General features: G+C 41.8%; 1 protein-coding gene across 1 annotated transcript; it reads left to right on the top strand.

The window, feature by feature from the left end:
- Positions 1-20,528: 20,528 nt before the first annotated feature.
- Positions 20,529-35,405, top strand: LOC138875703 (uncharacterized). Its single transcript, XM_070154566.1, has 7 exons — positions 20,529-20,890; positions 21,252-21,618; positions 21,955-22,234; positions 22,868-23,148; positions 23,256-23,545; positions 34,353-34,407; positions 34,980-35,405. The coding sequence occupies exons 1-7, from the start codon at positions 20,529-20,531 to the stop codon at positions 35,403-35,405; spliced, it is 2,061 nt and encodes a 686-aa protein (XP_070010667.1).
- The last annotated feature ends 36,684 nt before the right edge of the window (positions 35,406-72,089 follow it).

The raw sequence follows: 72,089 nt of genomic DNA, 5'->3' as shown, positions 1-72,089 counted from the left end.
CCCGACCGTTGCTATAAAATCATAGGCCTTAAATTACTCCGAATATACTTCGGAAAGAGATGGTTAAATAGGAAACCTTCGACGTAGGCAAAAAAGCTTCGACCATGTCAGCTCCTAAACACTAGCTTCGAGATACTCAACCTCCAAGCCAAACCTCCCAAGGTGCCTGATGATCGCGATATAATGACTCACAATCGAGGTTTTTTATTAAGCCGTCGAAGAGTCAGGCAAACACTATTTCAAAAAGTCCTTAACGAGGGAAAAATAAAGCCTATATTAGAGATCACATCGACCCAACGTATAAGAGCCTCTGTCGCCAGCTCATACAAAAGGTTGCATCGACCCAACACGTAAGAGCCTCTGTCGCCAGCCCATACAAAAGGTCGCATCGACCCAACGCATAAGATCCTAAGGAGTAACTAGCAATTCAAAAACTGGAGGGTCGAATGAGCTTAAGTCAAAACCCGATTCAGAGACTGAACCTAAAACAGTTAACTGAATATGCCTAAAACCTAATGCGTAAGAGCCATTGTCGCCAGCACATACAAAAGGTTGTATCGACCAAACGCGTAAGAGCCTAAGAGCTAGCTCTAAATGCAAAACCTTGAGTGTCGAACGAGCTCGATTCAAAACCTGATTTGGAGACTGAACCCAAAATAGTTAATTAAACATGCCTAAGGGCGAAAATGTAAGAGCCTCTGTCGCAAGCTCATACAAAAAGGTCGCATCGACCTAATGCGCAAGAGCCTACAGGCCAACTTAACAAGCCTATGGGCCACACCACGAATCTAAGGATTCCTACTCAACTCAAAGACCATCCCATCTGGCTAAATTCAAGACAGAAAGAGATACAAGAGAAATAAAATCACAAGGTTTTCTTTTACTCACATATACAAAAAAATACAAGCTCTATTTACAAACGAGATACTAAAAGGCTTTATATAGAATGAGAAAGCAAAATCTACACCCCCCGAGGCTCATCCACTCCCGACCTCAGTCTTCTTCATCATCAACAATGAACGACGTGGTTGACCGGCATCGTAAGGTTAGCAGACCATGATGGTGAAAGGGCCGGTATAGCCTGATCAGATAACTAAGTGTAAATTCAAGCCCTTCCTTCTTTGCAAAGAACCACATCATCAGGACTATCTGCTAAAATGACGGATGAATCTGTGCCAAGGTAACAGATACTTTTGACAGAAGTCAAGCAAAACCCTATCAAAAGGGCCCAGCGTGAAAGGATACAAGAACATATTAAAAAAACCCTCGGCACGGTCCGTAATACTCTCATCCAGGGAAGGCACCTGCAGTACAAACTTTTCCCCCCATCCGCAGTCTTTCCTCACCGACTCAAGGTGTCGCTCTACTATCAAAGAAGTAAACTTCAAGGTATGCTCCCGTTAGTCCCTATCATCGGGGCACTTTTCTGACGAAAAATCCCCTTTCGAAGCAAAATGCCCCAAATTTGGCCCGCCTGGCATCAGTGGCGCCCCGCTGATGAGGCGAGAATCGGAGGCGGAACCCCCTCCTCTTTGCTGAACAGATCTTGATGTAGCAGTCAAGACTGTAGCAAAACTAGAAAACTGGAGCAAAAATTTGGGCAAGAGCGTGAACACCAAAGTAGTGAATGGTCTAACTCAGGAAAAAAAGGGTAGCTACTCAAAATGGTGGAAGCTCCAAAGGGGCGGAAACAACCCTATATATGGAAAGAGTAGCAACGACCCGCGAATATGACATTTCGGGGACATCCATAAAAAAGAATTCAGGCTCCAGGAAGCCTTTGGAATCCGTCGAGTCCCGAGATAGTACTCGATCTCGAGGACCTCCATCAAAAAGAAGTTAGGCTCCAGGAAGCCTTTGGCATCAATCAAGTCCCGAGATGGTACCCTATCTCGAGGACCTCCATCAAAAAGAAGTTAGGCTCCTAGAAGTCTTTGGCATCAATCAAGTGCTGAGATGGTACCCGATCTCGAGGACCTCCATTAAAAAGAAATTAGGCTCCAGAAAGCCATTGGCATCATCAACAGTCCCGAGATGGTACCCGCTCTTGAGGATCTATAAAATGGGCCATCGATGTCATTGCAAGACTCGATATGGTACCCGATTTTGAAGGTTCCTCTCGAGGAGAAAATAGACACTTAAAACTTCACTTATACGGGCTTGTCCTCAGGTACCGTCTAAACCCAGGTGGTCCCTCATTTGAGATCTATCTACAATGCCTTAAGGCTATCTACACTAAGTTCAAGACAAGTTTCCAGACAGCCCAAGTTTGAGCAAATCCCCACTCGGGGACTGTTCCCGAAAGACTAAAGGCAGTCTCTTTTCTCGAGCTTCAGAGCGAATCCCCCCTCAAAGATTGTCATAGGGTCCAAAGGCTAAGTCCCAATTTGGGGGTTCAAAGCCCTACTCATATTCAGTTCGAAGAATGGGGTTACGACGACCCAAGCTTACCAGTCCAACCCACGCTCAATCCAAGGAATGGCAAAGGGTTCCAAGGGGAACCATGGTAATCGATCAAAGGTCAGAAAAAATACTTGCACCTAGGCTTGATATTTGTACAAACCAATGGAGTCATGCACTCAGATTCTACACAAGCACATGTAAAGGGGAAAATAGTATACATAAGAGGCAAACTAAAGAAACATTTTTTATTCATTCATAAACATTTGATTACAAATGCCCACAAGGGGTCCTTCCATATGTTTACAAAAGCCCACGAGGGGTCCTTAAACAGAAACAAAGAAGCAAAAGGGTACATATGCAAGAATAGCCTAGAATCTAATGTATCCTCGACGGCTCATCCTCGGCGACAGTATCTTCAAGCACCATCCCCTCATGTATGCATCCATGGTGGGAAAATCTTCGAACGCCATCTCCTCGGGGGTCTCATCTCGGCCCTCCAAAATAGTATCTCCAAGGGAGAAGATGAAGAAGAGGAAAGTGGGAAGATGAATAAGAGGAAAGTGAAGAGGCAAAGAGGGGTGAAAAAATTCCATAGCCTGCCAAAGAGCAAAGGCTTTCACCAGGCCAGGAAAATCACGGCCTGGTAGAAGACTTGTCAGGCGGCTGCCTCACTTGCAAGACTACTTTGAGTCCACTTCTTGGGATATTGCAATGTGTAAGCTACCGGCCAGAGGTACCACTTCACCTCACGGAAAGCAAAAGGGGTGAAGTGCCACACTAGGCCGGGGTAGGAAGGTGAGCGACGGTGTATAGTTCGAACACCCTCGTGAGAAGCAGTGTATAGTCCAAGTACCATCCCAAGATGGATGAGATCAGCCTCCCTATCTCCTCGTCTCAAGCCAACAGCGACAACAGTAATCACCATAACAACAACAACAACAACAAGAAGAAGAAGTTGGTGTAATCTTGCTTGATAAGGAGGGGCCCCGGAAAAGGGACCATGGTATAACTGATGAGAACGTCACCAGGAAACTTTGAGGATGCGAGCCTCAGGCATGGGAAATGATGGTGGGTGTGGATGGATAGATGAAATGGGAGGAAGGATGATTGAAGAACACTTGAATAAAGAATTGGTTCCAGAAAGCCCTTATTTATAGAGAAAGGGCAGATTGACCGGTGGGCACAATCAATGTTCTTTTGAAAATCGCAACAGGTGGCACCATCAATGTCCTTGAAAGACATATCGACAGATGCAATTAATGCATTTTTGGGAACTGAATCGGCATCGATATTATTGCTTAGAAGGACAAGGATTGACTGTGCAAGACGCTAAAAAGACAAGTCAGCAGGATGCCTCAGTTTCCACAAAAGCCTATGTCATGAGTGTGACATTATCAGTGTAACATTATCGCGGAAACTTGGAAAGATTGTTATCAAGGTCGTTTCTTGTTGTTACACTATAAGAAATGCGGGGACTATCTGTACGGTAAAATCGGAGGGTCCAATCTTCCCTCGTTATAACGCCTCGAAGGCTCGAAATCACGATCGAGTGTCATTCTTTGAGGGCCATCGACGCTCGACTTCGAGACAGTGTGAGACCGGCGATTATGAGAAGAAAATGGAGAGTTCCCAAGGAGTGAAGCCAGAGCCGATAAAATTTGTCAGGGTAGTCTGAGGTCGTATAGTTGGCATTAACTCGTTGTCCAATCTCCATAGCTTTGTAATAAATGCACTTGTAGTATGTTGGGATTTCCCCCCCCCCCCCTTATATAAAGGGGATCCTTGTCATTTTGTAAATATCTGTTGCTCCATACAAAATACACAAGAACATTCTCTCTGCTCTCTAACACATTCTCTCTACTTTATTACTTCATTTATTGCTCGTATTTATGGTGTTCTATTAAAAGTTCATAATTTATTGCTCATTATTTCCCATAAAGAGCCATCATTGATTTTATCATAACTGTTATTCCCCCTCGACTACCCTCGATAGCTCCCAGCTGAGCATCAGAATCGAACTCGAGTCCCCAAAATCGACAAGCTTGAGGCCCCGATTGCTAACCTTTCGGTTTGGTTAACACCTAATTTTTAAGTTCTTACATTGTTTCTAAGTATTCCATATAGCAACATCTACTTAATAACTAGCATAAAAATAGATCGTGTATTTTTAGAACCACTAAATTAAATTTAATTGCCATTACCATTTTCACGGTAAACGGTTTAGCGCCCACCGTGGGGCTAAAAATAATAGTGATTATTTTCTTGCTGGTTTTACTACATAACACAAGTTATTCTTCACGCTTTTTCATGTCCAAGATCTTCGATTTCAGGTCGAATGTCTAACTCAGTGAATTGAGGTGAAAACAACAATTTTGAGGACCACAGAGAAAACAGTGTGGGTGTTCCAGGTATTGGTGTGCCACCACGAAACCCTGGGAATGCACCAGAACCAGTCCTCATGGACCTCGGAGAGATACCTTTTGTGGACAGAGTTGGAATCGATCCAGGGTCTTTTTCGTAGTGCTTAGTAGGATGTTGTTGTACTTTCTACGGCCAAGGCTGAGGGCAAAGAAAATGAATTTTCATACATGAAAGATGTTATTACTGCGAATGAACGAGCTAGAGAGATATCAGAGAGGGCCGAGCTGAAGCTAACTCGAGCCATCGCTTACGCTCTTGCAAAGGCAAGGAGAAAAGTACTCGAGGAAGCAAGCGCTAAAGACTACAATATCTCAGCTGAGATTGAGGCTGCTCGAGACTTGGAGGAAGAATCGGCATTCTCGGCCACTTCGGATGAGGGTTCTAGAGATGATCCGAAGAGTTTTGAGACAAAGAATAGACCTACGTCGTCTTCCTTTATTTTTGTGTATGAATTTTCCGGTGGAAAAGGTATTGTAAAGACACCCCTTGTAAATATATTTTTGGCAATTCAAGAAAATTTTTCTACATCAAGTGTTCAAATTTATTTTCAAAGCTTTTGTAATGTTAGTCGTTAAATTTTGATGTTGGCTCTTCGGAGCCCATACTTGGAGTAGTCAAGACCCTCGATATCGAGTACCTTCTCGAGATTAGGTCGTTAGTTTTTTAGAATTGATGCTTGTAATAACAGAAATTCTCGGGGTCTCAATGGCTCCCGAGCGCTGTGTGGCAGTATCATTTATGTGCCATCGTTGTGAACTGACCGGGGTGGTCCCACTGGTACACTTCCCTAAAAATAGCACTTACATGGTAAGAATTAATTGGCCTTCAGGATAGGTGAACAGTCACTGCTTTCTCTATATGTGCATTCACTTATTTCTTATTTGAGGCCTCCACTACTTTGAGCAACTATCCCTTGTAGAGAGCTCTTTTTTGTGCTAGTTTTCTTACCATCTCAAGAGCTTTCGCCCAAGCACTTACCTTCCTTTTTCTTATTTTATCATAACCATGGGTACTACGTCCAAACCCGTTAACCAACGAGAGGAGAGTTTCGCCTCTGCTTCGCGCTCAGTCGGTGGTACACCGTCGGTATTTGGTGAGCTAACCTCGAGGTGCTTTGTTACTAGCAGGGAATTTGCGTTAGAGAGACCTCCCAATGTTCAGGGTCATCAAGACCATGCATCGAGGTTTAATTTCTTAATAGGGGAGGAGCACCTCTAGGTAGTTAGAAAAGACTGCGGACGGTGAGAAAAAGTGGTACTATAGGTACCTTCCCCGAAAGAGAGCATCATGGCTCATGTTGAGGGGTTTTTTCAAATATATGCGTACCCTTTTACATTGGGCCTCCTCGATAGTGTTGTGCTCTAATTTTGTAGGAGATGTCGGGTTACCCTGACACAGGTTTACCCATCGATTTGGAGGATAATGCTGATGATAAGGTATTTTGCAAATAAGGTCGGGCTCGAGTTCACCCTCAGTCATCTTCTTAGATTGTACCGGCCCTTGCATCATCGAGTCCTGATTAATACATGATGTTGATCCACTCGGCCTTTTGTTGCTAGCAATGAAGAAGATGGGGACAGAGGGTGGATGAGTCTGTATATGGTAAAATCGGATGGTCCAATTTTCCCTCGTTATGACGCCTCGAAGGCTCAAAATCACGATCAAGTTTCATCCCTTGAGGGCTATCAACGCTTGACCTCGGGATAGTGTGAGATCGGCGGTTACGAGAAGATAATGGGGAGTTCCCAAGGAGTGAAGCCAGAGCCGACAAAATCTGTCAGGGTAGTCTGAGCCCGTATCGTAGGCATTAACTAGCTGTCTCATCTCCATATCTTTGTAATAAATAGACTTGTACTATGTTGGGACCCACCCTTTTATATAAAGGGGATCCTTGTCATTTTGTAAATATTCGTTGCTACATACTTAATACACAAGAACATTCTCTTTGCTCTCTAACACATTCTCTCGAATTTATTACTTCATTTGTTGCTCGTATTTATTGTGTTATATTAAATGTTCATCATTTATTGCTCATTATTGGCCATAAAGATCCATCATTGATTTTGTCATAACTTTTATTCCCTCTCGACTACCCTCGATAGCTCCCAGCCGAGCATCGGAATCGACCTCGAGGCCCCAGAATCGACAAGCTCGAGGCCCTGATTGCTAACTTTTAGGTTTGGTTAACACCTCATTTTTATGTTCTTATAGTGTTTCTAAGTCTTCCACATAGCAGCAATTGCTTAACAATTAGCATAAAAATGGATCACATATTCTTAGAACCATTAAATTAAATTTAATTGTCATTACCATTTTCACGGTAAACAAAGTCATTTCATCCGAGTGTGGACTGTCGATATTATCCCCGTAGAGTCGCTTCCATTTCCTGAGAAATGGAATTTCACAAGTATGTGTTACACTTGTGTTCTATATTGGTCTTTTCCATGGTGAAGGTGGACTCTATAAAGATTCTTTCCTTTTCTTTTCTTTTTTTGCAGCAATCCTGTGGATGCCACACGAGGTTCCCGACCTGGCTGATTGGTCTCAGAAACTGTCACCTTGATCGACTTACAATGAGCGTAAGTGGCGAGATCTGGCCAATGGTAGATGGGAGGCAAAACATCACGGTACGTGGTGTGTGGCTTGCTTTCTTTGAAATGCACTTTCTTTTATATGTACTAACTCCGTCACTGCAGGCACTGGAGATTTTTCTTAGATGAGGTCGTGCCCCTCATAGAGGAGGAAGAATCATCGACTTTGGAGTCGAGGAGTGATAACAAACGGATCCTCAAAGGACGAGGGTGCTCATAGCTAGGCAAGCGCTGCTCAAAGTCTCAAAGAAGATGTATCTGTTGATCCTGCGGCATCTGAGGCTTCTAATCTTGGAAAAAAGTGGTTCCTCTCTTGACGCTGTCTTCATTTCCCGCCGAAGGTACTTCAAGGGATACATGTGGTCAGTCGCCGTCCTCACCCCTTGTCGGAGGTACATTAAGGGACGTTCGAAACTAGGGGCCGCCTAAATCAAGTGGGGTCTCAAGTGACCATGTCTCCACGGAGATCGGTTCAACTGGGGCCGGTGAGACTAGGCCAGTAGGTGCATGCTCAACCTTTAAGGAGGCTTAGCAGATTTGTTCTATGGTGACCTTTGGTCAACTTCGTTGATTTTTTGATTTTATATTTTGGTTTTCTCATTGACTTTCTTTTTCATAGGCCTTTAACAAGCTCAAGTCCAAGTTGCTCCACTATGAAGCCCGGTTAAGGAAATCCTTGGATAGGGAGAAATCCCTCAGGCTTCTTTGTGATGAAAGGGAAAAGAACTGAGTCATCTTCGGTACGAGGCAAATCGAAGCTTGAACTATGAAGGCCACCTTGAGAAACAGGTAACTTTTCCTCCGAAGGAATGCATGCTCCTTCTTCTATCCTTAGAGATTAATATTTTGATACCTCAGTTGCATAGCAATATAGAGGATTTGGAATGCCTTAGGGGCGTGGTTGGCCAAGCCAAGCATGAGTGTAATGAGCTTAGGGCTCAGATAGATGCCCATGTTGTAGCCAAAAAGAACGCTCTGTCCAAGGATTCTGCCATCAAAGTGCAGCTCCGGAATGCCAGTGAGATCAGCTACGTTCAGACGAGTAGGATTGCAAGGCTCGAGTCTGACCTTTTGGAGATGAAGGCCAAGGTCGTGGATGCTCGGGCTGAGGCTGAAGAGATTCGGGCTAAGGCCGACAATAAAATGGCTATTTATTTAAAAGAGGCTATTGATGTTCGAGCAAACTTGAGAGGTGTTTTCGATCGAGAAAGAAGATGTAATGAATATGACTGGTGCAAATCTTGGAGGGGAAACCCTCAAAAAGATTCATGTTAGGGGCTTCAATCTTTCGAAAGAGATAGCGCAGGCCAAGGCGGATGAATATCATGCCAGGCTCCTCTTGTCTGATGCCTAAGATAATGAGGAAGAGGCCGATGGGGCCGCAGTCCCAAAGGGGAAAATAGACTAGGCCTTTTTCTTTTTATTCTTTGTACAGTGTTCTTAGAGAACTTTGCAAATGGGGCTTTCTGCATTTTTTCGCGTATGCGCATAAAAGAAAACCTTTCGGTTTCATCATTCACACATTTCTATTTGCTTGTGTATGTCTTTATTTGTCTTGAGTTTTGACATTTTGTCAATTATTAGCTAGATGAATTGGCCTTTGAGTAAAAACCGTTAGGTTTATAATTCGGCCATGGGGCTTGTTAGGCTGGCTCGTAGGCTCTTACGCATTTGCCCGTAGGCATTTTTAGTTAACTATTTTGGGCTCAATATCCGAGTCGGATTTCGACTCGAGCTCATTCACCCTTAAGTTTTATAGTTTTAAGTTGGCTCTTAGGCTCTTACGCATAGGGTCTGTACGACCTCTTAATATAGGCCGGCGATAGTGGCTTGTGTGCATTGGGTTCGTACGATCTCTTATATAGGCTGGCGACAGTGTCTCTTATGCATTGGGTCGGTACGACCTCTAATATAAGCTTTATTTTTCCCTCGCTAAAGACTTTTTGAAGTTTTTGTGTTCGCCAGACTCTTCGACGGATTGATAACAGCCTCGATTGTGAGTCATTATGTAGCGATAAATGAGCACCTTGGGAGGTTTTGCTCGGTGGCTGAATTGTTTCGAAGTCTATTATTTGGAACTGATATGATCGAAGCTCTTTTGCTTATGCCAAGGGTAGCCTAACAATCTGTTCTTTGGAAAGTTTTTTTGAAGTAATTGAAGGCCTGTGATTTTATAGCAACGGTCGGGCTTCCCTGAGTCACGTGAGTTTGGCTGGTACAACCTTGTAATCATAGTCATTATAATTGGCCGTAGCCTTTTAGTCCCCCGAGTGAACTAGTTTCGGCAACTATATCGAGGGTATGCCTTTTTAGTGGTCTTATAAGTTCAGATATATAGACTTAACTTTAAGATCGAAATTATGCCTTTTGTAAGGTCTTACAAATATTAACATGCCTTACTTGAGGTCTTACAGATAAGTTACTTGGTACATGTATGTTTCATGCCTTGCTTGAGGTCTTACATATAAGTTATTTGGTACAAGTATGGTTCATTCATTGCTTGAGATCTTACAGATAAGTTACTTGGTACAAATATGGTTCATGCCTTTCTTGAGGTCTTACAGATAAGTTACTTGGTACAAGTATGGTTCATTCCTTGCTTGAGGTCTTACAGATAAATTACTTGGTACAAGTATGGTTCATGCCTTGCTTGAGGTCTTATTGTTTTGGTGTTTCCTTATAGACGGCTTTTGGACTCGCGGTTTCCCGCTTGGGGTCTTACGACCTTGAGTTTCTGATAGCTCGATGGGATGATAGTCGACGACAGTCCCCGAGACGTTGAATGATTTTTGGCTCTAGAGCTATTCTTTCTAAACATTCTAGTACCTATTTGAGGGATTACGAGTTTGAAGTTTCCGACCCGGAGGTCATATGGCTTTGAGTTTTTAATGACAGTCCCCGAGTGTTCGGGAAATTTTTGGCTATGGAGCCATTTCTTGTGAAAGTGTTAGACTTCTTTGAAGCTCAAAGCATTTTGATGGAGGAGAAAATATTCTTTGATTATATGGCACAAGTATACGTGTTTTTGCCGTCAAGGGCTCAATTATTCTATGCGGACACGGTTCATTCAACCGTTTGACCCGATATGTCATTTTCTTATTAAGACCCTTTTTTGCTCATCTTGACTTCTTCGAGAAGGTGATCTTCTGGGGGAATGCCCCTGTGTTCGAGGTTGATTGAAGAGAAGGCTTGAACACTTGTGAAATTCTCCTTAGGTAGCATATAGATGTTGCCTCGTTAAAAACATTGTTGGTAAAACCCTTCTTGGGATAAAACCTGATCGAAGGAAGAAAGTGCAATGTATGCTTTGAAACCTTAAGGTCTTCGAGTTGGACTGTCGTTCAACCGTCTCGATTATGCTTTGGGCCTTGATATGCTTCATATTTTTTGTCCGAGGATGCGACACGGTCCTTTGGTTGTTTTATTCGGGTGTAGCCGAAAATGTGTCTCATGATTGCTACTTCACTATTTGTTTATCCTTCGTCTCCTTTGATGTTGAAGGCATAAATGTCGGTTCCCCATACATGGTTTTTAATCCTTCCTTCATCGTAAACTTCATTATTTGATGATGCGTTTATGGTACTAATCTCATGCAGTGTATCCATGGCTGCCCGAGTAAGGCGTTGTACCTCATGTCTCCTTTGATGACATGGAATTTGACATTTTGGGTTGTGTCGGCCACGTACCGGGAGGGTGATTTCTCCTTTCTTTGTTTCACTTTCCATGTTGAATCTGTTGATGACTCAAGAGGCGGGCACGATCCGGTCGAGCAGTCCAAGTTGCTACACCACCCTTGACCTGATAATGTTGGCCGAGCTACCAGGATCCACAAACACACGTTTAATTTGAAATGTATTTACAATAAAAGAAATTACTAAAGGCATCGTTGTGAGGTTGAGATAGGGCCTCAATGTCCTCGTCGCTGAATGTGAGAGCATATTCGGGTATATAACACCGAGTTTGCTTCTCCGCGGGGATGGATATTTTTTTTCTTCTGACAACGGGTTCTTGCAGGATGTCGATTCCTCCAACAATCATATGGATGACATATTGCGGCTCATCTATTTCATTTTTCCTGTTCGCCTCTCTTTCTCGGAACTGATTTTTGGCTTGGCCACTACAGAAGTCTCGGAGGTGCCCTTTACTGAGTATCCAGGCTACTTCTTCTCAGATATGCTTGTAGTATTCGGTTCTATGACCGTGTGTGTCGTGAAACTCGCACACTAATTTGGGGTTCCTCTGTGATAGATCTAATAGAACAGGTCTTGGCCACCTGGTGTCTATGATTTTACCGATGGCAGATACGGTGTCTGAAACGTCAATGTTGAAGTTGCATTTCAACAAGTGGGGTGCCTCCATTAGTCTTGTGTGTCTATCGTATCCGGCTCTACTCATGGGTCTCCAAGTATTTTGACCTCAATCTATCCTTCTGTCATTTCGAGGTATGTTATGCCTTGGGGCATTTCTCCTCTTCGTTGTATGGTTGGTACCTTTCCTTGTTTGGATTTGGCTCCTTTGCCAAGAGTCTACTTGGATATACAGAGCCCGAGGGAGCTCCCAGTTGGTCGTCCTCGACCCTAAACTTCTACTCATATTGGTTGTGGACATTCTACCAAGTCACGGCGGGATATTCAACCAAATTCTGCTTCAGCTGCTTCGAAGCCATCGAGCTTTGCTCGTTCAAACCTTGGGTGAAGGCTTGCACCGCCCAGTCATCGGAGACTGGTGGTAATTCCATTCGCTCCATTTAAAAGCAAGATACGAACTTCCACAGCATCTCGTTTTCTCTTTGGTTGAATTTAAAGATGTCGGATTTACTTGTAGCCACATTGATGGCACTGGCATGTTCCTTTATGAAAGAATCTGCCAGCATGTCAAATGAGTCTATCGAAATCGGATCTAGGTTGTGATACCACATCATGGCCCCTTTCGGAAGTGTTTCTCCAAACCTTTTTAGCAGGACGAACTCGATCTCATCGTCCCTCAGGTCATTGCCCTTCACCGCACAAGTGTAAGCAGTGATGTGCTCGTTGGGGTCCGAGGTTTCGTTGTACTTCGGAAGATCGGGCATTCTGAATTTCTTTGGGATGGGATTTGGAGCGGCATTTTGTGGGAATGGATTTTGCACGAACTTTTTTTAATCTACACCCTTCAGGATCGGGGGTGCACCCGGAATTTGATCGACCATTCAGTTGTAGGTCTCTACCTTTTTGTCGTCGGCTTCTATCATCTTTTCGCCCGACTCAATTCTCTTTGTGAGGTCCTCGAGCATCTTCATACAGCAGGGTCAGCTGCTGACCCGTTGTTGCTCGACCTTTTAGGTACATGTTCGGTCCGAGGGGCCCTTTTTGGGGCCGTTGTACTTGGGGTTTTTTGGTGGCTTTGCAGTTGAGCGATTGCCAGTTGTTGTGCCTATAACATCTCAAAAATAACGTAAAGGGTAACCTCTTGTTCCTCCCGAGCTGGGGTTTTCTGAGCTTCTTATTGGTCTCCTTGGCGTACACTCCTGTTAGTATGGGACCTTATATCGATGTGTCGGGCATCGCGTGAGACCACATCCCCGGGGATTTGCTCTAGTGCGTCCTTAGGGTTTCGTGGTGGTATACCAATACCTGGAACAACTACACCATTCTCTTCATGGTCCTCAAGACCGTTGTTTTCATATGCATTCATTTAGTTAGACATTTTGACCTGAAATCAAAGATTCTTGGACAAGAAAAAGTGTGAAAGATAACTTGCATTATGTAGTAAACTAGCAAGAAAACAATTACTCTTATTTTAGCCCCACGGTGGATGCCAAACTGTTTACCTCAAAAATGGTAATAACAATTAGATTTGATTTCTGGTTGTACAAATACGTGATTTATTTTTATGCTAGTTGTTAGGCAGTAGATTCTAAGTGTGAGACCAAAAAATAAGATAAGAATTTGAAGGCAGTGCGTTTAAGAAAATCAAGCCACTGGGAATTGGGGGCTCGAGCCTGGTTATACAGGGCCTCGAGGTCGAACTGGGTATAAAGTTGCGGACAATCGACGAAGGACTAACAGTTTTGAGAGCTTTGATGAGAGCTCATTATTGTCAATAATGATCAATAAATAAAGAACAATAAATGAAACACAATAAATGCAAGCAATAAAAGTAATGGAATCAAGAGAGAATATGTTTAAGTTAGAGAGCAGAGAATGTTCTTGTATTGAATGTTGTGTGTCCCTTACAAAATGACAAGGGTCTCATTTATATACCATGGGGAATCCCAACATAGTACAAATGCATGTATTACAAAGATATATGGCTGGTACAGCTATATAATGCCACGGTACGGGCTTGAACTAGCCTAATAGACATGGTTAGCTTTAGTCATGTGCCTTGGGAATCTCCCACTCGTTCATCATAGCCGCCGATTTACTCTACCCCTAGGTCGAGCATATAGAAACTTCAGGGTCGGGACTCGAACTATGCTACGAGCCTCCCAAAAATGGACTGTGGGATATCATAATGATCATACAATCGGGCTCTCCAATTTTAGCCATATACAGGTGTATCTACCATTTGGTCAAAGTCAAGGACACCGACGTTGAGGCACATACACTTAAGTCTGTGCCAATTGTGAATGAATTCTCAAATGTCTTTTCTGATGACCTTCCTTGGATCCCACCAGACATGGAGATTGATTTTAGGATCGATGTAATGTCAGGCACGCAGCCTATATCTACTCTACCTTACAGAATGGCACTAGCAGAATTGAAGGAGCTAAAGGAATAATTTAAGGATTTGTTAGAGAAGGGCTTCATCGGACCGAGTGTGTCGCCTTGGGGTGCACCAGTTCTTTTTGTAAGAAAGAAAGAGGGGTTATTAAGGATGTGTATTACCTATCGACAGCTTAAAAAAATCATAAAAAAAAATATGTACCCACTACCAAGGATAGATGATTTGTTTTATCAATTGAAGGGTGCTAGGTACTTCCCCAAAATTGATTTACGGTCCGGGTATCACCAATTGAAGATAAGGGAGCAGGATATTACAAAAATAACTTTCAGGATGTTGTATGGGCACTTTGAATTTCTGGCAATGTCTTTTTCTCTAACAAAAGCCCCGACAACTTTAATGGAACTTATGAATCGAGTCTTCAATCCTTTTATTGAATCCTTTGTAATAGTGTTCATTGACAATATTCTTGTATATTCACGAAGTCGAGAGGACCATGCCGATCATCTCAAGGCAGTTCTACAGACTCTTCATCAGCACCAATTATATGCGATGTTTTCAAAATCTGAATTTTTTATTAAATCTGTTACATTCTTGGGTCATGTCGTCACCAAAGAAGGAATTAGGGTTGATCTACAAAATATTGCAGCAGTGAAGAATTTGCCTAGACCTACAACTCCAACAGAAATTAGTAGTTTCTTGGGCTTAGAAGGGTATTACAAAAATGTATCATGATATCAAGGATGTCTATTGGTGGAATTACATGAAGAGGAATGTGGCGAACACTGTGGCAAGATGTCCCAATTGGCAGAAAGTAAAGGACAAATACCAACAACCCGGTGGGTTAGCACAGAACATAAAAATTCCAATGTGGAAGTAGGAAATGATTAATATGGTGTGGTAGGACTACCTCGCACTCCTCGCAAATTTGATTCGATTTGGGTGATTTTGGACCAACATACGAAATCAGAACACTTCTTTCCAACTAAATCTACTTACACAGTGGAATAATATGCTCAGTTGTATATCAATGAAATAGCCAGGTTCACTCTAGTTTCTATCATTTCTGATCGAGGGGCACAGCTCACAGTTACTTTTTGGAAGAAATTTAAGCAAAGTTTGGGTATCGGGTGAGTCTTAGTACAAACTTTCATCCACATACCGACAGGAAGGCATAGCGGACTATTCAGACAATTGAGGATATGATGCGTACTTATGTTCTTGATTTCAAAGGTAGTTGGGATGACTATTTGCCACTCATACACTATGCTTACAAAAATAGTTGTCATGCTAGTATTCAGATGGCACCACTTGAGGATTTATACGGTAGGATATGTAGATTTCCCATTTGGTTGTTCGAGATTGGGGAAGCTGAATTTATAGGACAAGACATTGTAATTAGGCTATGGAGAAGGACAAAATTATTAAGGAACGGTTGAAAACTACTCATAGTCCTCAAAAGTCCTTTTTTGGATGTTCGTCGTAGGGTATTGGAGTTCAAAGAAGATGATTGAGTATTCTTGAACGTTTCCCCCATGAAGGTGTAATGTGGTTTCGTAAAAAGGGGAAATTGAGCTCGAGGTATGTTAGACAGAACAGAAGCATTCAAAGGATTGGCCAGGTGGTGTACAAGCTGGATCTACCACCTGAGATGTCATTAGTGCACCTGGTATTTCATGTGTCTATGTTGAAGAAGGTAATCGGAGATCCATCGCTTATTTGCCAATTGAGACTATTGAGGTTAATGAAGAACTGACCTATGAAGAAATTCCAGTTGCCATTATTTATAGGCAAGTCCAAAAACTATGAAACAAAGAAAATGATCCGTAAAATTGTTCTAGCGAAATCAACAGGTTGAAGAAGCTACTTTGGAGGCTGAGGAAGAGATGAAAAAGAAGTATCCTTATTTGTTTGAATAGCTATGTAATTTGTTACACCCCATGTTTTTGTACATGAATGTGTCCCACAAATAAATTAATGGATGCTCGAAAATGAGATGTTACATCTCGCATCTTCGTACAAAAAACTTTTGTCGTAAGTTAATCGACGTAAGCTCAAGGATGAGATCATCTTGAGGTTAACGTATTTATGATATTTATAACAAGCTATAAGTAAGTGTCATTGTAAGTCCCCGTGAAATTTTTTACTCAAAACCCGAAAGCTCGTAGTACCAAGTTAGGTATATGTGTTAGAGATTAATAAGTTGATCTGTTGATCGGTTCAGAACCTTTGTATTGATCTGTACATTAATAAGTTAAGGAACAATGTTTTCCAGAAAATTGCGTTTATGCGGTCCATTATGCGATCGCAGAATAGCTATAGGGACCGCATAGTCACCGCAGAGTCAAATAGTTTGATGGTTAATTTGAGGTCAACTATGCGGCCAATTTTGTGATCAAAAAATCAGTATGTGGGCTGCATAGTCATCGCATAATCCCCTTGGAATTTTTGTGAGGAGCAGTTCTGCGGTGCATTATGAGACCACAAAACAGGTGTGCCGACAACATTTCTGTAACATACCCGGGTAGTTTGTTCAGGTTTTTTAGGCCTTTTTTTTAGTCCATTATGCGGGCCGCATGTCCATTATTCAATCGCAAATCGTGTCAGGGATCCTATTTTCCAACTTTGAAAACCCGTCCCCATCCCATTAAAAACACCCGATTAGACCTTTTTAAGATATTCTTCTACAAGAAGAGTGAGAGGAGAAGTTCTAGAGAGAGGGGGTGATCTTCATCAAATCTCCACTGAATTCTTGCCTAAACACTTGAAGATTATCAAATAAAATCTTCTAGGCCTTCACCCCAAGAGGTAAGAACTTGAGCCCTAATCTCTAGTTTCGAAATTCACACTAGAATGAGTAATTAGCTTGTGGGTTCAATGGTATAAGAATGGATTTTCTTGCATGCATAAAAGATAATAGGGTATGGGGAGGATCTTCTTAAATGAGCTAGAATCTTATTCACGTCTCTACTTCTTGGTTCAAATTGTAATTTTCATAAAATAGATAGAAGTTGCTAGGAAATTTTTGAATTTATTATAAGGATTTAAGGAAAGCGCTATTGAGGTATGTATGGCTAAAACCCCCTCCTCTTAGAAATTGAGCCTCCATGGTGACTGTGCAAATGTTGCAAGTCCGAAATTTAATTGATGTAGTACTGGTTATGTCAAATGAATTGATGTTGTGTAAATATATATGGAAGGTGCTTCTCCATGTGTTTAATGTGTTATTCTTTGTAAGTTGAGAATGTGCGGAGAACATGATCTATGTGCTAAATACCTAAATGTCAAGTCAAGGTTACATTGTGATTAATATGCTGAACTAGATGAATTCCTCTCTATGTTTATAACTTAAATTGTTTTTGTATGTGCCTATGATCTTAAATGGAAAGGTTAATGTTGAAAATGGGAATAATGTGAAATGTGAGTTATGGAATGTGGTAATTGTGGCCCCCAGTGCAGATGAACTAATACATGTGAAACAAAAGAGTGAATTGAGATGATTAACGGAAAAAGAGTAACGTCTTGGTGAGACGGCTTAGCCGATCGGGCCGTGATCGGACGCCATGTTATACACACATGGTGGTAATGTATTGATAATTTAACATTGAAAGTGAGAATGAAATAATGGTAACATCTTGGTAAGATTGCTTAGTCAATCAGGCCTTCATTGGACTCCGCTCAAGGAAGCGGTATGATACAACAATATGGAATGCCCTAACCTAAAATTTCAGAAACTTTGTGAACATGTTATATTGCTGACGTGGTGTTTGTTTAAAGCTTTGTAGTCCTTATGATTTCTTTTTACTCTTGTATGGTTGTTCTTTCTAACAGGATGATGTTTAGTTATACATATTAGTACTATTCCATGGTACTAACGTCCCTTTTGCTGGGGCACTACATTTTTGAATGAATGTAGGTGGCTCCATAGCAGACATTGCCGATCGCGCATAGTGGAGTATCCTTCTCTCAAATTCTTGGTGAGCCCCCCTCCCCCTTTCTCCTCCAATGGGTTATGTTGTACATCTTTTGTTGTAGACTTTCACTTTTGAGGTATATCTAGGGCCTTGATGTCGACATTGTCATAATTGTCTTTTCTATCCTTAGAGGCTCCGTAGACGTTTGTGTGGGTTGTGTTCGGATGTCGGATTGGACAATGTACTGTATAATAATTCTAAACTCTAGTTCTTCTAAATTGTAAATGTACGAAATCTTAAAACATAGCCACGACTTAAGGTTCTTGATATGAAAATGAATTAACAATGTTGAATGTACGATTTTGCTATTGTCTAAATAAATGAAAGCATGGTTTCTTAATCGTATTGAGTTGGGTAGAAATTGTGAAAAAGGCTTGATCAGTTGGGTTCACTCGATTGAGCGCCAGTAGCGCCTCCCGAGGTTGGGGCGTGACAAACTTGGTATCAGAGCCTAAGATTTTAAAGTGCCCTAGGATGTCTCATAGCTGTTCCTAGTAGAGTCCTTCTTATCGGTGTGTAGTCGACCACATCTATAAGTTGGAGGCTACTTGGGCATTTAGGAATAACACCCTTCTTTGATATTTTGGATCGTGCGGCAAAACTTGTTATGACACTATTCCCCTTCTAACCAGTTTATTGTTCTATCTTTCAGTAATTGGCACCTAAGAAGAAATAAAGAATTTGACAAGGAGCCAATGCCACCTCATGAGTGGCTGTTGAATCACTACTTGATACTACGGGTGAGGGTAGTCGCCCTGCTATCACCCTGCATAGTTCTCCTATTCCAAAGCAGACTACCCCAGTTCCTACTCCTGCGGATGGGAACTACTCTCCCTCCCATTGATACTCCTATTCCACCTCCAGCCCCAGTTTCCGGTTCTGGTATTTCTGGTGGGCATCTTAGGGTAGCTATTCAGATGTTGACCTAGCTAGTGGCCTCTCAGGCCTAGAGGTCCAATGTTGCACCCAGTTTATCCAGCTAGCAAGGGGATTCCACCAGTTCTAGGGTGAATAGATTTCTTCAGTTAGACCCTCCAGTGTTTACGGGTGCCAATCCAGAAGAAGACCCTCAGGATTTTATTGATGAGATGCACAAGACCCTTAGAGTTATGCGTGCAACTGAGATAGAGGGAGTAGAGTTGGCTGCCTATCATCAGAAAAGGGTGGCCTATTCGTGGTTTGAATTGTGGGAAAATTCCCGTTAGGAGGGGAGCACTCCGGCGAGGTGGAGCGAGTTTGCCGATGCCTTTATAGACCATTTCCTTCCTACTAAGACAAGGGAAGCCCATGTAGCAGAGTTTGAGAATCTGAAGCAAGGTAGCAGAAGTGTGTGGGAGTACCACATGGAGTTTGCTCGTCTATCCAAGTATGTTATTCACATGTTTCCCACAATGGAGGCTAGGGTGCCCCGGGTTGTTTAGTGCCTTAATCCTTTGACTATTAATAAGGCTTATACAACTACATTGAATTCTAACATGAATTATGGGAAGATGGTGGCATTTGCTCAGGCTACAGAGAACTATAAACTGAAGAACAGGATAGAGAGAAAGGATAACAGAAAGACCCGGTCTACAGGCAAAATGGGTGAGTCACTAGGTGGGGGAAGATCAGCTTTCCAGGGAGGGACATCAGGGCCGTCCCAGTTTGTTGTACAGTCTTCAGCCAGTGCACTGCCATCAAGGCCCAGCTAGTAGCAGCAGTGGAGTCATTTCAAGCCCAGTCAGGGCAACAAAGGATCACATCAGCGGGGTTGGTCAGGAGGGGGATCCCAGCAGCAGTAGAGGTCCTCGTTCCCCAAGTACAAGAAAATGCACCCAGGGATTTTCTACTTGGAGTTACCCGTATGTTATGGATGCAGGATGAGGGGCCACATTTAGAAGCATTGTCATACATCCCGCCATTGTGTGGGTAGGGGCACATCACAGTCATCCAGTCCAGTAGTTGCTACATCTTCAGCTCGAGATACCCCAGCACCCAAGGGGCAAGGTGCATCTAGGGGTGGTGCGCAGAGTTCGGGAGGACCCAGCCAGTTCTATGCCATGAGTGGTCGCCAGACTGCAGAGGCTTCTCCAGATGTTGTTACAGGTATTCTGACTGTCCAATCACATGATGTGTATGCATTTATTGACCCCGGTTCCACCTTGTCCTATGTTACCCCTTTTGTTGCTATGGATTTGGGATGGAACTAGAACAGCTTCATGAGCCATTTTCGGTATCTAGTCCAGTGGGTGAGCCTATTATGGCTGCACGAGTTTATAGAGGTTGTGTTGTCGTGGTACATTGTAGGGATACCATGGCCGATCTTATTGAATTGGGGATGGTCAATTTTGATGTAATAATTGGAATAGATTGGCTATATTCCTGTTTTGCCAGGCTTGATTGTCTTACTAGCACTATGAGGCTTGATTTTCCTAATGAGCCCGTTGTTGAATGAATGGGAGATAATGTAGTGCCTAAAGGTCAGTTTAATTCTTATCTTAAGGCCGCAAAGTTGATCAAGAAGGGGTGTATCTATCATTTAGTTCGGGTTACGGACACTGATGCCGAGGCATCTAGCCTTGAGTCCGTACCAATTGTGAATGAATTTCCGAATGTCTTTCCAGATGAGCTCCCTGGGATTCCACCAGATAGGGAGATTGATTTTATGATCGATGTGATGCCAGGCACGCAGCCTATATTAATTCCACCTTACAGAATGGCACCGGAAGAATTGAAAGAGCTAAAGGAACAACTGAAGGATTTGCTAGAAAAGGGTTTCATCTGGCTGAGTGTGTCATCGTGGGGCGCACCGATCTTGTTTGTAAGGAAGAAAGATGGGTCGCTACAGATGTGTATTGACTACCGACAACTCAACAAGGTCACAATCAAAAATAAATATCCTCTACCAAGAATAGATGACTTGTCTGATCAATTGCAATGTGCTTCGTGTTTCTCAAAATTGACTTGCGGTCCGGGTATCATCAATTGATGATAAGGGAGCAGGATATTCCACAAACAACTTTCAGGATCGGTATGGGAACTTTGAATTTCTGGTGATGTATTTTGGGCTAACAAATACCCCGACAGCTTTCATGGATATTATAAATCGAGTCTTCAAGCATTTTCTAGACTCCTTTGTGATAGTGTTCATTGACGTTATTCTTGTGTATTACCGAAGTCGGGATGACCATGCTGATCATCTCAGGGCAGTTCTGCAGACTCTTCAGCAACATCAATTGTATGCAAAATTTCCAAAATGTGATTTTTGGCTTGAATCTGTCGCGTTCTTGGGTCATGTTGTCTCCAGGGAAGGAATTATAGTTGATCCTCAAAACATTGCAGTGTTAAGGAATTGGCCTAGACCTACCACTCCAACAGAGATTCGCAGTTTCTTAGGTTTGGCTGGGTACTACAGAAGATTTGTGGAGGGGTTTTCTACTCTTGCCTCTCCATTTACTATATTGACGCATAAGGTTAAATTCCAATGGTCCGATGCTTGTGAAAGGAGTTTCCAAGAATTGAAATCAAGATTGACTACATCACTGGTATTAGCCCTACCAGAGGGTACAAAAGGATTTGTGGTGTATTGTGATGCCTCAAGGATCAGGCTTGGGTGTGTGTTAATTCAACACGGAAAGGTTATAGCCTACGCTTTTAGGCAACTCAAGAATCATGAAAAGAACTATCCAACCCATGACTTAGAGCTTGCGGCAGTGCTAAAGATTTGGCGACATTATTTGTATGGGGTCCATGTGGATGTATTTAAGGACCACAAGAGCCTTCAATATATTTTCAAGCAGAAGGAATTGAATCTGAGACAGAGAAGATGACTAGAGTTACTCAAGGACTATGACATTGATATTCTCTATCACCCGGGAAAGGCTAATGTTGTGGTGGATGCTCTTAGTCGAAAATCTACGGGAAGTTTGGCTCATTTGGAGGCATATCAGAAGCCATTGGCTAGGGAGATTCACCAGTTGGCTAGTTTGGGAGTTCGCCTTGCGAGCTCTAATGAAGGAGGAGTGATTGTACAAAACAGGGTTGAATCATCGCTTGTAGAAGAGGTGAAGGAGAAACAATTTGAAGATCCATTATTAGCACAACTGAAAAAGGGGATTCATAAACACAAGACCACAACATTTTCCTTTGGCATGGATGATGGTACCCTATAGTACAAAGGCTGCCTATGTGTTCCGGATATGGACAGTCTTCGAGAAAGGATCATGGCAGAAGCTCACACTTCTAGGTATTCCGTGCACCCAGGTTGTACGAAAATGTATCATGATCTCAAGGAAGTTTAATGGTGGAATAACATGAAAAGGGATGTGGCGGACTTTGTGGCAAAATGTCCGAACTGTTAGCAAGTGAAGGCCGAACATCAAAGACCCGGTGGATTGGCTCAAAGCATAGAAATTCTAATGTGGAAATGGGAGATGATCAACATGGATTTTGTGGTAGGGTTACCGCGCACTCCACATAAGTTTGACTCAATTTGGGTGATTATGGATTGGCTCACGAAATTAGAGCACTTCGTGCTAATTAAATCTACCGACACAGCGGAACAATATGCTCAGTTGTATATCAAAGAAATAGTCAGATTGCATGTCACTCCTGTCTCAATCATTTCGGATCGAGGGGCTCAGTTCACAGCCAACTTTTGAAAGAAATTTCAGTAAGGTTTGGATACAGAGGTAAATCTTAGCACATCACTTCATCCTCAAACCGACAGACAAGTAGAGCGGACTATTCATACGCTTGAGGACATGTTGCGTGCTTGTACTCTTGATTTCAAAGGTAGCTGGGATGACTATTTGCCACTCAAAGAATTTTCTTATAAGAACAGCTTCCATGCTAGTATCCACATGGAACCGTTTGAGGCATTGTATGGTAGGAGATGTAGGTCTCCCATTGGGTGGTTCGAGGTTGGAGAAGCGGAATTGATAGGGTTAGACCTTGTGCATCAGGCCATGGATAAAGGTAAAATTATTAAGGAGAAGTTTAAAACTACTCAAATATGCCAAAAGTCGTATTTGGACGTTCGTTGCAGAGATTTGGAGTTCAAAGAAGATGATTGGGTATTTTTGAAGGTTCCCCAATGAAGGGTATCATGCAGTTTGGAAAGAAAGGGAAATTGATTCCGAGATATGTTGGACCGTACATAATCATTTAGAGGATTGGTCAGGTGCCATACAAGCTCAAGTTGTCGCCCGAGATATCATTGGTACACCCAGACTTCTATGTGTCTATGTTGAAGAAGGTATTAGGAGATCCGTCCACTATTGTGCCAGTTGAAACTATTAAGGTTAATGAGGAACTGTCATATGAAGAATTTCTAGTTTCCATTATTGAATGGCAAGTCCGAAAATTGAGAAATAAGGAAATTGCCTCCATAAAAGTGTTATGGCAGAGCCAGCAGGTTAAGGAAGCCACTTGGGAAGCCGAGGAAGAAATGAGAAAGAAGTACCCACAATTGTTTGTATAAACATGTAATAGATTTTGTGCATTTTGGTCTCTATGAACTCTTATCTTTTGATTTGATCTATGTAAAACTATTCTGCCTTGGTTATATGTTTCCTATGCAACCATGGTTGGTGTTGTACAAGTTATGTTGTGTCTATGGAACATGTATATGCTGTTAGGATATGTTTTTGGGGCTCTCTGACCGGTGGATAGGCCTAGTTACAAAGGATCATCTGGCGAAATTTTTGGAAATTTAGGGAGTTAGCCAAATTTGGGGTTGTGGATATGATTCATGTAGTGAAAAGCTAAGGTTGCATAAAAAATTTTAATAAGTGAACCTTGATCCTTATTCGAGGACGAATGATCTTAAGTGGGGGAGGATGTAAGGCCTCGTGAAAATTTCTACTCAATACCCGAAAGCTCGTAGTGCCAAGTTAGGTATATGTGTTAGAGATTTGTAAGTTAAGGAACAATGTTTTCCAGAAAAGTGTGTTTCTGCAGTCCATTATGCGATCGAACAATAGCTATGCGGACAGCATAGTCGCCGTAGAGTTAGACAGTTTGATGGTTAATTTGAGGTCAACTATGCGGCCAATTATGCGATTGCATAATCAATATGCGGGCCACATAGTCATCGCATAATCCCCTTGGAATTTTTGTGAGGTGCAGTTTTGCTATGCATTATGCAACCACAAAACAGGAGGCCGCATTTATGTCGCATAACCGGGCAGTTTGTTCAGGTTTTTGAGACCATTTTTCTGGTCCATTATGTCGGCCGCATGTCCATTATGCGATCGCAGATCGTGTCGGGGCTTCTATTTTCTAACTTTGAAAACCCAACCCCATCCCATTAAAAACACCCCAATAGAACCCTTTTAAGATATTCTTCTGCAAGAAGAGTGAGAGGGGAAGTTCTAGAGAGAGGGTGATCTTCATCAAATTCCCACTCAATTCTTGCCTAAACCCTTGAAGATTATCAAATAAAATCTTCTAGGCCTTCACCCCAAGAGGTAAAAACTTGAGCCCTGATATCTGGTATCAAAATTCACACTAGAATGAGTAATTAGCTTGTGGGCTCATGGGTATTAGAATGGAATTTCTTGCATGCATAAAAGATAGCAGGGTATTGTGAGGTTGTGAACTAAAAAGATAGCAATTGGGGTGTAATGTGATGAAAATCTTTCACAAAAGGGTCCTAAAATCATTGTGCACACTTAGTGCTTGATAATTTACTTATAAGAGCTAGAATCCTATTCACGTCTCTAATTCTTGGTTCAAATTGTAATTTTCATAAAATAGATCGAAGTTGCTAGGAAATTCCGAAATTTATTATAAGGATTTAAGGAAAGCTCTATTGAGGTATGTATGGCTAAAAACCCTTCCTCTTAGAAATTGAGCCTCCATGGTGCTCGTGCAAATGTTATAAGTCCGAAATTTGATTGATGTAGTACTGGTTATGTCAAATGAATTGATGTTGTAAAAATGTATGTGCGAGGTGCTTCTCCATGTGTTTAATGTGTTATTCTTTGTAAATTGAGAATGTGTGTAGAACATGAACTATGTGCTAAATACCTAAATATCAAGTCAAGGTTACATTGTGATTAATATGCCGAACTAGATGAATTTCTCTCTATGCTTGTAACTTAAATTGCTTTTGTATATGCCTATGATCTTAAATGGAAAGGTTAATCTTGAAAATGGAAATAATATGAAACATGAGTTATGGAATGTGGTAATTGTGGCCCCAAGTCCCGATGAACTAATACATGTGACACCAAAGAGTGAAGTGAGGTGATTAATGGAAAAGGGTAACGTCTTGGTGAGATAGCTTAGATGATCGGGCCGTGATCGGACCCCATGTTATACACACATGGTGGTAATGTATTGATAATTGAAACTGGAAAGTGAGAACGAAATAAGGGTAACCTCTTGGTAATACGGCTTAGTCGATCGGGCCGTGATCGGACTCCGCTCAAGGAAGCGGTAGTATTGTGGATGATAATGCAACAATATGGAATACCCCAACCTAAAATTTCGGAAACTATGTGAACCTTTTATATTGCTAACATGGTGTTTATTTGAAGCTTTGTAGTCCTTATGATTTCTTTTTACTCTTGTATGGTTGTTCTTTCTAACAAGATGGTGTTTAGTTATACATACTAATACTATTCCATGGTACTAATGTCCCTTTTGCCGGGGCGCTACATTTTTGAATGAATGTAGGTGTCTCCATAGCGGACAGTGCCAATCGCTCGTAGTGGAGTATCCTTCTCATAAAGTCTTGGTGAGCCCCCCCTTTCTCCTCCAAGGGTTATGTTGTACATCTTTTATTGTAGACTTCCACTTTTGAGGTATAGTCGGGGCCTTATTGCCGATGTTGTCATAATAGTCTCTTGTATCCTTAGACGCTCCGTAGACGTCTGTGTGGGTTGTGTTCGGATGTCGGCTGGGACAATGTACTGTATAGTAATTCTAAACTCTAGTTCTTGTAAATTGTAATTGTATGAAATCATAAAACTTAGCCACGACTTAAGGTTCTTGATATGAAAATGATTTAACAATGTTGAATGTACGATTTTGCTATTGTCTAAATAAATGAAAGCACGGTTTCTTAATCATATTGAGCTGGGTAGAAATTGTTAAAAAGGCTTGCTCAGTTGGGTTCACTCGATTGAGCACCGATCGCACCTCCCGAGGTTGGGGCGTGACTGTCATGAAGGATAAAGGGTACATGAATTAAAGAAAATGAGTTTCGTTGAAATTGGCCAATTTGGGATAAAACAGAATTCGATTCTACAAGAAATAAATTTAGCCACATAACTTTCTTTACCTTTACTTGAGTTACTACAATGTCCTAACAGTTCTAACAATATCAATCTATAGGAAGATATTGAACATCGGTTAATAATTAGAACGATTCTCATGGTATAACTCTCTTGGGAATTTTGTCAAACACTTATTATGCAAAATTGACTCCAAAGCTCTATAATGGTAAATTATTTCCACCCTTAACCAATTTCAACAAGAAACTACCCCAAATAGTTCAACAACCCCACATACTACATCTTATTGGCAGATGCATGTCCTATCTCCAACCACACAACATACTTAAACCTATAACCTATTGCACGAAAGCATAGGAGAAGGGCTTACCCGAATAGATGATGTCCTAGTGAGTGATTCCATTGAATGTTCAAGATTGGCCAAGGATTTATGATCAAAGAACTTGGGGATCCCTTCCTTCATTCTAAAGCACTACCCTCCCTCTAAAATAGGTGTTTAACCAAGCAAAAATAACACCAAAGTCGTTTTACAAGAAATGCGGTTGGGTTATAAAAAAAGAAAGATGGACCCTCCAAATTCAACTCTGCGGTCACAAAATGGACCGCATAACAGATACGTAGCCCGCAAAATGGACCGTGAAAGGGATTCCACAAACTGGGTTGGGCGAGAAAAGTTTGCGCCTAGGTCTGCGGTCCGCAGACCAATTCTGCGGCCGCGAAATGGACTGCAGAATAACCCTTAGAAAATCTTCATGCCAAATCTGCGACGAAAGTGCGGACCGCGAAATAAATATGCGGTCGCATAGTGAACCTCAAATCAACCTTCAAAATTCAATTATTTTTTGTTCAACTCCGCGATGATTATGCGGCCCGCAAAATAGTTCTGCGGTCATGAAATGAACCATTTAATCGCGTTCTTCTGCCAAAAATTTCCATCAACTCCTCAGTGCATTCTTCAACCCAAAAAGTCTGTACCGCGGCAAACACATTATACTAGCTCGGCACCACAAACCCTTAAATTCCATGGTGCAAATTTTAGGGGGCCTTACATAGTCCCCCACTTAGGATAATTTCTCCTCGAATGAGGAGTAAAATTGTCACGACCCAAACTGAAGGGCCGCGATGGGCACCCGGTGCCTTACCCAATCGAGTACCAATGTAACATATCTTTCTTATCATACTATCATGAGTAATTGAGCTAGAAACCTCGTCATGAGATAACAAGAATAAAACATAAGGGAAAACTCAACATTGGAAAACCCAACATGATATACAAACATATATATGTCACATACGTGCCTATAAGGCCGACATGACCATTTGTAAACTCAAAACATAGGCCAACAAGGCCATATAAGTATCCATACACCTGACATATGTCTACAAGCCTCTAAGAGTACATAAAATCATAAAGGTCGGGACAGGGTCCCGCCATACCAATCAATACATATTCAAAGCATACTGACTAAATAGGCAACTCCGGAGCAAGTGGAGTGCACCAACACCTTCACTGAGCTGATAGCTTACTAGGAGGACTATCAACCTATCAATCGAGACCTGCGAGCATGAAATGCAGCGTCCCCAGGCAAAAGGGATGTTAGTACGAATAAAGTACCGAGTATGTAAGACATGAAAGCATAAAAAAGAACAATAATGTAAATAGAGACAGAGAAGATACAACCTGTAATATCTGAGTACCTCTAGGGGCTACTGATATGAAATGGATAATACATATATATACATAAACTTTTGAAAACATACGCCTCTGTGGGCATCATCATCATCATATCATACCCGACCTCAACGAGGACTCGGTAAAAACGTACTCGGCCATCATAATGCTCGGTAGAATCATACCTGGCCACGTGGAGCTCGGTAAACCCAACTGATAAGCGGTTGCACAATAGGTGCCATATCCGGCCGACTATAGCGCGACTCGGTAGAGTAAGATAGATACAATATATAATGCATGCTAGACTGATGGAATCACATTCTAAACCTTTTGGATTGACTTAAGAAAATTATGGACATCCATACCCTCAATATGAACCTCAATAGGATTCTAGGATCATACACAGTTGCTTAGAATAATTTTATAAGTAAAGAACAACATGGACAACCTTAGTTGCTAGGAGTAGATCCGTTATGAAATAGCGTATTTATTTCACTTTAGGTCATGTCAAAAGAAACAACGAAGTGCCTTAACATACCTTAAACCCATTGAATCCTTAATACCTTCCAAGGAACTCTTCAAACAAGTCAACTTAATCTATCATAGTATAAGGAGATTCAAAATCAGAGCTCACCAAAATCTAAGTTTGTAACTTAAGCTAGTAGCTCGTTTACGTAAATTCGGGAAGCATCTCCCAGGTAACAAGGGCCTCCTCCAATACCATGTACCGAACACAACAACCAGAGAAATCCATCAACATATAAATATCAATAACAAAACACCATATAACAACAACAAGTCATAACTACTTCACGACGAGCAGCAAGCTCCGATTAAAATCTGTATAACCCATATCACCCCTTATAGACTTATTACATTAACTTAACAGCATCATTAACATGATAATGAATTATTTCATCAATGATTCCACCCTTATACCACTTATTTATAACAAACGAAACAATCCACAACTCCAACTATCTTCAATTAGAAACTTTATTCACTAGTTCATGTCTAGCCCAACCATTTAACTTAATCAACATCAATATAACCTTAAGAACTTGCAAGACCACAACAAACATACCTCATAAAGTAGCTTCAGGTCAAAATCCATGTTATATTTAGCTTACAACAGCCCTCAATGGCAATACAACACCATAGAAGTGACTAAAGCTAATCCAAGAATTATCTTTTAGTTTATCATCCTAACAACATTACCAACAAACAAGAAAGATTAAGCGCAATTAGTAGGCTATTATAATTACATTAGCCAATAGCAACAACTGGAAATTTCAGCACAAAACAGCCCACAACTATCCTCAATGACAACACAACCTCAAAGAGGTGTTATTCTCCTCTTTTGATGTTGAAATATGATGTAATCCATTTGCAAGACTTGAAATAACCTAGGGTTGATATAAAAACCATGGTAGAGTATTTTACAGAATATAAACCACTTAAAACAACCTTCCACACGAGCTGAAACCACCCAAAAATCAGCAACAACAAGAAGAATAAGAAACTTACTAGCGCCACGGGATTCCCAATACTTGATTTGTGTTGTTTGCCCATTTTTGGATCTTGGATCATTAGAGAAGCTTGAGAGAGAGTTTCTAGGGTTCTAATGTCTGAATATACTGAAAATAATGACTTAAAACGGGGTTGAGGCATCTTATATATATCCAAATGTCTTAAACCGCCTATGTGGCCCCATAGAGAGTTTTTTGGCGCAGTCTCGCGAAAACGCAAATATCTCTCTAGTCCAATGTCGTATTGATGAACGGTTTAATGATTTAGAAACTAGACTCATATATATTCAATTTGATATGTAGATCATCCCTTTATTCTAAGAATATTGGGAAAAACTAGCATCTACATTTGACCTAAATTTCAGCACATTATAAATGCAACTTGTAATGACCTTTGCCAACTTTTGTTCCACAACTCGCTTGACTAAGAAACATAACACACGACTATCATACGACCAAAAAAACTCATAACATAACTTCCTTATCATGTTAATCACCCTAGTCTCACCCCAAAAGTATATGTTATAACATTCCAAACTTGTCGATTTTCAACGAAGCTTATTTTCTTCAGTTCGTTTAGCATCTAAGATTTCCAACCCTTTTGGTACTTGTTATTCATGATCTTAAAGATTTGTAACCTCCAAGATAAAATGATGAAATTACGTTGTGTACTTTCAAAAATGATCTTATTTTCGAGCTTACATCAATTGGCTTACGATGTATTCTAACGTACGAAAACATGGGACGTAACATCATTCCCCCCTTTGGAATATTCGTCCTCAAATGTTTACTGATGTATTTATCAGTCTCATAACTTGTAGCTCTTACGAATACATTAATATTGTCCTTAACATCTAGGAAACTATTTTGTAAATAAATCCAAGGGCCAGGGTATTCCCCCCTTTAGGCCTATTTCTCATACCACGACTTGTGGTCGGAATTCTTCTAATCTCGTAAATGTTGTTACCTTATTTCATGCATCATGTACAACCGTGTACTTATATGTGTGCCTATGCGACTCTTCTATCCTTTTTCTTCTAGATTTTAGCCAATATATAGGCCTCACTTTGTGAACATATACAAAACTATGACAAGATGTCCCTCTAGGCATCTAAAGGAGTACTAAAGTTCTTCGCTTGGTACTTTGTCGAACTTACAACTACTGCTATACCTTTCTTCATAACCTCTGTTATCTATGCTTATGGTTTTACTACATCTAGGTAGGTCATACTATATCCTAACTCTTACTTTGGTTTAGTATTACCGAGGCCTGCCTCCCAGCTCCGGGTTACTCTTTCGATGCTTGTCCTATATGTATAAATCTATGTATTTACCGTGAAAATGGTAACAACTTAAATTTGTAAATGAGATTCTAAAAATACGTGATCTATTCCCGAGCTAGTTGCTACAACAATTGATGCTAATAATATGAAGTTTAATGATGGAACGCAAGCTAAAATGAAATAGTAATCGAACCGAAGGGCCTGCTGCCCAGGTGTAGGTCTGGTCGATGGGGGACCTCGGGTTCGATGACAGGGTCGAGTTTGAGCTATAAGGGATAATCGGGAATGGGATAACAACTAAGTATATAATCAAACAAGGCTTTTTACGGCCAATACTGAGCTATATAATGAAGAGGAAGTAAGAGAATGATGGATATAAGGTGGCCTCGGGCCAGTAAAAACAAACAAGTTAGAAAAAAAAGAGAAAGAGAGAGATATATTATTGCATTCATGGATAAATGGAGCAACATTAGCCCCTTACAAGGTAGTGTGAGTCCCCTTTATATAGGAGGGGAACTCGGTTGCAAGTACGTGGGCATTAATTACAAAGTATGGAGATGGGATGGCTTGACGTGATGCCTCAGCAGGGGCTCTGGATAAGCTAGCCCTGTCAGACTTAGTCGTGTGACTTCCCCCTCTATCCTGGCTTTGTTCTTCATCTTCTCTGAGTCGGGCCTCGACGAGCCTCGAGGTCGGGAACTCGGCAGTGGCTTCCTGTCCTCGAGGTCTCGAAACATTCTTGTGAAATGACTCGACAGCGAGAAATCAAGTCCTCTAATTTCGCCGCGTACAGATAGTCTCTGGGTTTGCCAAAGCGAAGTGATGGGAAACGATTTTGACACTTGAATCCTCGAGCTCTCTATGGCGACGTCATACCGATGATACGACTCCTAGCGCGAGCTTTGTGGCAACCGGGGCATCCACGGGCTTGTGTATTTTCAATTTCATTCAACGCACTCCCGATTTTCGCTCTCCAAGGTGAAGTTACCGCCGTCGATTTGGTTTTTCAAGGATGCATTAACTGCATCCTTCGGTCAATATTTGAAAGCCTCGACGACCATGTCGTAACCACCTATAAATGGGTGTGTTTTGGTGTTGTTTTTCCTATCTCAATGCCTTCGTTGGCTTGCTTGCCTATTCATTCCTATCATCTTCTTTTACCCTTGAACATCATGCTTGCGGCTCATGGCCTCAAGGCTATTTGGCGGAGCTCCCTAAGATCGTGTTGTAGTCTTTTGCCGGGACTTACCTTTGCCGAGCATAATCAGGTTGTCCCGTTGCTGCTATTGTCATTGATTTGCTAGTTTTTGCTGCTGCTGTTGGCTCGAGATGATGGCGGATAGGGAGAGGGTTTATCTTTATGTATACAGTCCTTCATACTATGCACCGCTGCTAACTCTTTTTCCCATTCCTGGTGTGGCACTTCATCCCTTGGGATCTTTATTTCCCAAGGGATAAAGTGGCACTACCAGCCATTGATGCTAAGGCCCTCCGAATCTTCAACCTTTGGCTTTGGGGGGCCATGTCTCTTTTCTCTGCCACCTCTGCGTCCCCTCATTTTCCTCTTCTTCATCTTCTCCAGTGGGAATACCTTGGGGGATTGAGCTGGGAACCTAAAGGAGGTGGCAGTCAAAGGAATCGCTCTCAAGGATGCGTGCTCGAGGGGTGGGGGTGGGGCACTTGAGGACGATGATACCAGAGATGGATCTTCGAGGGTAGACCGGGCCCTTGGGTTTCATCACATGTACATCCTCCCGTTCCACCGCTTTAGGTGTAGACCTATGTATGCTTTTGTAATTGTATGTAATGACCCCTCGAGGGCTGTTTGTACACGGATTTTTATAAATATGAATATACTCTATTGACTTTTGCTTTCGATCTTTGCCTTATTTTTGTATGTTCTCATGCCCTTCGAGGCCTTTCGCATATCTTCTTTTATTGTTGACCGTTGATATCTGACTTGGGCATGAACGTTCTTTCCGATCCTATGCCAATCGACATGGCTTTCTTCCGATCCCATCGTTGTACCTTGGATATATCCTAAATTGATCTGATAGGCTCAGGCTGTCGGGCCCTCTGAGTTGTATGGAAGTGTTCGAGGATGTTATCCTAAATGAAGGTCAGCTTTTGGTACCTGGTGCTCCCTTTTGATCTTGATGCATATAGCCTTCTTAAAATGTATAGGATAGACATCTGCTGAGGAGTTACCTTTACTCAGGCACTGCTTCGGACCTTCGTGGAGCTTTTATGATCGGAGCTTCCTGTGCTTATTCATCTTTTTAAAAAAGGGAACTATGAGATCAGGTACTGCCTCACGTCGAGTGATGGCGTTGAAAGCTTCCCGAAGTCCAACTTCTTTGTGGCAGGGATCCTCGAGGTAGAACTACCTCGAGATTGAAGATAATATGGACAATTCCTCAAGTCCTGACTTCTCGTCGAAGGATGCATTTTGGATTGGGTATCACTCTGTCGATTTGTATCGAGGATGTTGGCTTCCCGGGGGTTACGTCGGGTAGGAGAGTCATCACTGCTTCTCGCATAGATGTGGGGTGGCTTCAGCTTCTTCTCAAGACCTCACTATTTTTCAATAGTTGTCCTTCCGCTTCGGCATATGGTTCTTTATTTCTTCAGGCGCAAAAAGGTGTTGGTGCACGCCCTTGCTCTGTTCTATTAGTTTTACCATAATCATGGAAACCACTTCGGGGCCGGCCTGGTAAGGAGTGGGGAGTGCTGCTCTCGGCACTTAGGAACCGCAGGAGTTCGCTCTGAAAACGGTGTCTTTGATAAGAGGGGAACATCTCGAGATGGTGAGGGTATACTGTGGATGGAATGAGGGGATAGTGCTGCAAGTGCTTTCCCCCGATGAGAGTATTACGGACTCTACTAATTGGTTCTTGAGCGTATACTTATATCCTTTCACATTTGGTCCCTTTGATAGTGTCGTGCTTGATTTTTGCTTGAAGTATCGGGTTACTTTGGCGTAGATACATCTGTCATTTTGGCGAGTGGTGCTGATGATGAGGTTCTTTGCTGAGAAGGATGGACTTGAATTCACGCTTAACCACCTCGTCAGGCTATACTAGCCCTTTCATCACCAAGGCCTGCTAACCCTGAGGTGTTGTTCGTCCACGCCCTTTGTAGATGATGACAAAGAGGACGTGGATCGAGAGTGGGCCAGATCGTTCCGGGTTCGAACAGTCGACATTATCCCTGTGGAGCTTTTGCCATTTCCCGAAGGGTTGAATTATGCACGTGAACGAAAAGTCTTGTGCTTTTTCAGATTTTGCCTATAGCAAAAATCAGTTGAGTAATAATGTTTTCCCCCTTGTTGCAGCAATTTCATGGAAGTCGGGTGAACTCCTTGACCTACCGGGCTGGGTTCGAAGGCTGGTGACCCAATCGACCTGGGATGAGCGTCGGTGGCGAGTTTTATTCCGTGCTATATAGGGAGCGAAATACCAAGGTATGTGCGCACGTTGCCTTTGCCTCAGCCTTCGTATAATTGAGGTAACATTTTCTTCCTTTCTTTTGTACTGGCTTTGCTGTTCGCAGGTATCGGGCAGTTCTTCGGGATGTCGCATTGCTTTTCCGAAGGGGAGAAAGAGGCGTTAGCCTTCGATTCGAGGGACGACGATGATAAATAGGATTGGCACCCGTGGTGTGGAGGTGCTTTTAGTGGCGTCGAACGGGCCCGTGTATCCGAGGGGAGGGCATCGTCCGAGTCTGCTATTACCAGAATATCTGATTCCCGGACGGTAGTTACTCCGAGTGAATATTCTTTTCCCGAGGCCGGTTCTTCTGGGGCCGAAGAGGCAGGATAAACAGGAGTGTGTTCTGACTTCAAGGAAGTCTGTCGGCTTCACTTCGTGGGGAGTTTAGGCACAGTTTTCCTGTATTTCGTGTCCTCCTCCCTCTATTGAGCTTTCCTTGTGCAGGCCTGTGATAGGCTTATGTTTGAGCTGCTCTGTCAAGGGGATAGGCTTCAGAAAATTCTAGACGAGGTCGAGTCCCTTAGGCTCCTTAGCGAGTAGAAGGAGGTTGAGTTGTTGCATTGGCGATATGAGGCGTATCGGAGCTCGAATTACGAGAGGTATTTGATGGGGCAGGTAACTTTTTGTAGCTCGTGCTTTGCTCCCTTTGGCCCTTAAGCTAACCCCCTCTTTGTTATATTAGCTGTAGAAAAAGACGGAGGCTTCGGAGTATGTCAAGGGCGACATCGATCGCGTCAGAACTGCTTGTGGTGAGCTAAGGGCTCAGGTGCAAGCTCAAGATTTAGATGAGACAGGCACCTCGGCCAAGGTCATTGCCTTCGAAACCCAACTCTATTTGGCTCGTGACAATGCCAAAGTTCAAGTGGATATGATCTCTAAACTTGAATTCGATTTCTCAATGATCAGGGGTGATATAATTAATGCCCGGGCTGAAGCAGCACTAAGCCGAACCAAGGTTGATCAGGAGATGGTGATATGTATGAAGGACGTTGTTGATGCTCAAGCCGAGCTGAAGCGAGCCCTCGACCGGGAGAAAAGGATCAAGGAATATGTTCGTTGCAGATCCCAAATAGAGGTACCCGGGGAAATCGGTGCAAGGGGCTTCGTTCTATAAGAGGAATTTGCTCAAGCAAGGGCGTACGAGCGTGACGCATGGTCACTTCTTGCTGATGACGCGAAGAGCGAATTCGGCAAGTTGTAGCCCTTGTAGATTCCGCCTTTTTCCCGCTTTGTATTTGATATTTGTAGAACATGTTTGTAGATGGAGAGTGTGCCTTTTTTGCATCTGTAAGATAAGAGGAGACTTGAAGCTTTATTTCTTCAGCATCACTTTCTGTATTGTTTTTGACCAGGCGGACTGGTTTCAGAGTTTGGCGAGATCCTCGTACTTCCGGAACTTATCAGGCAGTCCTGACGAGAGTAGGCGTTGAGGCCTCCCTGTTTTGCCCAGTTGTTTAGGTTCAGTCTCCAAGTCAGGGCTTGACTCAAGCTTGCCTGCCTTTAAATCATCTATGCCCATGCGGGCAGGTAGTAATTGCTCTTATTTCTTGCCCTTGGGCATTTGTCATTTCGACTATTTGGGGCCCAGTCTCCGAGTCGCATTGCGATTCGAGCTTCAATCAGCCCTCAAGTTCTTTCTTGCCTGCATGGGCGGATAATGGTGGCCTTCATTTTTCGCCCTCGAGCATTTTGTTGTTTCAACTATTTCGGGTCTAGTCTCCGAGTCGCATTGCAATTCAAGCTTCAATTGACCATTAAGTTCTTTCCTGCCTGTATGGGCGAACAATGGTGGCCTTTTGTGTTTCGGGTCGAAGTGACCTTACAGGCGCGTGGCTCAGAATCTCACTTGGCCGGCGACAGTGACATTTATGCCATGCCCTTAGGAATATTGTAGTTTAACTATTTTGAGTCCAGTCTCTGAGTCGTGCCGCGACTCGATCTTTAATTAACCCTTAAATATTTTCAATTTTCAGACCAACGATAGTACCTCTTACGCTATTTTGGTCGTTGAGACCTTTTGATATGTGGCCCAGAGGCTTGCATAGTTAACTAGTTTGGATCCAGTCCCCAAATAGTTGTCAATTTTCAAGCTGGCGATAATGGTTCTTACGTTGTTTTCGGTAGTAGGGACCTTTCAGTGTGCGACCCATAGGCTCGCTTGGCTAGCGATAATGGCTCTTACGCTGTGTTGCCTGTGGGCAATTTGTAGGCTTAATTTCCGCTCGTTAAGGTCTTTTGAAATAGTTTTGCGTGACCCGTCATCGGTTCTAGAGAACCTAAATTTCAAGTCGTTATAGGCGATGTTTGAGCACCTCAGAAGGTTTTTAGCTCGTAGGTCGAGTAAATCGACGCCTTGTAATTTGGAGCTGACATGGTTGAAGCTCGTTTTTGCCTGTTGACAGAAGCCTGTTTTAACCGGTTCTTTCCGAAGTATATTCGATGTAGTGGCTTGCGATTTTTGTTTAGTGACGGTCGGGCGTCCCCAAGTCACGTTAGTTTGGATGTATCATCCGTTTTGACCGTAGTCATATGTGTTTGGCCGTAGCCATTTTTGATCCCGAGTGATAGCTTAGGCGTCTACACCGAGGGTATGCCCTTTCGGGGATCTTACAAATGCGACGTATAGCCTGAACTTCGGGATTTTCATGCCTATTGAGGTCTTACAGTTTGTCATGCATGTTGAGGTCTTACAGTTTGTCATGCCTATTGAGGTCTTACAGTTTTTGTTGTAATGTAGAATAGTTCATGTTTTGCCGAATCTGCTCGTAAGGGGTCTTACAGTTTCGGGTTTTCCAGTGCATGGCGATGAATGACAATCTCCGAGTCATCGAATTTTTTTAAGCTTGAAGACTGCTTTTCATGAGCTCGGAGTTGCCTTGTAGGGGCTTTATGAGCCCGGAGTTCCAACCCTTGAGTCGTGCGAGTGTTGAATTGTTGGTGCTATGTCTTCGAATATATCGGGACGCGTTTGGTGGAGAGGCCTTCGCCGTGAGCCTATTAAAATTCCCCTTTCTGGAGTATGAGATGCCGAAAGAAATTCTTTATTGCTTGGTAAAACATACATTGTTTCATTGTTGTGAGCTTTGCCTACGCGGGTGTGGCTCCTCGGACCATTCAATCCGGTACATAATTCCCTATTGAGACTTAGTCTGCCGCTTCTCGATCCTCTTGAGGGGACCGTGCCCTTAGGAGAAGATCATCGCTCGTCGTTGGACTGTAGAAGAAGGCCTACGACCTTATCGGATCCTCCTCTGGGGGTATGTTTCTCCACTAATAATCTTGCTGACGACGCCCTCTTCGGGGTGGAAGTCCGATTTAGGGGAAAGAGCGTGGCAGGCCCCTTTTCTTTTTTTTAAAAAGCCTAGGGATCTCCGGGTAGAGTTAGAACTTTCGAATGTCCTGGCCAGTTGTTTGCATATAGGTTAATAAAAATATAACAAGGGAGTAAAGCATTTCTTCCTCACTGCGGCATGCATAGGCAACATTGTAAAATTTGGTGTCTTCCTACACTTTCGAGGCGTGAGTCCTAATACAGCCCTCCACTGTGTCTTATCAGGCTTGGCCAAATATGTGGTTTACTTACCCTTTGATCCTTCTGAGGGTGGGGGTATTGATGCTGGCGACGCGCCATATGGTAAAGAATTTCCTCTCGTCGTGTATTGCTTTCTTGTTTCATGAATACTTGGCTTGTCTTATTGCACACGAATACTGTAATTTCTTGTACCTCATATGATCTCAAACATCACCATTGATGACTTTTTTTCCATTCATTAGCCATGATAGGCGCCACTTTCTTATGGAGTGTACACAATACTGTAGTGAGACTATTGTTACAAGAACATTTACTCTTTAGCTCACTATACTTAGGTGGAAACCTTCTTCCTTATTTACTCTTTGCGAGCTTGTTATATCGTACACCCAAAGGAAATTTTCGTTGTTCTTACTCGCCTAAAATAATCCTTAGCTACATAACATCGTACCTTTGTGCTCGTAGGGTTACTTCTAAGCTCAAATTTTGATTGTCTCCTTAGTGACACTCTCTCTCATTTTCATAAAACTTAAATGGTACCTTTAACTGCCTCAACTCCTATTTGATTTTTTTTTTCAAATGATTGCGATCTCGTATCTGCGAGACTGAATTCACTATGCTACGGTTCACTACATTTATCTTGCATGATCTGCTGATTTATCTATGACCTCTTGTCTAGCCATAACAGGACTCTTCCTGAATCAACTACCAATTACTCATTGGTCCATTCTCGTATATATATTTTGCATAATCTCTATTGGGATATATCCTTTGTCTTAACCTATATCTTGCCACTAGCTCTAGATGTATCAAGTGTCCATTCACACTTATTTATCAATAACATCATGGCCGGAAACTTTTACTGCCTCTCCCTGGTGTCGTGCTTGTATAATGTTCTAGAGTCACAACATATCTGTAGGAATTGAATAAATGCAACATCATCCCTTTCTCCTTTTTACCACATTCTTGCTTTACCATTCCATAGTTAACTGAGCCGCTTAACTCCGACTTAATAACATATCACACCATATTCCCCCCTTTAAGGGAATACTAAGATTTAGTACTATGGCAATCTACCTATAGACGTTTTACCTCTTTATCTCTGGCAACTTTTCACATTATCAATGAAACTTAATCGCCTTATGGTAACCTTCTATACCAGGGATAACTAAATTTCTTACGTACGAAGATGACACCTAGTTTAACTAGCACACTTAGTCCCTTAAGATTAACTCTGCTCAGAGTGCTTGCTTTAGGTAAGAGACTTCCTAAATGACCGTTAAAGGTTATTCATCTTTTGTCTATTCTATTATTGTTGGATACAATCTCTGAAATTCTCACGATGTCGACCATTATAAAATCCTCCAGTCCCTAATTCATGTTCGGTTTTATCTTGTTTACTAGACCGTACTAATTTCTGTTACTATAGGGGGTCTAACTTAGCCTTCAGGTAATCACGTTGGACTCACCAACTCATTTCTCGAAATGAGGATATGACCTTTGGCCTATACTCTATTACTGTCTCAAGCCCTGTCATCTCTTGTCTTTTCCTTCACTTGACTATAGACTCTGTCATTCTGTCATATTTTGATTTACCGTTATCATCCATTTATCACATCTTACTCATAATGCTTCAATTACTCTCTTCTTATTATCCGGCTAATATTTCTGTCTATCACTTTATTCTGATAACTTCAACAAAACATTCTTTCACTTTTAGCTCCCATTACTTCATCTCACTAGCTCAAAGGTCACCTAAGATTCTCTCCTTGCTAGGAACTGGAGCCATACAAAGGTAAATATTTATCCCTTCTAGGATTCCAGTGCCAATCTTCTAAATTTTTTCAGACATTCTAGTATTCATATCTAACATTACTATTCTAGACTGCACCATCGGGGTGTCTGACAAGGAGAACTATTACCACCTTTGCAATATCCTTAGGAAACGTTAGATAATAATAATCCATCTACCATTTTGGGTTTACTCTAGCCCCAATTGGATCTTGCTATCCCCTTCTTCTGGTAAACCATATCTGTCAACTCCAATAGGGCATACTGAGATGGGCATGGCCAATTGTACATACTTTGGTTACTATCGAAGGTAACTCAGAATACATATATTTCTCTGCGTGAATTGTAAAAACTCAAAACCTTCACTAACTGGTACCTCGTGACCTTTGCCAGCTTGCTTCTTTTACTTGTTGAAACTTGCATCTACCTTCTGATTCTCTTGTTGCTTTTTAAACCATATGGGTTGATAGATATGCATGCCTTAGGCCTCCTTATCAAGAAACTTACGCATCTTAGTACACACATAATCTACTGAAGGCCTTATATTTACTCATCATAAGCATGATGCAAAATCGAGTTCCATTGACTCAACTCTTCTACAACAACATTTAATCTCTTACCAACTTGTTTGGATGAGGTATCATTGTGTTACAAATAAAATAGAATTTATAAATTTGAATTCATACAATTGAGCTCTACCACACGATCTAGAGTTAGAAGAAAGAGTGATAGTCTTAAATGCCCCGCAGCCTCTTGCTTATAAGTGTGGTGCACAACACACCCATAAATAAGACTCTACTAGACATGGCTTGTAGACTCCTTAGGAAAGAACTGCTCTGATATCACTTTTGTCACGACCCAAACTGAAGGGCCGCGATGGGCACTCGGTGCCTTACTCAACCGAGTACCAACGTAACATACCTTTCTTATAATACTATCATGAGTAAATAAGCCAGAAACCCCGTCATGAGATAACAAGAATAAAACATAAGGGAATACTCAATATATGAAGACCCAACATGATATATAAACTTATATATGTGACATATAGGCCTATAAGGCCGACATGACCATTTGTAAACTCAAAACATAGGCCGACAAGGCCATACAAGTATCCATACACTTGACATCTATCTTCAAGCCTCTAAGAGTATATAAAATCATAAAGGTCGGGACAGGGCCCCGCCATACCAATCAATGCATATCCAAACCGTACTGACCAAATAGGCAACTCTAGAGCAAGTGGAGTGCACCAACACCTTTGCTGAGCAGATAGCCTACTAGGAGGACTGACAACCTATCAATCGGGACCTGCGGGCATGAAATGCAGTGTCCCCAAGCAAAAGGGATGTTAGTACGAATAAAGTACCGAGTATGTAAGACAAGAAAGCATAAACAAGAACAATAGTGTAAAGAGAGATAGAGAAGATACAACCTATAACATTTGAGTGCCTCTGGGGGCTACTGACATGAAATGCATAATACATATATATGCATAGAGTTTGAAAACATACATCTCTGTGGGCATCATCATCATCATATTGTAACCGGCCTTAAAGAGGACTCGGTAAAAACGTACCCGGCCATCATAAGGTTCAGTAGAATCATACCCGGCCACGTGGAGCTCGGTAAACCCAACTGATAAGTGGTTGCACAATAGTGTCGTACCCGGCCGACTATAGCGCGGCTCGGTAGAGTAAAATAGATACTATATATAATACATGCTAGACTCATGGAATCACGTTCTAAACCTTTTAGAGTGACTTAAGAATATTATGGACATCCATACCCTCAATATGAACATCAGTAGTATTCAAGGATCATACGCAGTTGCTTAGAATAATTTTATAAGGAAAGAACAACATGGACAACCTTAGTTGCTAAGAGTAGATCCGTTATGAAATAGCGTATTCATTTCACTTTAGGTCATGCCAAAAGAAAGAAGGAAGTGCCTTAACATACCTTAAACCCATTGAGTCCTTAATACATTCCAAGCAACTCTTCAAACAAGTTAACTCAATTATCATAGTATAAGGAGATTCAAAATCAGAGATGAGCAAAGGTTAAGTTTGTAACTTAAGCTAGTAGGTCGTTTACGTAAATTCGGGCAGCATCTCCCCTGAAACAAGGGCCTCCTCCAATACCATGTACAAACAACAACAACCAGAGAAATCCATCAATATATAAATATCAATAACAAGACACCATATAACAACAACAAGTCACAACTACTTCATGACGAGCAACAAACTCCAATTAGAATTTGTATAACCCATATCACCCTATAGACTTCTTACATTAACTTAACAACATCATTAACATTATAATGAATTAGTTCACCAATGATTCCACCCTTATTCCACTTATTTATAACAAAATAACCAATCCACAACTCCAACTATCTTTAATTAGAAACTCTATTCACTAGTTCATATCTAGTCCAACCATTTAACTTAATCAACATCAAGATAACCTTAAGCACCTACATGAAATTAATACACATACCTCCTACAGTAGCTTCAGGTCGAAATCCAAGTTATATTTAGCTTACAATAGCCCTCAATGGCAATACAACACCATAGAAGTGACTTAAACTAATCCAAGTATTATCTTGTAGTTTATCATCCTAACAACTTAACCAACAAACAGGAAATCTTAAGTACAATTAGTATGCTATTATACTTACATTAGCTAGTATTAACAACTAGAAATTTCAGCACAAAATAGCCCACAAATATCCTCAATTACAACACAAACTCAAAGAGGTGTTATTCTCAACTTTTGATGTTGAAATATGATGTAATCCATTTGAAAGACTTAAAATAACCTAGAGTTGATATGAAAACCATGGGATAGTACTTTACAGAACATAAACCACTTAAAACAACCTCCTACACGAGCTGAAACCACCCAAATATCGGCAACAACAAGAAGAACAAGAAACTTACTAGTGTCACGGGATTCCCGACACTTGATTTGTGTTGTTTTCCATTTCTTTGGGTCTTGGATCATGAGAGAACCTTGAGAGAGTGTTACTAGGATTCTAAGTTCTGAATATACTGAAAATAGTGACTTAAAATGGGGTTGAGGCATCTTATATATATCCATATGCCTTAAACCGCCTATGTGGGCCCCGCAAAAATGTAAATATCTCTCTAGTCCGAGGTCGTATCGATGAACGGTTTAATGTGTCAGAAACTAAACTCATAGATATTCAATTTGATATGTAGATAATCCCTTGATTCTAAGTATATTGGGAGACACTTGCATCTACATTTGACCTAAATTTCTGCACATTATAAATGTGACTTGTGATGACCTTTGCCAACTTTGGTTCCACAACTCGCTTGACTAAGAAACATAACACACGAGTATTATACAAATGAAATAACTCATAACTTAAATTCCTTATCATGTTAATCACCCTAGTCTCACCCCAAAAGTATATGTTATAACATTCCAAACTTGCCGACTTTCAACGGTCTAAGCTTTCCAACTCTTTTGGTACTTGTTATTCATGATCTTAAAGATTTGTAACCTCCAAGATAAAATGATGAACTTACGTTATATACTTTCAAAAATGATCTCATTTCCAAGCTTGCATCAATTGGCTTACGATGTATTCTCACGTACGAAATCATAGGAAGTAACAAAAGTCCTCCCCAAACACCTAACATGATTCATCTCTTCTTTCACACATCTCAAGCCCCCAAATTTCGACTAGCTCCCAAATTTTTCAGAAATTTCAGCAGAATCTCCCCTATAATTAGGCCTATCCACCTGTCAAAGTAACACCAGAACCACTCCTAACAACACATGTAAAATTCATCAAAGCATCACAATATATATATATATCAATAACACCACATTAAAGGCATTACATTAACGGAAGTGGTAACTTGACATGAAATGTACATATTTAAATCATAACACATAGAAAGTACCTTTCGAGCCACAACCATTGGTCTATACAAACAATGAGAATATTTTCTTTCCACAACACTTTCGGCCTTCAAGGTGACACCCTCGACTCACAAACTTTACCATAGCACTTTAACGGAGGCAATCTCAACTTCCAGACTAGTCTAATAAGGATGACAATTAGGTACCTCTCATTAGCTAATTATTCATTAACTTCACCTTCAATATCATCCATTGTAATGATAGACAAAGGATTTCCAACTACATTCTTTGATGTAGACACATGAAGTTTCGGTTGCATAGAGGACAACGATGGATGACATCATTCTCATACGTTGGCCTATTTCCTTCGAGATTACATGAGGGACAATTTTAACAACCCCTACATATACCTTTATTAATAATTCATATAATTTATTCATAGGGAATATCTTGGAAATAACTTGCTCCCTTTCTTCAATTCTTAATCTCTACGTCGAACACCCAAATTAAACTTTTGGCAACCTTCAATAATTATTCTATGATGTTCTAGAATGAATGTGACCATAGAGTTTCCTACACAATATGATTGATCATGGAATGATGCTTCTTCTATAACATGTTTGAACCTTCAACCCCCATATAATTAATATAAAGAGGAACAACGGGGTTCGAGATTGAGCTGGAATTGTTCAAAAATCAATCAATGTATTTAGTACAAAGTACCTTTCGAGCCACAACCAATTGGCTATACAAACAAGTGAGAATATTTTCTTTCCACAACACTTTCGGCCTTCGAGGTGACCCCCTCAACTCACAGACCTCACCATATCACATTAATGGAGGCAATCACAACTTCTAGTCTAGTCTAATAAGGATGACAATTAGGTACCTATCATAAGCTAATTATTCATTAACTTCACCTTCAATAGCATCCACCGTAATGATAGACAACGAATTTCCAACTACCTTTTTAGACGTAGACACATGAAGTTTCGGTTGCATAGAGGACAATGATGGAGGACAACATTCTCATATGTTGGCCTATTTCCTTCGAGATTACATAAGGGCCAATGTGAATAACTCCTACTTATACCTTTATTAACAATTCATATAATTTCTCCATGGAGAATATCTTGTGAATAACTCGTTTCCTTTCTTCAATTCCGAATTTCTACGTCGAACACCCAAATTAAACTTTTGGAAACCTTCAACAAATATTCTATGATGTTCTAGAATTAATGTGACCATAGAGTTTCCTACCCAATATGATTGATCATGAAATGATTCTTCATCTATAACATGTTTGAACCTTCAACCTCCATAGATTAAATATAAAGAGGAACAACGGGGTTTGAAATTGAGCTGGAATTATTCAAGAATCCATCAATGTGTTGAGTAGTGGCATTTCAGAAAGTTATATCCCAAGAGATATGAAGGTTACTAGCAATAACACTAACATGATTAATCATTGTGATGTCATCATTGATACAAATGAGGCATTAAGTTAACTAGTAAACATTGATAATTGTGAGAACCATGTACATGATCCTGAGATATAAAATAATCGTTTTAGACATGTTATATATGGGAGGCATGACCGGGAGGATAAAAACATTAGCATCAGTTATTCTTGGAAGACGAGATGTTATGAATGGGATAGTAAGAATTGTTTCATTCAACATGTGCCTTATTAGTGAATAATAAGTCTTAAAAAAATAGCCATGTACCTAACACCAGTTACCTTCTTGAGTGTAGGAAAAATCGGTTTAACTCGGAATGAGAAGATTTGTGATAGAAGTTTCAAAAATACATGATGTTACGCTCTTAACGCTATTTTACATAAGGAGGCTACTCCCCAAACTCACGAGGTTGAAAAGGAGGTTGAGCAGTTGTGAGGTTATTATTCTGGCCGCTTAACCCTTCCCAATAGTTGATTCTAATATAAAAGGACTATAGATGCGATAAACTTGTCTTTCAAATCAATATGCTTATGATATGTGCAAAAATCTGAAACATATACCTACACTGGGGAGGGAAAGTTCGCAATAATCCTACGTAACTTCAACCATACACGAGTGAAACCATGTAGCTATGGCATCTCAATATTGGGATTAAGTCATGCATTGGTTAGAGAGGTTCTAAAGGTAAATAAAGGAAAATAAAACGCATATCCACTTAGGAATGTGGAATGTTAAGGATAGTAAATTATTCGCACATGACAATGGCATGTAAATGATTTTATAAGCGAGCATTAAGGATAACTGAACCCATAGAGGCACCATAGAGTAATCATGAAAGGTTTGCGAATTTTTCTAATGAGTTCACCACGAGTCTTGTGACTTGAAAATTACCCAGATGCTAATGAAGGATGGGAAAAAATATGAGAAGTAGATATGATGCTATGATAACCCCAAAGGTGCATTCGATATTCGCAAAGATCCTATTAAGGATCCTTATGAGAAAGAAAGTGCTACAACGACATATGGAAGTACGTGATCTCGCATGGTTATACAACAAGTGTAGGGAAACTAGCACAACGAATTTGCTAACTAAGGAACACAGTCAGAACACGTTGTAGAGGCATAAAGAGAAAATTAACACTTGTTATGAACTAAACACATTTCTTGTATAACAACTCTCGAGTTGCATTACTCAGCCACATCATGAGCAACTACAATACTATGAACAAGGCGATTTACTTGTTCCGGACTGATCTAAATGGACATGAAAGTTATGCTGCGATGGGTGAAAAAAAGATCTTCCTATGACGAATTTGTGAAAATCTCAAATTTCCTACTGAGATACGCTTTTATGATACTAGACAGTAAAAATGGTTCATGATAATGTTCACAAGAGTGTAAAGTGACAGTCCAAACTATATGAGCCACATACACAGGAGAGAGAGAGTGTGGCTCAAGAAAAATCCCAACACTAGGTTGTCTTCCATTATATTCGATATCATGTAGGCAAACATTATGGTGGTGCATGGGCAAACACAAGTGAGCAGGTGTTATCCATTTGAGTCAGAAGGTTCTACAAGGAATTCATCGTGTATAGTTCTTTGTTGCGAATTTGGGGAAGCAATTGGGAAGTATTAACATAGGGTTAAAACTCATTTCAAGAAAATCATTATATAACTCAATTTCTTAAGAGGTTGTAAGTAAGATAATTGTGATAAAGAGGCTTCACGAATAATGTGTCTCATTTAAAGAGTAGATACATACAATATTTTGTGATTCGGTTTCTTGTTAAGACCATATTTATGTAGGCTATTCAATATAGATGTACATATACAACAAGGAAAATTATGCGGTGTTCATAATGATGTAGCAAGGAGTGACTTACTTTGTGATTTTAGGTTGACAGGGCAGTGTCTTATCTGACGCCCTTGACTCCACATCTATAACATACATTGGTACCATAGTGACATACCTCTGAATGACTATACTTCACGCAACGGGGATGAAGATCATTAAATTGACTCGCCTCACTGACCTGTTATTTACCCTTTTGCATACATCATAAGCATTCCCCTTATCCTTCCTCTAGGCCTCCATGGCAGAAGTAAAATAGTTGTACCAGCTCGCTGTGTGGGCCTTTGAAATTGCCAAGCCTACCACCCCTGACACACTCTTAAACATACTCGTGACACGACACAAAATGTTCCTTCCCCCATATTGGGAAGACCGGGATGGGTGTAACCAACCTAGGGCAATTGTTCTTCTTGTTCCCCCTCTTTCCACAATCATAATATATTTCAAGAGTCATCCAACATGTCCACAAGTGGCGCTTCTTACAAATCAATCAATCCAGATTATTGGTACCACCTCTTTTGTTTCTTAGGTGCTCTCACCACATGATCTGGTGGCACCGTGACATTGATAAAATGTTCCAGAAGAATTATCAATAATCAAATAAAGTAAAACATGATACAATTTATTTATATAAATCTGTTATATTACAAACAACTCAACAAAACAAAAGATAATGACTCTAGGTGAATTAACCTTGGAAACAAAATCCTCAAGTAATGATAGAGACATAGATTGGCACATTGTAAACAATAAAACAAAACACGTAAAATGCATGACACACACAAAGAAGTCATAAGCACAAATAAGAAAACCTATTTTTCATCAACAACATACCTCCATGTCATGACATATCATCCCACATTGCCAACCTCATCTCAACGTATTGAAAATATCATAATAGCCACACGTATCGCTCGGTCCAGATAATATATCAATAGCTACATGTATCGCTCCGCCCCGATAATATCACAATATACACACGGACCACTCCGCCAGAAAATAACACAATAGCCAGTAGCATAACTCCGCGCAGTTAGTACATCAATAGCCATAAGCATGGCACCCTTATGCTTCGCACGACATCAATAAATCCCTACAACATGTCCATATATGTCACAATATTGCCAAAATAACAATACCAATATCACAATAAAGCACAACCCATGGCTCAACAATAGCGTATACAACAATTTCAATAACAATAAAATAAAATGGGAAATAACTCAACAATGAAATATATTCCATGTGACAACAACTTCAATTAAAAGCATATTAACAACCTAAGAGTCTAAACCGGTCAATTTCAACATATAAGCCCGTGTACACACTCGTCACGTCGTGTCCACGTCTTTCACATAATTCATATACTATAATTAGACAAAATCATAACAGGTTATTTCCCATAAATAAAGTTAGGCGACATATTTACCTTAAATAAAAGCCATAGTAAAGGATTATGAATAATAAAACTTCTATCTTCGACTACATTCAAAAAGTCAACCCAAAAAATAAACCCCAGGCCCACACCTCAAAACCAATAAAACTCACAAATTCCTAATAGCTAAAAAAGGATAGAATCATGAAACATAACCAAATCCTAGTAAAAAATACTCACCCCAATTTAAATCGTGAAAATCCCTTCCAAATTTGCCCAGATCTGAGCTCACTAACTCAAAATGTGATAAAATAACAAAAACCCTCAAAAAGAGTATTATATAAGTCTACCCAGGGGTGCTCTTTGCGATCGCAAGACCTACATCACGAATGCAAAGAACAAAACAATGGCTGCCTCCAAAAGCTCTAAAGGAATGCGATCAAAGGTGTGTGAATGAGACGTACCAATCACTCGAGGTTATGGAAACGCGGACCCTTCTGCGAACGCGAAGACCAGAGAACCCGGCCTCTCCAAAATGATCAACCACTATGCAATCGCAACTAACCAACACGAACGCGATGAATCAGCTCTCCACAACTCCATGATCGCGACCTAAGAACTGTGAACACCAATAAGCTGCAGGCCACCAAGATACACTACACAAACGCTACTTCCTCTTTGCGATAGCGAAGTACATTAGATACTAGCCATCTGCAATCCAAAGCATGAAATGACCCGTAGCCCATCTAAAACACACCCATCGCAAAGTTAATTCTAGATCAAACCTATCAACTATTCGAACCTTTAATTATCAAACTTTCGACAATTAAAGCCAAAACAACCTAGGAAACTCCAAATCTATATCCAGACACACGCCTAAGTTCAATATCACCATACTGACCTAACTGAAGCATCAAAGCTGTGATCTGGGATCAAATATGCAAAAGTCAAATTTGGTTAGCTCTTCTAACTTAAGGCATCTAAAATGGGAATTATTCTTCCTAATCAATCTCGAACAGCTCGAAAACAGATATCGACAATATTGTATGCGGCAAAATTAGAGGGACTAATTTCTTTCTATCAAGTCACTTCAGAAGAATGTTCGAGACCCCGACGATGTAGAGTTGCGACTGATTTCCCTCCAACGGAGCTCGTTGAGGACCGACTCAAAGAAGAAGAAGACAAGGCTAGAGCAAAACAGGGAATTCCCAAGGCACACGACTAAGTCTGATAAAGCCGGCCTACCCAGATCCTGTATCGAGGCATCGCGTCTAGCTGTCCCATCTCCATTATTTTACAATTAATATACGTTGTACTATAAAAGGATCCCCCTCCTATATAAAGATAATCCCCATCACTTTGTAACTCTTGGTTGCTATTGACCCAACCACTCTACACAAGATCAATAATAATTCTCTCTCTCTTTTCTCTCTAACTTACTCGCTCGAGGCGACTCTTTTCATTTATTGCTTTCATACTTCTTCTTCTTTTATTGTTTGATATTGGCCATAAAGAGCCTTCTTTAATTATATCCTAACTGTTATTCCCTTCCCGGCTACCCCCGATATCTCGAGCTCGAGCCGGGTATCAACCTTAAGTCCTTTCCTCGATCAGTCTGAAGCTCGGGTAGCAAGCCCCTCGGTTTGATTACTGCCCCGTTTTAGCTTGTACTTTGTCATTAAACTTCATACGCCTAGCATCAACTACTCTAACAACTAGCATAAAAAATAGATCACGTATTTTTAGAGTCCCATAATCAAATTTCATTGTTATTACCATTTTCACGATAAACAGTTTGGCGCCCATAGTGGGGCTAAAAATAATAGTGATTATTTTCTTGCTGGTTTCATTACATAACGCAAGTTATCTTTCACACTTCTTCTTGTCCAAGATCTTTTGATTTCAGCACAAAATGTCAGTCTCAATAAACAGAGTCGAAAATGACGACCTTAGAAACCACGGGGAAAACGGTGTGGCTGTTCCAGTCGTCGATGCGCCACCGCAGAATCCCGATAATGCGCCCGGACCGATTTCAGCGAATGCGGATTCGTAGGACGCACAGCAGGTCAACAAAACCTCACACACCGAGAGGAGCATATGGAATGTCGACCAATAAGAAGACCAAAAAATCCCAGCTCGGTAAGAACAGGAATTTAGTCTTTATATTATTTTTGAAATGTTGCAGGCACAACAGTTGGCTATTGCTCAGTTGCAAAACCACCCGAAGACTCCCAGCATAGTAGCACCGAAAACAGCTCCCGCAGCCGAACAGGTACCTAGGAGATTGAGCAATAACGGATCGATAACCGACCCTACCATAGTAAAAATGCTTGAGGATCTCACCAAAAGGATCGAATTGGGCGAGAAAATGATAGCAGCCAATGACAAGAAGGTCGAGACCTATAACTCTAGTGTCGTCCAGATCCTGGGTGCACCCCCGGTACTCAAGGTCGTGGATTCGAAGAAGTTCATACAAAGGTCGTTCCCCGAAGCGGCCCAGAAACCCATTCCAAAGAAGTCTGGAATGACAAAACACACAAAGTGCAGCGGAACCTCAGATCCCAACGAACACATCACTGCCTATACGTGCGCGGTGAAAGGCAATGACACAAAACACGATGAGATTGAGTCTTTCTTATTGAAGAGGTTCGAAGAAACGCTCTCGAAGGGGGCCATGATGTGGCATCATAGCCTAGCTCCCAATCCCATAAACTCACTTACAATACTGGCGGATTCCTTCATAAAGGCACACGGCAGTGCTATCGAAGCAATGACGAGAAAGCCCGACTCATCCGAGATTAAAAAGGGGTGAATAAAATGCTTAAAGAATTCGCATCTCGTTCCCAAATGGAACGAACGAAACTACCCCCGGTCTCAGACGACTGGGCGGTGCAGGCCTTCACTCAAAGCCTAACAAACAAAGCGCAATGATTTCAAGGAAGTTGAAAAAGAACTTGATCGGGTATCCAGCCAAGAATTGGTCGGACACCAACATCTGACACCAGCCGCAAATCAGGGTTGTGATTGACCAGATGGGAGCCCCTTCGGGCTCAGTATACCCTAGCAGGCTCTTGGCAAAGAAACCGATGCCAAACAAAGAAAGATATCGCTTGTATGTCGCAGATAGAAGGTATGTCATACATTGTCTGCACAAATAGAATGGATAGGACCATGCTCGGGTCTGAGCTACCTTGTATACGGTGAAATCTAAGGGTCCAATTCCTCATCATTGAGGCACCTTAGAAGATCATCTCAAAGCCTCGAGGCTACAAGGCTATAGTCGAGTTTCTTCCCTCGAGGATCGTCGACGCCCTACCTTGGAACAATATTGGCCGCGACTACGGTAGAAATGGGGAGTTCCCAAGGAACATGGCTAGGACTGACAGAGCCTAGTGGACTACCCTAACTCTGAAATAGGGTGTCATCTGGCTATCCCATCTCCGCTTTTTGGTCATTAATGTATTTTGTACTATGTTGGGATTCCCCTCCTATATAAAGGGTATCCTTGACAGAGCCTAGTGTGTTTCTCTCTACTCTCTAACATATTCTCTTGATATCGTTGCTTCCATTTATTCTCTTCATTATTGTTCTTCATTTATTACTTATCATTGGCTATAAAGAGCCTCCGCTGATTTTATTATAATTGTTAGTCGCTCTTCAACTGACTTCAATGGCTCACAGCCGAGCTCTAGAATCAACCTCGAGGCCCCCAAATCGACAAGCTCGAGGCCTCGATTGTTAACCTATCTGTTTGATTATCACCCTATCCTTGACTCTTATTTCATTTCTAAGTCTCACATACGTAGCATCAACTGCTTGGCAACTAGCATAAAAATAGATCATGTATTTTTAGAGTCCCATAATCAAATTTCATTGTTATTACCATTTTCACGGTAAATAGTTTGGGGTCCACCGTGGGGCTAAAATTAATAGTGATTATTTTCATGCTGGTTTTACTACATAACGCAAGTTATCTTTCATGTGTTTTCTTGTCCAAGATCTTCGATTTCAGGTCGAAATGTCTAACTCAGTAATTGGAGGTGAAAACAACTATCTTGAGGACCACTAAGAGAATGGTGTGGGTTTTTTAGATGTTGGTGAGCCACCACGAAATCCTGGGAATGCACCAGAACTAATCCCCGTGGAGGCGGTCTCGTGCAATGCCCAACACATTGACATAAGCTCCCACACTAACATGATGGTGCACCTAGGAGACCCACAAGAAGCTTAGAAAAGCCCGACTAGGGATGAATGGGAGGTTAGACTTCATGTTATTTTAGAAATGTTGCAGGCACAACAGCAGGCCATTGCTCAGCTGCAAAGTTACTAGAAAACTCCTAGCACAGTAGCACCCGGGACAGCCCGCCCGGTCGATTAGGTACCAGAGAGATCGAGCAATAACGGGTCGATAGCCGATCTTGTCATCGTAAAGATGCTCGAGGACCTCACCAGAAGGATCAAATCGGGCGAGAAAATGATAGAAGCCAACGATAAGAAGGTCAAAACTTACAACTCTAGGGTCAACCAAATTCTCAGAGTGCCCCTGATCTTGAAAGGTGTGGACTCGAAGAAGTTCATACAGAAGGCGTTCCCACAGTAAGCGTCCCCGTTATCTATTCCAAAGAATTTCAGAATGACAGACCTTCTGAAATACAACGGAACCTCAGACCTCAACGAGCATGTCACCGCATACACTTGTGCAGTGAAGGGCAACGACCTAAATGATGATGAGATCGAGCCCGTCTTGCTAAAGAAGTTTGGGAAAATGCTCTCAAGAGGAACCATGATGTGCTATCACAACCTAGCTTCTAACTCCATAGACTCATTCACCATGCTGGCAGATTCTTTCATAAAGGCGCATGCCGGGGCCATCAAAGTGGCCACAAGGAAATCGGACGTCTTCAAAATCAAGCAAAGGGAGAACCAGATGCTGCGAGAATTTGTATCTCACTTTCAAATGGAACGAATGGAACTAACACCGGTCTCTGATGACTGGGTAGTACATGCCTTCACTCAAGGTCTGAATGAGCGAAGCTCGGTGGCTTCGAAGCAGCTGAAATAGCATTTTGGTCAAGTATCCTGATGTGACCTAGTCAGACGTCCATAACCGATATCAATCAAAGATTAGGGTCGAGGACGACCAATTAGGAGCCCCCGCAGGCTCGGTTTACCCAAGCAGGTTTCTGGCAAAGGAGCCCAAGCCAAAAAAAGAAAGATATCATCCATACACTGAAGACAAAAGGAACGCCTCGAGGCGTAACCCACCTCGCAATGATCGAAGGATATACCGAGGAAAAAAGTCCTCGGGGACTTATCAACAGGGCTAGGTTCGATAGGAATGCAGGTCCAACAAAGGAACCTCGTTTATCAGAATATAACTTCAACGTCGAAGTGTTAGGCATCGTGTTTGCCATCAACAAAATTAGAGACGCCAGATGGCCCAGGCCTGTACAATCAGATCCTTCACAAAGGAATCATAACTTAGTATGTGAATTCCACAACATGCACGGTCACAGTATCGAGGATTTCCACCAGCTCTGAGAAGAAGTAGCCAGACTATTCAATAAGGGTCACCTTTAAGAATTCTTAAGCGACTGGGCCAAGAATCAATTTTGGGAAAGAGAGGCAGCCAAGAAGAATTAAACGAATAAGCCGCAACATGTCATCCACATGATCTTGGGATGCATCGATGCCCCATAGGAGCCCCTGATTAGAAGGACAAAAATATCCATTACCAAAGAAAAGCAAACCCGGGGGTACATACCGGAGGATGCCCTCACGTTCATCTAAGAGGACACTGAGACCTTGTCTCAACCTCACAATGACGCACTAGAAATCTCTTTCCTTGTAAATACATTTCAAATAAAATGTGTACTCGTGGACCCAGATAGCTCCACCAACATTATCAAGTCGAGGGTAATAGAGCAGCTCTAACTACTTGACCAAATCATGCCCGCCACTCGAGTCCTCAACAGATTTAACATGGCAAGTGAAATGACGATAGGAGAAATCACCGTCCCAGTCAATGTGGTTGGCACAACCCAGAATGTCAAATTCCATGTCATTGAAGGAGACATGAGGTACAACGCCTTATTCGAGAGGCCATGGATACACTGCATGAGAGCAGTACCATCCACCCTCCACCAAATGATGAAATTCCCTACAAAGGATGGGGTTAAAACCGTCTATGGGGAACAACATGCGGCAAGGGAAATGTTCGCGGTGCACGACGTGGCACCGGCACCAGTACCTCCACTCTCAAAAGAGCCAAAATGTAATCAAACTACATCTTCGGCCAAGCCCGATTAAACAAAGCAAAGAACCATACTGCGTCCTCATCACAAGCGATTGGAACATATCGGACCTTGAAATATCGCCGACACATCCCACCCTAAGGTACAACCATCTCCCTTTTCATTTTATATTTCATACTAACCCTTATACAGGCGCCCGACCGAAGCAGTCAAAGCACTGACCTAGCTCGAAGACCTTATGATTTTAAAGCATTCGTTGCACTCTTTTCCTTCGACCGAGCATTTGTTCCAAAAAGGGTTTTACTGGCAAGGTTTTTAATGAGGCAACACCTACATACTACCTAAGGGAGACTCAACAACTATTCGAGGCTTCTTTTGCAATCAACCTTGAACACTGGGGGCATCCCTAGGATGGCCGCCCACTCGGAAAAGCCAAGAAACACCAAATAATGTCTCAATAGGAAAATGGTGTACCGAGCCAAACAGTCGAACGAACAGTGTCAGTATAGCCGGGACCTGATGGCGGAAACATGTATTCTTCTACCAAGTAATCAAAGAATACCTTTTGCAAAAGCATCTCACACTCCAAAAAGAAACTCAACATTTTCGCAAAAATGATTCCTCCATCGAAAATGTCCCGAACACTCGGGGACTAGTGTCAACTATTCAATGTCTAAACGACCTCCGAGTCGGGACTCCAAACTCATAAGCCCTCAACAAGGCAACATGAAAACCACAAAATGTCTCTAAGGCCGAAAGTGTCCCGAACACTGAAGGACTGGCGTCAAAATCTCAAAAATCGCACGACCTCATGGTTTGAATCTCCGAAATTGTAATCCCTCAATGAGGCGACACCATGTGTTCAAGTAACGGCTCCCGATCAAGGAAACCCTCAACGACTCGGGGACTATCGCCAGTCACCATTCATTTAAAAAACCCTAGGCCATAAGACCCCGAGCGGGCTGACTCGATATCGAAAGACCTACATAAGGCAGCAACAGTCTCTGTAAGACCTCAAGCAAGGCATGAACCATACTTGTACCAAGTGTCTAAAAACTGTAACACCTCAAAGCCATGAAAATTTTGTAAGACCTTACTAAAGGCATAAACCCGATCTCAAAGTTTATGGCTATATATCGAACTTGTAACACTCCTAAATGGCATACCCTCGATATAGACGCCTAAACTACTTCATTCAGGATCAAAAATGGCTATGGCCAAGCACAAATGACTACGGTCATAAGCTTGTACCAGCCAAACTAATGCGATACGGGGACGCCCGACCGTCGCTACAAAATCACAAGCCTTCAATTACATCAAATCTACTTTGAAAAGAACCGGTTAAATAGGCAACCCTCGGCATAGGCAAATGAGCTTCGACCATGTCAGCTCCAAATTACAGTCTTCGATATACTCAGCCTCCGAGCCAAACCTTTCGAGGTGCTCGATCATCGCCACATAACGATTCGTTATCGAGGTTTTTCATAGAACCGTCGAAGAATCGGGCAAAAAGTATCTAAAAAAAGTCCTTAACGAGGGAAAAATAATGCCAAATAAAAGGTCTCTTTGACCCAAGGGGTAAGATCCATTGTCGCTAGCCTGCATAAAAGGCCACAACGGCCCAAGGCGTAAGAGCAATTGTCACAAGCCCACGCAAATCCAAAAACTTGAGGGTCGAATGAGCTCGAGTCAAAACCCGATTTAGAGGCTGTACCCAAAATAGTTAACCGGATATGCCTAAAAGGTCGCTTCGACCCAAGGCGTAAGAGCCATTGTCGCCAGCCCGCATAAAAGTCCACAACGGCCCAAGGCGTTAGAGCCACTGTTGCCAGGCCACACAAATCCAAAAACTTGAGGGTTGAATGAGCTCGAGTCGAAACCCGATTTAGAGATTATACCCAAAATAGTTAACTGGATATGCCTAAAAGGTCGCTTCGACCCAAGACGTAAGATCCATTGTCGCCAGCCCACATAAAAGGTCGCATCGACCAAGCGCGTAAGAGGCTACGAGCCAGCCTAATAAGCCCCATGGCCAAATCACGAATCTAAGGATTCCTACCAACTCAAAGATAAGTATACCTGGCCAAATTCGAAGACAGAAAGAGATACAGAAGTAATAAAGCCACAAGGTTTTCTTTTATACAGACATACCAAAAAACGCAATATCCATCTACAGCATACTGTAAAAATACTATACACAAAAATAAATGTCCCTCGGGGACTACAGCCTACCGGCCTCATCTTTGTTCTCTTTGGTGTAAGATAGAAGTAGCCGAGCATCTCCCTCGTCTGCCCTCGCTCGCACCAACTCTTCCAAGAGGGAAAAACCCCTAACACAGATCTCCTCGAGGGTCTTTCTTTGAGACTTGCAACGAGCATATTCTTTGATCCTCTCTTCGCGGTCGAGGATCATTCTCTGCTCAGATTAAGCATCAGTTGAGTCCTTTAAATAGATCGCCACCTCCCTGTCGGCCTTAGTTTGGCCCATTACGACTTTAGCCCTGGCATCAACAATCTCAGCCCTAACCTTCGAAAGATCGGACTCGAGCTTCATAATCATATATGTTTGAACTAAAGCGTTATCACGAGCTAAGCTATGTTGAGCCTCAAAAGCGGAAACTCTAGCCAGAGCACCCTTCCCCTCTAAAGTCTTAGCCTACGCCCGAGCGTTTAGCTCATCATGCTCACACTTGGCTTGGCCAGCTTCATCCCAAATGTGCTCCAGGGCCTCCATCTTTTTCTGCAATTGAAACAAACAAAGCATTAGCCTTAGAAGCTAGAAGGTGGAATGCACGTTCGCCCGGGACAGAACATTACATACTCCTTCAAGTAGCTCTTGTAACTGAAGCTCCGGCTCACCTCATACTGCAAGTATTCCAACTCGACTTCCTTTTCATTGCAAAGGATCCAAATAGATCTCTCCTCATCCAGAGCTTTCCACAACCCAGCTTCACGACAAATCGGCCCAGACATAAGATTGTCGAAGGCATGCATAAGAAAACCCAATAAGGAAGGGAAGACGCAAAGCTCGAAAGGCCTGTCCCGAAACTCACCACGAAATGAAGCCACTGTGATTCATCAAAGGCCGAGTGCACATCTGTCAACCTAGTTCCCTCAGCTCTGAAAGAGTCGACTCTGGTCGAGGCACAGTCACTCCATGTATGCGACCCCGGGTTTCTAGTATCCCTCGAAGTACTGTCAAAGGAAAAAGAAGGCGACAGAAATGGAGAAACCATCTTTCCAGAACCAGGAATCACAGAAGCGGTAGGCTCGGATGATGTTTCCGCTCCAAAGCCCTGGTCCCATTTTACCTTTCATTGAGCGCCATCGTCCTGTAAAAGCATCTCTCGTTTATCGTTGTCGTTCGTCATCTCGGAAGCTGGCAACCCTTCCCCCACTCCAGAGGGGTTCGACCACACCTCGAAAGGCATTCTGATGCCTACAACAACGAGATTAATATGTATAAAGAAAAAATACCTCCCCAAATGAAGGAAGGTAAAGGAAAAAATAACACAATACTCACCACGATGTTTTGCTTCCAATCTGCCCGGGGACAAAGCTCGCCACTTGCGCTCATCACAGGTCGGGTGGGTCTCCAACTTCCGAACCCAATCCCGCAGATCAGGAACATCGCTCGGCGCCTATGAAACCGCTGCAGAAAAGGAAAAGAAGACACTGTTATGAAACCATCCTTCTCCATAAGCAAAACTGAGAAGGCATACAATGTACCACTTACGTGTATAATTCTATTCCTTAGGGAATGGCATGATCTCCACCGGAATAATTTTAGCGGTCCGGACTTAGATGAATTGACTTATCCACTCCCGATCTCCATATTCCTCATCATCATCAATAAAGAGTTTGGTTGACCGGCATCGCAAGGTTAGTAGACCTCGATGGTGAAAGGGCCTGTATAACCTAATAAGATGACTGAGCGTAAATTCAAGCCCCGCCTTCTCCGCAAAAAGTCTCATCATCAACACTATTCGCAAAATGATGGGTGGATTTGCGCCAAGGTAACCCGATACATTAAACAGAATTCAAGCACAACCTTATCAAGGGGACCCAGTGTGAAGGGGTACTTGTACACAGTCAAGAATCCATTGGCACAATCCGTGATGCCCTCATCAAGAGAAAGTATCTATAGCACTACTTTCTTTCCCCAACCGCAGACTTTTCTCACTAACCCAAGATGTTATTTTTCTATCAAAGAGGTAATCTTCAAGGTATACACTCATTGGTCTTGAATGTCGGAGGCGGAGCTCCACCCTCTTTGCTGGACAGACCCCGATACAGTAGTCATGGCTATGGCAAAATTAGAGAACTAAAGCAGGAATCTATGCGAGTACGTTAGTACTGAAGTAATGAAAGACTTAATGGGGAAAAATAAGGGTAACTACTTAAAATGGTGGGATCTCCAAAAGAGCAGAAATAACCCTATGTTTATGGAAAAAACGGCAACGGTCCGCCTGCCTCAGAAACCGATCGAAAACCCTGATCGATGTCACTTCGGGAAGTTACGGTGGCGAAACCGCCTTGATAGCTTTGCAGCAATATTGTACATTAGGCAACGCCATATAATGTTTTGGGAATGAGAATCCCCGCATCACCGCAAGTCCCGAGGTGGTACCCGACCTCGAGGACCCCCATCAAAAAGAAGTTAGGCTCTAAGAAGCCAACGACATCATCGCCAGTCCCGAGGTGGTATCCGACCTCGAGGACCTTCATCAAAGAAAATTTAGGCTCTAAAAAGCCAACGGCATCATCTCCAGTCCTGAGGCGGCACCCGACCTCGAGGACCTCTATAAAAACGAATCCAATGGCATCATCGCCAGTCTCATGGTGGTACCCGACCTCGAGTACCTCCATCAAAAATAAGTTAGGATCTAAAAAGCCAACGACATCATCGCCAGTCGTGAGGTGGTACCCAACCTTGAGGACCTCCATCAAAAAAAAGTTAGGTTGTAGGAAGCCAATAATATCATTACAAGTCCTGAGGACCTCCGTCAAAGAGTTGTTAAGTTCAAATAAAATAAGCATTTAAGCTCAACCTATATGACCTTGGTCTTAAGGAGCCATCTAAATTCGGGCAGACCATCATTCGGTATCCATCTACAATGCCTCAAGGCTATCTACGCTAAGCTCAAAGGCAGTTTCTATCCTCGGGCCTTCGAGCAAATTTCCCCTCAATGATTATAAATCACAGTCTCAGGGCTTGAAGCGTTACTTTCGTTCAACTCGAAGTAAGGGTCTCGACGACCCGAGGTTATCGGTCCAACCCAGGTTTAATCCAAGGGACGACGAAGGTTTCCATGGGAGGTCGTACTAATAAATAAAAAATTAGCAAAAAACACTCACATATGGGCTCGAAATTGGCATAATTGGTAGAGTCATACATTCAGAGTCTCCGTAAATATAAATAAAAGGGAATACAGCAAGCATCTAAGACAAAATTGAAGAAAGATCTTTGTATTCATAAAAATTCAATTACAAAAACCCACAAGGGGTCCTTACATATGATTACAAAAGCCCACGAAAGGACCTCACACAGAAATGAAGAAGTGAAAAAAGTACACATGTAGCAAAAGCTTAAAGCCTAGCCTACTCTTAAAGGTGCTCCCTCAGCAGCATTATCTTCGAGGATCATCTCCTCAGGCATGCATCCTCGGCGGTACTATCTTCGACTGCCACCTCCTCTGGGGTTTGAATTTCGGTCCGCCGGAATAATATCTCTGAGGGAAAAAATGAAGAAGAGGAAGGTGGGAAGATGAAGAAGAGGAAGGTGGGAAGATGAAGAATAGGAAAGTGACACAAAAGAAGCAGAAACAAGAGAAATAGACCGTCGAAGCCAGAGGTTGAAGATTTGGCGGGCATCAACCCTACTTGCACGGCCGCTCCGAGTCCGCCTTCAGGGACATTGAGTCGTGCATGTTTAATGGCCGGTTGTGCCATTTTATCCCTTGGAAAACCCAGTGAATGAAGTGCCACACCAGGCTAGGGTAGGAGAGTGAGCAGCGGTGTATAGTCCGAATGCTCTCCCGAGCAGCGGTGTAGAGTCCAAACGTCCTCCTAATTCGAAAGATGTCGGCCCCATTATCTCATCACCTCGAACCAACAACAACAACGACAAGACAGTATAATCTTGCTCGGCATGGGAAAGCCCAGACAGAGGTTCATGGCATGGCTGATGAGAATGCCTTCATATAACCTTAAGGCCATAGACCCAAACATGGTGGATAGCAATGGAGGGGGATAATGGGAAAAAAGGGATGGAAATATGTTGAAAGACACTTGGATAAAGAGATAGTACCAAATGGCCCCCATTTATAGGGGGTGATTGTATGGCCAACAACGCCATCAATGCCTTTGAAAGATGGATCGGTAGATCGGCAGGTGCAATCAATGTGTCATTGGAAACTGGATCGATGGTGATACTGTTGCTTTGAAGAATGGGAATTGGCAGTGCATTGAATGACGCTGAAAAGACAGGTCCATGGGATGTCTTGAGTATCATGAAGGCTTACGCCATAAGTATAATATCATCGGTATGACGTCTTCACAGGAAGCCTGAAGAGTTGGGTGTCAGAATCGTTTCTTGTCGCTCCTCAATAAGAAATGCGGGGACTATCTGTAAATGGTGGAATCTGAGGGTCCAATTCCTCGTCATCGAGGCACCTTAGAAGATCATCTCGAAGACTCGAGGCTACAAGGCTATAGTCGAGCTTCTTCCCTCGAGGTTCGTCGATGCCCGAACTTGGGACGATGTTGGCTGCAGCTATGGTAGAAATGGGGAGTTCCCAAAGCACATGGCTAGGACTGACAGAGCCTAGTGGACTGCCCTAACCCTGAAACAGGGTGTCATCTGGCTGTCCCATCTCCGCTTCTTTGTAATTAATGTATTTTGTACTATGTTGGGATTCCCCTCCTATATAAAGGGGACCATTTTACTTTTTGTAGATCCCTCTTGCTTCAGTTTCTCCACACGAAATATACAAAAATATTCTCTCTGCTCTCTAACATATTCTCTTGATATCGTTGCTTCCATTTATTATCTTCATTATTGTTCTTCATTTATTACTTATAATTGGCCATAAAGAGCCTCCGTTGATTTAATTATAATTGTTAGTTGCTCTTCAACTGCCTTCGATAGTTCACAGCCGAGCTTCGGAATCGACCTCGAGGCCCCCGAATTGACAAGCTCGAGGCCTCGATTGTTAACCTATCGATTTTATTATCACCCTATCCTTGACTCTCATTTTGTTTCTAAGTCTCGCATACATAGCATCAACTGTTTGACAACTAGCATAAAAATAGATCATGTACCATAATCAAATTTAATTGTTATTACCATTTTCACGGTAAACATAACTATATGGTAAAGTAGAAATCAGGTTAAGTGTACTTCGAAAGTAAAGACAAGGAAAACTTTGCTTGCAAGGATTACCCAACTGTTGTGTTATGATGACACTACAAGACAGAGAGATTATGAGATATACAGAATAATCACTTGAATGATTTTGATGATTAGATTTTGTCGATCAAGCATAGTTTGAGATTGGATCTTTCCCTTGATTATGAGTTTGATATCCCTTATTCGAGGTATGTCCCAATTTGGTACTTAGAAATAGTTCCACATTGTAGGGTTTGACCTGCGAAAAATAAAACATAAATATACCTAATATATTGTGAAGTAAACATGATAGGTCATTATGTATAAAGCATGAAATAAAATACATGAAAAGGAATTGATGGGCTGCCGACAAACTTTTATTTCGAGAGTATCTATGTAACAGGATGGTTCAATTTGAAGCCTCTGAGTTGTGGAGTATTATTTGGGGTTTTCCATGAGTTGGGTGGTTGAATTTGAAGTTTCCAAATGACTGAGTGTTAGAATTTTGTTTACCTAAAAAATGTGTGTAACAATTAGAGATAATTTGTGGTTTTAAAGATATGTGATATATTCTAATACTAGTGATTGTACATGTAATTTTAATCATAAGTAAGAAAAATTGGTGAACCACATATGTGTTCTTGGAGCGATAGGGGCATCGAGTTTGATTGTCCCAGGAACCTTGAGGTCGGCTAAGAATAATAAAACATGAACGACGAAGTAAAGAGAATAAAGCTGAAGAACAAATGTTGAGCATGGTAAACAAGAAAAGCAGAGTGGAATGTTCTATTGCTGTCAAATTAGGTTCTTATAAATGATTAGGGTCCCCTTTATATAGGAAGAGAAAACTTCAATATAGTACATTCCTAATTGCGGTAAAAGAATTCTATTGGTACATGTGTACAACAACCTGGTACAGACCTATACCATTTCCTACAAATCTTATCCTTTAATTTATGTCCCTGTTCATATGTCCTTGAAATATTCCCACTTTCTCTTGAGTCTCTTTAATATTTTTCTTCCCTCGCTATAGATCGTGCCAGGCCTTTGGTCTGCCTCCTCGAGGTGTGTGTCCTTCAGCTGGGTCTGACCTCCGCTTTGAGTCACCCAGACTCGGACACATAGCCCCATTTGAGACTTTGAAATTAGGCTCCTTGATTTTGACCGTATACAAATAGTCCCCGTGTTTCTTAGAATAAGATGATAAGAAACGATTTGAACCTCGATTTACTCGGACCTCTGGTGATGACGTCATGCTCGTGACTTAGGCGCTTGAAGTGATCGGAAATGTCACGTCAGCATACTTCCCCAAAACATCAAATACGTTTCAGCTTTTGTCGGCCACTTGGACCGTTGGTCCCGTCATCGACTTCTATAAATAAGGGGTTACTTGGCTGAACAAAAACTACATTTATTCCTTCCTCATCCACTTTTAGCCCTTTACCTTCTTTATCTCTTCCTCTAATCACCTATTTCTATGGTTCAAATCTATGACCACAAGGTCACATGGCAGCAACTTTACCAGTTACGCCAAGGCTTCCTTTTTCAAAGCTTTGGCTCGATACAACGAGAGAAGTGCTCCAAATCCTTCCCATATCAGAAGATATGTGAACTTTACACTACTGCTCATCTCTCTTAACTTCAACCTGGTGTGGTGCTTCATTCCTTTTGTTTTCCATGGAATGAGGTATCACTATCATCTACTAACTTTTGCATCCCACACCGGGACAGAGTTTCGAGGATGAACACTCTTGGATTGTTGCTCATGCGTCTTGCAACCCATCTTAATGTTTTCCTTTTTCTTGTTTTTTCTTAATGTATTATGGCCCAAAACATCAACGGAATGCTCAATCTCGGTGACTAGAGATATAATTACATTTATCGAGGGCCTTCTAGCAAACATTTCCAAAGATCAGAAATGGCGCCCCCGGGAAGAGGATTTCCGGTTACGATGTGCTCTAGGTCGTGGAGTTAGAAGTGAATTAGGATCTTTGGCATTTGTTGTTTGCTTCTTTGTTCCTGTGTAAGTACCTTTTGGGGGTGTCGTAGTTATACATTGTAATCATTTCTTGGAAGTATAAAAGGATCCTTCTGTATCCCTTTCAGCCCATGTTGAATTTTATTCTACTGTTATTCGTAAAAGACTTGATTTTATGATTTCAGTGATTTGACCAAATATCGAGCTTAGTACATAACAAACCCTTCGGTTTTCAATTGATCAATACAATACCCCTCGAGGTTCTTGTTAATCCTCGAGGTGAGATTAAATTTGAACTCAGAACGTCGAGATTCTCGAGCCCGAGTTAGTTGAGAGTGAAATCTTGAGATGAGGTAAATCCTTAGATTTTCTTGCAGTCCCTGAGTGGGAAACATCTACAATTCGGGTTGCCCTTGGGATTTTACATTCGAGCGGGCATTTGCTCGAACTTGCAATAAGGATAACCCTTAGGCCTTTTCACAGTCTTCGAGTAAGAAATTCCTCAAACTTGGATAGCCCTTGGTTTTAGTAATCAAGCGAATATTTTGCTCGAACTCGACTTATTGGCAGCTATTGATGATTTTTGACGAATTAATCCTTGATGCCTTGATCCTGGTGCCAATATCATGACAGCAGCGGTTGAATTGACTAAAAAGTTACTTTTTGTGCAATTCCCAAAATCATTAATTGGAGGCAGTAGATGGTCGGCCTTTTGGCTTCCCCAACACTCCTAAATGACCTCCATAAATAGACAAATTTCATAACGTCACAAACTTTATTCTTATATTGTTCTTAACGTCCCATTAGCCTTTTTTAATTTTCTTGAGCTCTCCCTCCTTTTCACTATCAACATTCATTCATTTTCTAGGATCTTCCATACTTTGATGGCTAAAACCTCAAAACCAGTTTTTTCAATAAGAAAAAGCTTCTTCATCATCTTGATCTACCAAGAGTAAGCCGGTAGTGACTCCTCATATCGAGGAGTGCATCTCCCCGACATGCCAAATAACATCCGATTTCAAAATCGAAAAACCTTTTCCGACACCAGGCCGATGCGAGCCCATGTCTCGATATATTTGTTTGGTGACCAAGGCAGAGCTCAAGAAAGTAAAGCAGGATTTCAAATGGGATAATAAAAGAAATAGTGATTCCATCATCCGAGGAGGACATCACCACATATAAAGTGGGGTACTTGAGCATATATACCTACCCATTTACGTTGGGCTCTGCATTTCCGGTCAGGGTCCCATAGATCGTGTTATCCTTGACTTTTGCCAATGATACAGAGTGACGCTCGGCCAGATCTACCCATCTTTCTGGATAATTGTCTACTTAATCAGGTTCTTTTCGAGCCAAATCAAGGGGATGTCTTTTACACTCGATCATCTGATCAGACTGTACTATCCCCGACTTTATCATGGGGGCTTGATAAAATTGCAATGTCAGTCATTAAGAACTCTCTTCTCTAGTATCGATGAGGATAATGACCATGGGTGGATGAGCCGGTTTGTCCGAGTCAGGACCTTAGATTTGATTCCTGCTGATTGGTTGTCATTCCCCGAGGAGTGGAAGATGAAATGTGAGTACGCAACAGGTTTATACCCTGCATTCTTTTTTTTTCCCTAGCTTTATATTTTTCATCGGTCTAACCCCTTTTATGATGGTGCAGCCACTACTTGGTTTCCTGTTGGGGTCCCGAACTTCGAGGGCTGGGACCGAAAGCTGGCCTCCGCCTCCTCTTACTAGGAGTATTGCTAGTGTGATCTGGCCAAGGGTCGATGGGAGGCCAACCATGGTGAGTTCTCTTATTTGTATTCTTGTGCTTCTGTTACGGGATACTGACCTCGATTTCATGTAGGTCTTGGAGATGCCATTGATTTGCGACTGGCCCCTACTGATGAAGTGGAGGTTCCGAAGCTTTCTAAAGAAAGAAAAAGGAGAGAGTGATCTGAAAATCCCCCGAAGCCAAAGAAGAGTGTGGCTCGAAGGCCTAAGGCCAATACAGAGACCTTATCTCTGGAAACACCCAACACCTTCAGGATTAAGAGGATAAAGAAGATGATGACTGCCTACTGGTAACCCGTGAAAGAAAAAATGACGATGCTTCGAAGCCCATCGAGCCAATAGCGGTTGATGTGGCTCATTCGCAAGCTAAAGAAATCTCCGAAGGGAGTATAAACAAAGTCCTCGAACCATCATCTAAAAGAAGGTGCCTCACTTATGATATCATTTGGAGGAGGAGGCTGAACGACCTGACCCCAAGCCTCTTCAAATAAAAGAGAATGCCCCGAGTGGATCACTTGGGGTGATCAACGTGTATGATTTACCTCTTGGCCCCAAGTTTTCCGAGGGACAAATCCGAGATGCTCAGGATATGAGGTCTTCTGAAGTAGAAGCAAGCCATGAAGGGCATGACATATTTTGAGGATGTCTCACATGGCTTGAATATGGCCCCGTCCCCGGTGATTCTTTCATTTTTTACGAGGCTCGTAGACTCATTAAATAAGTGAATTATGCCAGAGCCTTTGTTTTAGCTGTTCTGAATCTATTTTTCCTCCTTTTTCATGAAGGCTATGGTGCTCCATAAAAGGGCATATTCCAAGTCCCAAGCCAATCTTGCTCGATGTGAAGCTAAGCTTAAGAAGACTTTGGAGGAGAGGGACGTCATCAAAGCCCTCTATACTATGAAAGAGATAGAGATAAATGATCTACAAGTTGAGTTAACGCAGACATGCCAAGGTCGAGCTGAGATGTTGAGAAGGTAATATAGCTCCCAAGGGTCTGTTACGCATTTGTTTATTTTTGCGGCTGACACTTTTAATTTCACAATTTCATCAGAAGGTCGATTTGGAGGCGCAGCTTCGGGAGGAGCTTAAGATGAAAGTAGCTGAGACCCTGGGGTGTAGGCATTGTATGGACAATTTCGACTTTGAGAAGAAAACTCTAAACGATAAGTTAGCTTCGATTGAACGCCAGCTTTGAGGTATGAAGGAGGAGAGGCTAGCTCGGGGCTTCGAAATTGAGGAGCTTAAATCCAGATCTACTATTGAGCTGGCCAAGGCCAAATCTGATATTGCGGCAATTATGGTTTCGTATAGAGCCGATGCCAAAGTAGCTAATGCTCGGGCAAAGGAGATCATTTCTGTGGCAGAGGAAAAGCTATAAATTACCCTTGACCATGCTAGGTGACAATCCTGGAGGATGACCCTCGAGGAGATACATGCTCGGGACTTCGATCCTTCAAATGATATTGAAGGGGAGAAAATTTTGGAAGAAGAGGCGGACGCTCTGCTTTCTGATGAAGATGCTTCATCCAGTGTATCTAAGAGTGAAGGAGACGGGGATGAAGTCCCCGAAATGAGGCTCTCGAAGATGCGACTCCTGAAGATGCAGCTGCTAAGGATGTGATCCTAAAGTAGTTTTAGGTTATTTTATTTTATTTCCTTATAGGCCTCCCTTGTGTAAATATTTCCGATAATCATCTTTTGGAAATATGAGATGAACTTTTTATCTTGTCTTTGGTTAGTGCTGGATTTAACATTGCCTTTATTTATGGAAAATTCATTTGAATGATTAATTCGAGGATTGGTTTGGGGTTCGGGGTATTATAAACCCTTAGATCTTTATCGATAGGTGTAATAATTTTTGAGCTAAGTTTAAATCGACCTTTTGTGAGCTCGGGATATTGTGAACCTGGAGTTCGGATTGAAATGATAGCGAAGTCTCGAATTATAAGTTTTTGGCCCTTAAGCCTTTCGAGGTTGGCCCTTAGGGTTTTATATATCGGCCCTTAGGCACTTTAAGTTGGCCCTTATGATCTTATACATCGGCCCTTAGGCCTTTTATGTTGGCCCTTGGGCTCTTAAAATGTCTACATAATTTTTTCATTATTTCGGCTTAAAAGACATAGTGAAAATTTTAATTACCTTAGCATGTGTTTTTTGCACCCGTTGGTTTTTCGAAGGTTCAACATATCGGAACCTTATTAGAAATTTGTTTCTGTAAACATAATCGAATACCTCTTGATGTATTTTTGAAGGCCGATGTTATCGAAGCCCTTTGATATTTAAAGGGCTGAATTTATCGAAGATCTTTATATTTTGCTTTTGCCGAGGGTAGCCTGATTTAACTGGTTTTTACAAAGTGTTGTAAGGCCTTTAATTTATAGCAGAAGTTGGATGTCTCCGAGCCGCATTATTTAGTCGTAGTCTTTAGTATGGCTGTAGCCTTCGGGTATGTCACTTGGACTTGTTTCCCGATAACTTTCCGAACTTGTTTGAGAAGTTAGTCCCCGAGAATATTAGCCTTGGCCTTTGTTTTGAGGGGGTGCCTCTTTGAGGTCTTGTTAATCTGAATTTTCGATGATAGTTCCCGAGTATTCGGGGTGTTTCTATGATTTGTCTCTTAAGCCGTTCCCGTAGGATGTAGAGTTCGTGTAATGGTAGACTTCTTTGAAACACCAAGTGTTATTGATATTAACAAAATTGGTACATGTGTACATGTTTTGCTATCGAGGCTTGACTACTATATGGACACGGTTTATCTAACCGTTTGGCCCATTACAAAGTTTTCCTATCAAGGTTCTCTTCAGCATGAAGTATTTTCATTAAAAATAACCTCCGAGGGTGATGCCCCCTAGTATTCAGGGTTGATTTAAGAGAAACCCTAGATATTGTTGAGTTTTCTTTATGCAGTGCATAATTGTTTCCTCGTTAAAAACCTTGCCGGTAAAACCCATTTGGGATAAAATCCGAGCCAAGGGAAAAAGAGTGAAACGCATGCTTTAAAAGCTACGGCCTTTGTGTAAGAATGGGTATTTTCAGGATCACGAGCTTTTGAGAGCTTCTATCGTGCCGAGCTTGTAAGATCCTCCACCAACGACTTTGAGGTCTTGCTATCTGTGATCATGATATCTTCGAGAGCCTTGACTTGGTCGGGGATGATTTTGACACCCCTTTTGACACCATGAAGCCGAGAAATTTGCCCGTGCCAATTTCGAAGGCACGTTTCTCTAGATCGAGCTTCGTGTGGAATTGCCCCAAAACATTGGTTGTTTCCTGCAAATGAATCAAAATGGTCTTCTGGGCACAAGGACCTGACCAGTTATATCGTCAATACAGGCTTTCGTTATATCCTATTGACTGGATGTTGATACAAAGTTTTTCAAACTGGGGGCCTCCCTTTTTGTTTTACTGATTTAAATTTGGGACTGTTGCTCAGTCTATGTGTGGTGATTTTTGCCGGAATCCATGTCATATCTAAACGGGTCCAAACCATGCAATCCATATTATCAGTAAGAAACTAAATGAGTTTTTTCCTGAGTTCGGGGGTTATTCCGTTTTTAGGTATACTTTTCTCTTGAGCGGTGGATTTGGTAGCATCGGGCTTCTAGGGAAGAATGAAGGTTCAAGGAGCTAGGCAGTTTCCTTCTTCCGTTACCTGTTATCCTGCTCCCGTCTAGACATGGAGCTGCGATTGTAGCCGCCTATTTATCTTTGGGGCTCGACTTCTCTAAGGTCAAGGATTCCAGTATCGACACCACTTCCTCGATTACAAACATCTACTTAGCAGCATGCTTTTCTCCGTGGACTTTTTTCATTCCTTCCTCTGTCGGCTACTTCATCATATGATGGAGGGTCAACGACACTGCCCTCATGTTGTGTATCCATGGCCTCCCGAGGAATGCGTTATACATCATGTTACCTTTGATGACATGGAACCTGGTGCTCTATATGGTTCCAGATGTGTTTACTGACAAGATAATGTAAGGCCCCGTGAATTTCCTAGTCAGAACCATGAATCCCGTGGTGCCAAGGTAGGATCATGAATCCCTTGGTGCCAAGTTTTGACTGACCTATGATATAAGAAGTCAAGAAATAATGTTTTCCAGAATATGCGATTCTGCGGTCGAGAATGCGGTCGCATATCAGGTATGCAAACCGCATAATCGCTGCAAAGTGAGTCAGTTTGTTGGTCAAGTTTGAGGTCAACTATGCGGTCAAGTATGCGATCGTATAACAGATATGCGGACTGCATAGTCGCCGCACATTTCCCTTGGGATTTTTGTGAGGGGCAGTTTTGCGTTGCATTATGCGACCGCAGAACGGGTATGCGGACCGCATTTCTGCCCCATACCCAGGCAGTGTGTTCAGATTTTGGGAGCACTTTTGCGGTCCATTCTGCGGGCCGCATTTCCACTTTGCGATCGCAAATGCGATCGTAGACTTGACTCGAGGCTCCAATTTTCTAAATTTTAAACCCGACGCCTTATCGATATATTCGTTATTATAGCTCATTTTGAGCATATTTCCTGATGCTTTTGGAGAGAGAGAGAGAGAGGGTCTTAGAGAGGGAAGTGCTTCCCATCAAATTACCCCATGAAATCTTGCCAAATCTTTGAAGATAATCAAGTGAGGGCACCTAAATCTTCATCCCAAGAGGTAATATTTCCTTACCTCAGCTCTTGTTCCTATGCTTAGCAATAAAGGATCACTACTGAAGTAATTCATGGGTATAAGATGAATTTCTTGCATGCATATCGCACCACAGAATATTGGGAGGTAGTAAACTAAAAAGAAAGCAAGAGGGATATAAAATGATACAAATTTCTCTCAAAAGGGCCTAAGATCACAATGCACCTTTAGTGTTTGATAGTATGCTCAAAACAGGCTAGAATCTCAATCTCGTCTCTAATTCTCGATTTAATTTGTAATTCTTACACAATAGATCGAAGTGCTAAAGGTTACAGAATTTTTCAAGGAATAAGGAAAGCTTTATTGAGGTATGTATGGCTAAAACCCTATCTTTTAGAAATTGAGCTTCATCGGTATTTGTGTAGGCATGGCAAGATTAAAGTTGTATTTATGCATTGCTTATTGTTTTACATGAGTTGGTGTTGTAACCCTATGTGTGTGAAAAATGCGTCCTAACATAATCAACGTGCTATCTTGACAGCTTGAAAGGGGAAAAGGTATGAATTATGTATTAGAAATGTGTAGACCTTAAATTGAGATTGCAGCTGAACATATTGTGCTATCTACATGAAATCTTATCTATGTTTACAATTTAAATTGCTCTTGCATGCACCTACTGTCCTAACTGGCAAAGCTAATACTGAAAATTGGGAACGATGTAAAATGTGGCCTAGTGCCAAGAATGATTTGATAAGTCGTGGCCCCAAGTGCCTATGAAATGATATATGAGAAATGAATGGATTTATGAGAAGGGAACAATGCCTTGATGAGGCGACCTAGCAGATCAGGTCGAGATCAGACTCCGCTCAAGATAGAGGTGGTATTGGAAAGGTATTGTGAATGAATTCTGGGAAAGAAGGAACATGAGATTGTGATTGAAGCATATGTCTCAAATGAGGAAACCTAGCCGATCAGGTCGAGATCGGACTCTGCTCAAGATAGCGGTGGTATTGTGAACAAATAATGAATAGTGTGAAATGCCCCAACTAAAAGCTATGGGAAAGTGATGTGGAGGTTGTATGATTCTTTTATTTGATAATGTGGTGATCGTTTAATGTTTTGAGTTATACTTGTGATTTCATATTCTTGTATGAAAGTTCTTTCTAATTTGATGGTGTTTAGTTATACATACTAGTGCTATTCGATGGTACTAATGTCCCTTTCGCCAGGGGCGCTAAATTTTTTTAAATGAATGTAGGTGGCTCCATAGCGGATAGTGTCGATCGTGTGTAGCGGAGCATCCTCATCCCAAACTCTTGGTGAGCCTATTCCTCCTTCAAGGGGTTTTATGACATACCTTTTGGTATAAATGTCTCTTTTGAGGTATAGCTGGGGCCTTGTCGCCGGTGTTGTTATCGATGTCTTGGGTTTCCTTAGAGGCTCTATAGACGTATGTGTGGGTTATGTACAGGCGTTTGATGGGTCTACGAACTATGATGTAATTCAAATTCTTGTTTTGTTAAAGTGTAATTGTATGTAATCTTGGGAACTTAATTACGGATTAATGTTGTGATTTAAAATGAACTAACTTTGTAGAATGCACTATCTTTCCTCATCCAAGCAAATGAATGAAAGCATGGTTTCCTTATTCGTATCGAGTTGGGTAGGAAGTGTTAGATAAGTCTTGCTCAGTTGGGTTTACTCGATTGAGCGCCGGTCGCGCCTCCCGAGGTTGGGGCATGATAGATAATTTCTCCCTTTGTTGTTTCACTTGCCAAGTTGAAGACATTCAGCACTCGCAACGCAGGTACAATCTGATCTTGCAGGCCGAGTTCTTTCACGACCCTTGAT

This window comes from Nicotiana sylvestris, chromosome 8 (assembly GCF_000393655.2).
Source record: "Nicotiana sylvestris chromosome 8, ASM39365v2, whole genome shotgun sequence".
NCBI classification, from domain to species: Eukaryota; Viridiplantae; Streptophyta; class Magnoliopsida; order Solanales; family Solanaceae; genus Nicotiana; species Nicotiana sylvestris.
The sequence above is the reverse complement of the archived record's forward strand: the minus strand, read 5'-3'. Positions and strand labels throughout refer to the sequence as shown.

Excerpts from the sequence above, each read along its gene's own strand:
- LOC138875703 (XM_070154566.1), top strand. The coding sequence starts at position 20,529 with ATGGGAGATAATGTAGTGCCTAAAGGTCAGTTTAATTCTTATCTTAAG. Across the intron at positions 22,235-22,867 it reads TTCCTTTGGCATGGATGATG|GTAGCTGGGATGACTATTTG; the intron begins GTACCCTATAGT and ends TTGATTTCAAAG. Across the intron at positions 23,149-23,255 it reads AGTTCAAAGAAGATGATTGG|GTGCCATACAAGCTCAAGTT; the intron begins GTATTTTTGAAG and ends AGGATTGGTCAG.